Source organism: Mesoplodon bidens, assembly GCF_964165515.1.
Source record: "Mesoplodon bidens genome assembly, chromosome: 3".
Taxonomy (NCBI): Eukaryota; Metazoa; Chordata; class Mammalia; order Artiodactyla; family Ziphiidae; genus Mesoplodon; species Mesoplodon bidens.
Genome location: NC_138178.1, coordinates 151,095,808 through 151,167,526, shown reverse-complemented (window position 1 = coordinate 151,167,526; position 71,719 = coordinate 151,095,808). Strand labels below are relative to the sequence as shown.

The 71,719-nt window shown below is 42.6% G+C and overlaps 1 protein-coding gene and 2 pseudogenes across 3 annotated transcripts; 1 reads left to right on the top strand and 2 right to left on the bottom strand.

The window, feature by feature from the left end:
* Positions 1 to 5,216: 5,216 nt before the first annotated feature.
* On the bottom strand, positions 5,217 to 6,320 carry LOC308614939 (protein AMN1 homolog; annotated as a pseudogene). Its single transcript has 2 exons — positions 5,938 to 6,320; positions 5,217 to 5,616 (listed from the first exon to the last, which is right to left on the bottom strand). The product of its transcript is annotated as a protein AMN1 homolog (transcript).
* Positions 6,321 to 27,056: 20,736 nt separating this feature from the next.
* On the top strand, positions 27,057 to 71,329 carry TMED10 (transmembrane p24 trafficking protein 10). Its single transcript, XM_081230297.1, has 5 exons — positions 27,057 to 27,557; positions 46,055 to 46,166; positions 51,294 to 51,367; positions 67,576 to 67,702; positions 68,141 to 71,329. The coding sequence occupies exons 1-5, from the start codon at positions 27,333 to 27,335 to the stop codon at positions 68,260 to 68,262; spliced, it is 660 nt and encodes a 219-aa protein (XP_081086423.1). The 5' UTR covers positions 27,057 to 27,332; the 3' UTR covers positions 68,263 to 71,329.
* Positions 34,940 to 36,782, bottom strand: LOC308613832 (aurora kinase B-like; annotated as a pseudogene). The gene has a single exon. The product of its transcript is annotated as an aurora kinase B-like (transcript).
* Positions 71,330 to 71,719: the final 390 nt, after the last annotated feature.

Here is a 71,719-nt window from a genome sequence, read left to right as displayed (position 1 = left end):
GCGGAGCACAGGCTCCAGATGAGCAGGCTCAGCAGCCACGGCTCACGGGCCCAGCCGCTCCGCGGCATGTGGGATCTTCCCAGACCAGGGCACGAACCCGTGTCCCCTGCATCAGCAGGCGGACGCTCAACCACTGCGCCACCAGGGAAGCCCAACACCTTTTGACTGTCCCTTAAAAAAACAATAAAAAACAAAAAACCAACTACAACAGTGCTGCACTCTCCTGTTGCTTCTTCTTCTTCTTCTTCTTCTTTTTTTTTTTTTTTGATTGTTAAAAACAATTTATTGTGGGGCTTCCCTGGTGGTGCAGTGGTTGAGAGTCTGCCTGCTGATGCAGGGGACACGGGTTCGTGCCCCAGTCCGGGAAGATCCCACATGCCGCGGAGCGGCTGGGCCCGTGAGCCATGGCCACTGAGCCTGCGCATCCGGAGCCTGTGCTCCGCAACGGGAGAGGCCACAACAGTGAGAGGCCCACGTACCGCCAAAAAAAAAAAAAAAAAAAAACAATTTATCGTGGACAGTTTCAGACATATACAGCACATGAAAATAACAATGTACCCATCACCCAGCAAAGGACAAGGATGCTGTTGCTTCTAATAGAAGAGGATACTAGGCGAGTGAGTGTAAGCTGGATGGGGCTGGAAGATTATCAAGGACGTCCCAATGGAAACTGTTTGTGAAATTGTTGGAGCTGGAGGGTTGGATCTCAAGTAGGACTATGAGCTCAAGATCTAAATGTGGAAATCTTCCACGTAAAGATGAGTCCACTGAGACTCGTGGGCAGAAAATAGAACAGAAGCCTAAGGGCTGGACCTTGAGGTGCAATTCATAGTTGAGGGGGAAGGGGAGGAAGAGAATGCAACGAAGAAGATGAGTAAGAGCAATCAGAGAAACAGGAAGAAAACCAGGAGAGTGCAGCACTGTTGTAGTTGGTTTTTTGTTTTTTATTATATTTTTAAGGGACAATCAAAAGTTGTCAAAACTTCACAGCATGAACCCTGAGAAAAGGACCTTGGGGTGTAAGGTGACCAGCTGTCCTAGCTTGCCCAAAGCTGTCCCAGTTTTAGTACTGAAAGTTCTACATCCCAGGAAACATCTCAGTCCTGGGCAAAAATGACAGTTGGGATGTGCAAAGCCTTAAGCTAAATACTAAGTTGGGGCACCAAAAATGAAGAGTTCAGCAGCCAGTCATGTAGACACATACCCCCTAAGAGACCACATCTTAAAAAAATTAGATTCTGTATTTGCCACATCCTCTGAGCATCCTCTAAAAACCCTGGCTTGGGCACAGGCCAAGGTTAATAAACTGAACTAGTTGGATCCAGTCTTTGAAAACCTTTGATCACTTTTTGAGGTTTTTGGCCTGGAAGCATTTCCTATCATAAAATTTAGTTAGCCAGACTCACGTACTGGCTCACGTACTGTTTCTTTAAATTGCCTTCACTCAGGTAATTGCTCTTACTGGAAACACAGCTGTCAAGAGTAGATGGCCTTTCAGAAAAGAAAGTAAACCTAAAAACTGATATACCAAAACAAACAAACAACAAAAGAAAACCTGGTGTGCCTGAGAGAAAGATGAAAGAAAATTAGCTCACTCCATCAAAGCTATAGGTCGAATTTTGAGAAAACTGCACCAGATTTGGGGAACTACAAGGTACTTCTCTGGCAGAAGCCCATAGCTTTCCAGAAGCCCATAGCTTTTCTGAAGACCAAACATATTGTGGTTTTGTGAGTGGCTGTCGCAAAGCTCTTCTTCTAGTAGTATCTTGTGGTGTTTGGAAATCAGGGGAAACTATGAATGATTTTCATGTTTTCTGGTTTTGTTTTTTACATGTTTTTGTTTCTGCCCATTTCCTTTAAGCCGGAGGCCCAAAGCTGGCAGCCTGTGAGCCAGTTCAGACTGTGAATGTGTTTTCTTTGGCCTTCAGGCTGTTTTTCAAATTTTTGAATTAGTTGCCAGCGTTTAAAAATCAGGAGATTTTACTCCCCCCGGCCCCACCAAAAAGAAAAAAAAATCCGGATTTCCTGCTTTTCTTGAAAAATTGGAGGATCTGAAGACACTGGGTTGCACGTCCACATTGCAATGGTGTGCAGGAGCTGAGCAACAGCTGCCCCCTTTGGACAGGGTGTGTGCTCGTCCTTTGGCCCCATCCCCACCTGGCGTGCTACCTCCCTTTCCTTTACCTACCAGACCCATCCCAAGACTCCACAGAGAACGAGGCTTCCAAAATAGCTCTGTCATTAGTTCTAAACCATTTGCCTTGACCTGCTTCCTGTTCTACATCCCAACATGTTCCCAGGACTTGAAGGTTCTGAAGTCATGACTGACTTCCTGTTTGTGGATTCTACTCATCCCCCTGGTTTGACACCTGGCACCATTCCCTCAGGCTACCTGTGCTTCCTGCCCACCCTGCCCCTGGCCCTCTACACCAGGAAGACCCACCCATGTTCCACGCTGCTGGCAGCCACAAAAACCAAGCCAGAGGCATCCCGTTTGGTTGGCTCTCACCTCGTATCTGTCCCTGCTCTAATTCCCCACTCACTACTTCTTTCAGGACCAACCTGGTGGCTGACCCTCCGACTTTGTCTTCTGTTTCCATCCTTGAAATCATCCCTTGGACTTGACCATAGAATTCAGCTCTTGTTTCAGCTCTGGGTCTCTCTCTCTCTTAAGCTTTGCTTGTGACTCTTCGTACTTACAAAATCTTCAACTAGACCCAGCGCCAGCTCTTGGAAATGTATTAGAGTGGCGCTAGCTGCTGTATCAAACAAATCCCCAACATTTCAGTGGTTTACACCATAAAAGTTTATTTCTCACTCACATAACAGTCAAAGGGAAGTTTTCTTGGCCTTAAGGCAGGACCAAGCCTCCTTCCAACTGTGGCTCTGCTATCCTTGAAGGTCTCAGAACCCTCTTTTTTTTTTTTTTTTTTGCGGTACGCGGGCCTCTCACCGTTGTGGCCTCTCCCGTTGCAGAGCACAGGCTCCGGACGCGCAAGCTCAGCAGCCATGGCTCACGGGCCCAGCCACTCCGCGGCACGTGGGATCCTCCCGGACCGGGGCACGAACCCGTGTCCCCTGCATCGGCAGGCAGACTCCCAACCACTGCGCCACCAGGGAAGCCCTCAGAACCCTCTTTATCCAGCTAATGTGCAACAAAAAGGAGAGAATGGTGAGGAACCCCTGCTTCTTCACTGCCTTCCAGCCTGGAATTGACACATGTCACTTCCACTCACATTCCCTTGGTGAGAGCTTACCACGCGTTCCCACCTAAACGTAGGAGGAGATGGGAAGTATAGTCTGGGTGTGAGTGCCAATCCCCCAGTGACAGTGTCTGCAAGGGAAGGGAGAGCCTGAGTTTGGGGAGGGCAACTGGCCTTCTCTGCCACAGCACTCTGTCCAAGCAGAAGCCCACCGAGCTGTTTCCCTGGCTGAGCTGGTACTAGTCCCCATTAAGTGTGGGAAGGAAATTGCACATTTTTCTCCAGGATTATAGGACTCTCTATGGCAGAACTCTCCATGGCAACTGACAAAAACCCAAATCAGCCTAAGGAAAAAGGGCATTTGTTGGCTCTCATAACCGGGAAGTTCAGGGAATGAGGTGGCCTAAAGTGCAATTGGACCCAGACCCTTAACCATGGATATTAGGTTTCTTTTTCTCTTTGCATTTCTGTATCTTGACTGAGGCCCCTCTATCCTTCTGTAGATTTTCTCCATGTGACAGGGAAGGAGGCTGACACCTGCCCTTGCATCACCTCCTCCCAATTCCATGCTCTAAAAGGCAAAGGCCACTTCTCCTCCAGCTTCAAGCTTTAAAAACCACAGAGAAGTCTCTGATTGGCCTGGCAGGGGCCACAGGCCTACCAGGGAGACAGATGAGTTGTGAGTTCCTTTCCTAGCACATTGGAGTGGGAGCAGAGAAGCTTACTTAGGGAAGCAGGTACTGCAGGACAGACAAAGCAATGCATACATAAACCTTTGACAGTACAGCCTCTGACCATACCTCTGTGGCCAGCTCAGGCCCTGGGCCTCAGTGCAGGTCCCAGGGAGCAGCCCCTTGAGACCAGAGCACACTCATTCTACACTGTTCTAGTTAAAGCCATAGTTTCCATAAGAGTTAATAGGATCTTCATGACTTTCCATGAATTCACCAGAGTTGGACAAAGGCCTGATGATGTTTCTTTACAAGCCCTGAAGGCCTTGCAAGTTTCATCAAGTTCCATCAAAGGGATATATTTACATAATGAAATATCATTGGAAAATTTGTGTTTTTCAGGCAAGAATTCGCGTCAAATGCTGAAGCATCTCCTTTATTCATCCATCCAACAAATAATTATTTGCCCAGTTAAGAGTCAGGTGCTGGACATGCAATGATGGATCAGTTCAAGTCCATGGCCTCACCAGGCTTAGAATCTCTGGTATATAAGCAAACACAGTTGAGGCAAAATGTGATACCATGACCAAGTCGTTAAGATAATATTGTTACACAAACAAACAAAGATACCCTGAATCCTGAGTGTAGAATCAAGAGATTCTCAAGAATGGAAGAAACTCCTGATATGCTGAATAAATGAAGGTGGGAATCAGGAGCAAATAGCAGTCAGAATATCTTGGAGTCATGATGTATGGCAAAGCAATTTGGAGGGTAGGTATCACTGGTATGCTACCTTGCAGGTGTGCTGTTGGGACCAGCCATCCTCTAACTCTTTCCTTGATTGCTACTGAGTTTTAGTCGGAGATTTTTTCCCATGAACACACATTTCCAATTTTTTATTGTTAAGTCAATGGCAATTGTTTTACATTTTCAGAAACTTATAATACCATTATGCAAAGTAAAGAAAACCAATACAGTCTAGCTCTTGATTCTTTTAGTAAACTTTTTATTTCTGACTAATTTTTTTTTTTTTTTTTGCTTTTAGAAATACCTTTACTTAGAATTCTCCTAATGTTTATCCATATTGGTAAATTTCTCTTATAGCAGTTCAAATATCTAGGTAGGAGAAGGAAATTTCCAGGGAAAACAGGTAATTTAAAACTTTGTTATTTAAGAAACAAACACATTACCCTCCCCAAATACATCAGAGGGCATGCTAGGATTGCCATTTCAAGAACAATCGCTCCTCAAACAAACTTAGAAATAATAGCACTATTAAAATGTTTAAGAGCCTGGTTAACTTCAAAGCATAAATCATATTATTGGAAAGCCAATCTCTACATCATTGTTTCCTGGGAAAGTAGTATGAAGATCATAGCTTTAATAAGCTTCAATAAGCATCAATATACAGTCCACATCACTGCTTTAGTTTGTTTGGACCTACTAATTGCTCCAAGACTTCTCCTGAATGGTCTGTTATCAGGGGGCATCCATGGAAGAGTAATATACATATCTGAGGACAGCAAGTAAGGACAGTTTCTACAGCCTCATCAGTCACATTCACACAATACCCCATATGAGTTTCCTCTAATTTCTTGGCACAAGGTCCACTAACAAGCACAACCACACCACTGTGAGATACCTGAGTAGCTGAAAAATCAACTCTGCAAAAATGGGCAGCTTTCTCCTAATGTCTGCAAGTACACATCAGTAATATCTAAGCAGCCACCTAAATCAATGATCTTTTTTTTTTTAATTTCGTTTATTTATTTTTGGCTGCATTGGGTCTTGGTTGCTCTGTGCAGGCTTTCTCTAGATGCTGAGAGTGGGGGCTACTCTTCATTGTGGTGCGTGGGCTTCTCATTGCAGTGGCTTCTCTTGTTGCGGAGCATGGGCTCAGGCATTCAGGCTTCAGTAGTTGCAGCACGTGGGCTCAGTAGTTGCTGCGCACGGGCTTAGTTGCTCCACGTCATGTGGGATCTCCCCGGACCAGGGCTCAAACCCGCGTCCCCTGCATTGGCAGGCAGATTCTTAACCGCTGTGCCATGAAGGGAAGTCCCTAACTTTAGCAGCCGGCAATTGAGTGCAAGAGCATGGACTCCTTCATCAGTGAGATTGAAGCATCTTTTCAAAGAAGCTTCGTGAGGGTAAGAACAAGGTGAAGCCACAGCTTTTATTCCTTTTGAAGTTATGGAAATTCTGTTTTCTTTTGAGGAACTTAAATTTAATTTCTTCAGTTTTCTGCAGTTACATAGGTGTAGGAGAGCAGAATCTGAAATATCACAGCTTCGTAGATCTAGAGTTTGGACTCAGGGTGTAAAATCTCACTGATGTTTGAATCTGTTATCTGCCCCTGCATGCTCATTATTTCGAACAGTCTGTCTTTTATGTTGGGTGGCAAAGGCTTAATGTCTGTGATATATCTAGAAATATTCTTCATGAAGCACCAGAGTCATCCACTGTGGGCTGGGCATTGTGGCCGCCTTCAGGAGCCTCTTCCGCGGTCCCGGCCGCTGAAATCCAGCCAGAGACCATCTGTCAACTCCTGCCCCACGCGAGACACGATTTTTGACTAGTTTTTGATTTACAGAAAAGTTGCATAGATAATACAGAGAGTTTCTATATATCCCTTGCCCAGTTTCTCCTAACAGTGCATTTGTCAGAACTAAGAAACTAACATTGGTACATTACTATTAACTAAACTCCCTACTTTATTCTGATTTCACCAGTTTTTCTGCTAATATCTCTTTTCTGTTCCAGGATCCAATCCAGAATACCACACTGAATTTTGTAGCTCTTGTTTTTTAAGGGTCATTCTTTGTTAGGCATGGGTCAACTCTGCCTCTTTCCTTCCTTGCTGCCAATGCTTCAGACATTTCATGGTTCATTAGCACCTGCTGTAGAGTGTGAATAAGGGAAGGAAACAATTTTGAAATGCAAATCAGCCAAATGTTGTTATTTATTGGTCTGTGGCAGTTAGCTCAGTTGTTAATAAGGCCAAGGTTATTGGCTCCATCTTTGTCAATGAGTCAGCTGGCTTAGCAATGACAGGGGAAATTTTGTCCTGTGGCCATTATTTGCACCCTAAACCTTGTTCAGCTTCTCTCAAATGCAAACTTTTTGCCACAGTGGGGTAATGGTGGGAGTCTCTACCCTGTCTATTACCTTGCTACTCAAAGTATGGTTCATGGACCAGCAGCATCAGCATCACTTGGAGTTTGTTAGAAATACAGAATCTCAGGCCCCACCTAGATATAAGAATCAGAATCTGCACTGTAACAGGATTCCCAGGTGATGAAGAAGCATGGCCATTCCGCAAATGTTTATTGAGAACCTACCCTGTAAATGTGCTGGAGTCACAAAAGAAAAAGGGAAGCATATCTCACCGTCATAGAACATACAACCACCTAGTAGGGATTTAAGACAAGCTAAATGACAATTACAATGTCATATTTAAGCTGAGAGCTGAAAAATAAGAAGATTTAGCCAGTTGAAAGAGGGAGGAAAGTACAGGGGGTGAGGGCAGAGGAAAATCAGGTTGGGGTGGAGGAACTCAGAGGCAAGGGAGACCACGGTGTCTCCTGGGAACTGCACATAGTGCAACATGGCTGGAGCACCAAATGCCAACACTGGGAATGTATGATGGGGATGATCCAGAGATTTCCTTCTCTCTGTATTCACCAGCATCATCAACAATATTATTGAGCGGCAACTATGTCCTAGGCACTGTGCTAGGTGTTGGACATATAGGTAATAAATATCATGGTCCCATTAGATATGGGACTCTAGTCCAGCTCAGTTAAATGTTGCAATTACCTAAACAACTGGAGGGAAAAGGTGCACAGTACACCAGAGGCCTTGCAGGTACAGCTCAAGGATCCCCCAGATGGAACAGTCCAAGAGAGGCTAGACCTGCGTTCACATAGGGTCAGTAGAGTGTGACAAATATTGAGTGGGTAAGAAAAGGGGTCCCAACTAAATCATCCTGTAATAAAAGGATGCATGAGTCCCATAGGGCCAGAAGGTGATGCTGAGGTCAACACTAGGCAAGGGACAGGAGGTGTATTCATTTTTTACTGGTGCATAACAAATCACCACAAACTTAGTGGCTCAGAATGAAACCTGTGTATTAGCTGACAGTTCTGTAGGTCAGAAGCCCAGCAGGCTTGGTTGGGCTCTCTGCTTAGGTTCTCGCAAGGCTGAGGTTAAGGTATCAACCAAGCTGGGCTCTTATCTGGAGGCCCTGGGGAGGAACCCACGTCCAAATTCATCCAGGTATTGGCAAAATCCAATTCCTTGTGGCTGTAGAACTGAGGTTCCAGTTTCCTTGTTGGATGCCAGCCAGGGTCGACCACTCTCTGCTCCTAGACACCACCCACATTCTTTCTCAAGTGGCCCCTTATATCTTCAACTCCATCAACAGTGTATCAAATCTTCCTCATGCCGTGAATTTCCAACATCCTCTTCTGCTGCCAGCCGAGAAGACTCTCTGCTCCTAAGAGACCATGTGATTAGATCAGGCCCACCTGGATAATCTCCCTGTCTTAAGGTCAACTGTGCCATATAACATGCCATAATCACAGGAGTCATGTCTCATCATAGGCAGAGATTAGGCTCTCTGTGGGGGGTGGAGGTGGGGTCAGGGACCATTTTAGAAATTCTGTCTACTGCAGGAGCTAGGAATCAGATGGAGTTTTGGAATCCTAACTGGCAGGTCTTGGTTCCACATGAGGCTTATGGTGAGGGTGGAAGTGGAGTCTGCCTTCTGATGAGCTCCCGGGAGGTGTGCCCTTGCACCATTCTGATTGCACACAGTCAGCGGTTGCACACACATAAACCCCATGGTTTATCTGATCTCTTGAAGGATTCTGGTGGTCATGGTTACTTCTGGGGCCAAGCTCCCCCTTCCCCTGAACTAAGTCAGTCTGTGAATCTTCTTGCCACCCCTGTGAAGGGTCTCTGTTCTGTTCCATGACAGCCCAGATCTGGAGCTCAGTCCCATTTCAGTCTTGGCCCAAAAAGCCCCTCACTGTGGCCTTGGTGGGAGCAGCAGACCTTACCAAGGTTTGAGAAATGCACCCTATCATCCCCCCAAGAGCACTAAGCATTTCTTTCCTTAGAGGTTCTTCATGATGATTGGCTCTCTCTCCTCTCTCCAGCTTCCCATGCTGTACTACTTTACCTCTTCCTGCCTCTCAGAAGCCAACCCCATGTCTCCCATTATCCTATGCAGAGCAATTCCATTTTCAACAGCTCCAGGTTTTCTTCTGCACGGCTGATGATTTGGCTAAAGCTTTGGTGTCACCACTTGTAAGGATCTACCAGATTCAGTCCTTAAGTCAAGACCACCCTCCTCCCAAGTCTTTTTCTTCCCAGGGCAGTGAAGGGGGAGGTGATTTCACATGCTGGGGGTGGATTTGCCAAGTATAGGGAGAGCACAGGGTTGCAGCATTTCCCCTAGTGGGTTACAAGGAGGGGAAGACTGGAAAGGGAGCCTAGGAGGGTGGAAATCAGGTCCCAACTGAGGGGAATAGTTTTTACTAAAGAGGGAGCAGAGAGTGAGAGAGGAAAGCCTGTTTTAGAAAGCGAAGAAGCACAGAACTGGACCTTGAAGGAAGATTAAGATTCAGGTAAGTAGAGAAGAAGAAGAAACTGCTTTCCAAGCAGAGCCCTGTTGACAGGAAAGGCAGGGAGGAGGACGGTTTGGGGCTTGTTGTCAATTACCAGAACTTTTCGACTAGAGTCCTGTCACAGAACATGCTGGGTGTCAAGGCCAACTGATAAAAGGCATAGAACAGGAGGCAATTACCGGACTTCCCTTCCACAGGTGGTGAGTAGCCATTGAGGTTTTCGGCATGGCATGTCAATTTGTGCTACCAAGGTCACTTTTTATTGACTTAGCCAGTACGTTTGCAAATGTATACTTTCAGATTACACAAAACCCGCCTTTACACACACACACACACACACCCCTCCAATTCACAAAAGAGCAACTGTTAACAACCTGCAATTGATCTTGGTTTTTTTCCTTTGGCTCAATGATTCCTTAGTTCACTGGGAATCAGCAGCAGAGCTGCCACTGACAAGTAACGTATTAGGTGAGATTAATTGGCTTTCAGCATCCAGTTCCACCTTTTACTGGGTCTTCTTAAAAGTGAGAGAGCTATAAACTTTGTTTCTCCGAATCCCTCGTGGCTAGGGCTCTGGATGATGCACATTAGGCTCCATCCATTTAATGCACTCATGAGAGATTTAAATGGCAGAAGAGAGTAAGGGGGCACCTTTCTGATGCTTTGGCTATGTCTGCTGAAGAGCAATGTCAAAGCCATGTGGACATCTACAGCAGCATCAGTCCAGTGTTCAATTTCCAGATCCATGAGTGTCAAGTGGAACTTGGGACAGAGGTGGCAGAGACGGTACCTGATCCCTGGATTACAGCCATGGTGGTGAATTCTTAAATCGAGCAGTCTCATTAGTAGCCTTCTGGTTATGGAGGAGTCATGGTTCCCCTGGCAGTTCAGTTCTGCAGTGCTCAGGTTTTCATTCCAAGAGGGAGCTCAGTCCTCCAAACCTTCAGAAAATTATAAAATTATTAATTTTCTTCTGGTTTAAAATACCTTGAGTGGCTTCTGTTTCTTGCTCTGAACCTTAACTTCCGCAGCAAGAGGATATAAAAGCATAGTTTTTCACTAAATAAACTCTCAAAAAATATTCTTAGGGTTGACGTCCAAACTGTGTTGAATTGAGGGGTCTGGAACTACATGCCTCTTAGCACATGGGCTTTTATAGGATAATGTTCCCAAGGTGTGATGCATATACCTCTAATGATACGTATACCTCCCTCTATGGGAGGATTTTAGATAGTACATGAGTGAACATTTACACAGTTTTAATGGATGCATATTTATTTTAAAATGTTCTAGAAGAAAATGGACAGGTAGCATATCAAACCTGATTTCATGAATCAGTGACTTCATGAATATATTGCTTATGGGAAGGCTAGAGTGGATTGTGAGCACTCCAGCAAAATATGTTAATTAATTTAATGAAAAATAGATAGATGGCACACAGATTTGGCAAAAACCACGGAGACGGTATTCAAGTGACTGAGGTTTGGAAAACCCTCTCCTAGTAGCTCATTCTTGAGTCCTCTCACCGTATGAATGAGGGGAAGCAACTTGAGACCATAAATCCTGTGCTCCAACCTGTACCAGGCCCCATCCCAAAGATCACCATTCTCTTTTTTTTTTTTTTTTCGGTATGCGGGCCTCTCACTGTTGTGGCCTCTCCCGTTGCAGAGCACAGGCTCCGGACGCGCAGTCTCAGCGGCCATGGCTCATGGGCCCAGCTGCTCTGCGGTATGTGGGATCTTCCCAGACCAGGGCACGAACCCATGTCCCCTGCATCGGCAGGCGGACTCTCAACCACTGCACCACCAGGGGAGCCCTCACCATTCTTTTTCACTCCAGATATGATGAAAAGTCTATATTTCTCTGGAACGTCACAGAGAGAACACCCAGAACCTTCGGGTTATCACACGTCAAGGCTGGATCAGCCCATCAGTGGAACCAAAGGGTGGGGTGGGGAGGAGAGATTGCAGAATGAGCCTGGCTCCAGGAACAGCATGTATTCAGCACAGAGCCATAAGTTCAGGAATACCAGACTTGGGTGTGTTTGTTATGGAGACTTACTACAGTGACAGGGAGGGTAAGAACCCAGGATTATTCTCAGAGGGAAAGCTGGCAAAGTCATCTCCCAAGAGTCCCTATCAAAAGCCACAAACCCCAGACACACTAACAAAATAAGGGGACAGCCAGGAGCCACCCTACTTCTCTGTCCTTGTTTTCATCGCTCAGATACTGCAGATATGTATGACGCTAAATGTAATGGGTACAAATTGCAACTACTCAAAAGCTATACCTTGATAAAGCTTAACTACACCAGCAGAGAGATAAGACAAGAAACTGGATTAGAGGACATTTAGAAAAAAGGGTCTAATAGGTCAGTGATTTCTAAATGCTGGTCTATAGACCAGTGTCCAGCTGGCTACAGAATAATCACCTAAATGGGGGATGGATGTGTGTTTCAAATTTTTTTCCAGCTTTATTGAGATATAATTGACATATAACATTGTGTACGTTGAAGGTGTGCAACATGTTCATTTATATACTTATACGTGGCAAAATGATAACCACCATAGGATAGGTGGGTGCTTTAAGATTGTAGATTCCCAGTCACCACCCAGAGAGCATTCTGGTTCAGGTCAGAGATGGACTCTAGGGATTGGTGTTTTTAACAAGCTGCCCTGACAGTTCTGATGTTCAGTCAACTTTTCAAACTACTTTTTGAAACCTTGTGACTCGTGTCTTGTTGCTTCCTTCCATTCCCCATGGGCCCAGCCTGGTTCATTTCTTCCATGTTGGTTGACACTGAAAGCTCGCTAACACATTTCCTGCCTCTCTCTTATTTTAAAACACTTTAGAGCCAAACCAATGACTCAAAAGGACAGGAATATCATACAGTAAAGAGAAATAGGATTTAGTGTCCAAAAAGAGCTTTCCTTCTTAGGAAAAGTCATCATGTAACCTCTCAAAACTGCACTTTTCCTCATCTTTAAAAATAGGGGTTAATAAATGGGCCCACATTACTGGGTTGTTATAAGGCTCAAACAAAACTATTGATTCAAACACCTAGTGACATGCAATCTAAGCTAATCACGTTATTTCTGTGCTCAGAAGCACTCAATGGCTACTGGAGCCTACAAGTCTTGTCTGGTCTGTCAGGCTGGCATCTCTTCCTTTGGCATCTCTTCCATCTCTCCCTTTCCCTGTTCTGCAGGATTCTGTAGGACAGTCAGTCCCAAAGCCTCTGTGGCGAGCACATGACCCAAGCTAAGCCAATCAGACTCTGTCCTGGGAATTTAAACTTTGAGTGGGGATTCAGGGATGAGAGGTTTGAAGTTGAGTCATAGATTCATCCTCTGGAGATCCCCTCTCGCTTGGTCAGCTCTTCCTTCAATTCTGTAAACTCACCAATGTCCTTCCAACAGATTGTCCTCTTTTTCATTTCAGCTAACGTAGAGTCTTCTGAAGCTAAAGAGCCCTAAATGATACAGCTCCCCATCATCTACAGAATGAAGCAGGTTAAGTTCTCATCCTGTGTTACAGATTCTCCACATTGTGTTTATATCTCACTTAATGGTCCTTCCCTAACTAAGCTTAAGCCCCTGTGTAACAATCCCCTGGGAGCTAGCTATGTGACTGTTGGCATTTTATGGGCAAGAACGAGGTCTAACTCATTTGTGTCCTATGCCAGATGGCTTGACGTATTTCGATCAGATTCAATTGAGAACTAGCTCTGACATTTAAAAGTAAGAAAAGGCATCCTGTGGCTCAGAGCAGAAATACTTCCCAGAGACTAAGAGTACAGAGAATCTGGGTATCAACCAAGTTCTGGGGATATTTTTAAAAATATATACTAAAGGACATATCCTATTCCTTTGGCTAGAAATTAGCTTTGGAAATTTAAGATAGAGGGCCCAACTAATGCTCAGTGAGGCCAAATGCTCCTGGATTTATATATTATAACCCTCTGAGTTACGCCTTTGGGTGTTCAGAAAGGTTATTTGTACCATCAAGACATCCTGATGACCCACGAAATCTTACTCATAAGTGCTCAGTTCTGGGAACTTAAATCAAGATGTCTATAATTTTTTTTAAACAAAAAATTCTTAACTGATCTTAACAAAAAATAACTTAATGGGTGGCAAGACTACCAATAAATTCTCTTTCCCTTCCTTATCTGTCCTGCTCCCTCTGCTAACATTATTAGCTCCAGCCACCAACTAGCCATTGCTATCTGGGGCCACATTCACCAGAGATTTTATGTTGCCTGATAGTGGAGAGAGGTAATGATTAAGGTAATTTTTTCTTCAAGAATGATGCAATGAACAAGACAACCTTGGAGTCCAATAAACTGGAGTTTATATCCTACTCTGGCACTTGTTAGTAGTTTAACTTCAAGCAAGTTATTTTCCCTCCCTAAATCTCAGTTTCTTTATCTGTGGAATGGGGACAATAACACTGGCCCCCATCTCCAAGATTCTGATTCCGTTGGTCCGTGGTGGCTGTGGATCATTGGAATTTTGCTATGAGGATCAAATGTATGAAAAGCCAAGCCTAGTGCCTGGTTCTGAGTCTGTGCTCCATAAATGTTCCTTTCCCTTCTCCTCCAACGCCCTCTTCCCTAGTAACATCTGTTAATTTCCACTCCAGACCTCTAATCACATTATATACTGGTATATGTACATAAAAACAAGTGATTTTAATATATAAACATATTCTATCTACATATTCATTCATTTGTTCATCAAATAGTTATTGAGAATCCATTTGCGCCAGGCACTGTGTTTAAACCAGTTAGACAAGTTCCCTTTTCTCATGGGTCCTACTTTCTAGTAGGGGAGTAATGTGACAGGGAGGCGTAGGTGTGGCAGAGGAGTGCCACATGGACTGGGCAGGTGAGGGAAGACTTCCCTGAAGAGGGGGCCTGTGAGATCCAGAGGGCAAGGAGGAGCCAACCTGGAACCAGACCAGGGAAGAGCACCCCAGGCAGAGGGCAGAGATGTTGAAGTGGGAAAGGAATAGGATCCGATTTTATGTTTAAAAAGCATCACTCTGGCTGCTGTGTCTCAGTGGATTACAGGAGGCCAGGATGGAAGCAAGTCCACGCGACTACAACACATCACCCCGGACACGTGAACTCCCAGAGTTAGAAAGGGGGCCAGAGGAGCTCTGGCCCAGAGATGCATATGCAGGAATGCCTGGGGGGATCACCAGCCTGGGGAACACAGGTCTTCATCCCCACCTGCACCATCAGCTGGGGGCATTACTCACAAAATTTCAAGGATCCACAGCCACCACTACAGGCCAAGAGAATCAGAGTCTCAAAGATGGGGCCAGGTTAATGGAATTTTTTTTTTTTTTTAACAAAACTCCCTGCGATATATTCAGAGTTGAGAATCATTGTGGCTGGGTGAACTCTCCAGGGCCCAAGCTCTCTCTGCTCCCTGAGGCACCTTTCCAGTGTTGGACGTCCCATTACTACGATGTTCTTTTTCAGAGCGGGCTAAAAATCAGCCCCTGGGTAGCTGCCCTGTACACCCACTCTTGGGGGGCCAGTCAGCAACTCTCTTTCTTCTACCCAACCCCCACCTTCACCCACATTGTTGCACGCCACACCCGCCATCACGCAAGGCAAATTTTGGCATAGGGGAGTGAAGGAAATACGGAAACCTTGGATAGGAAAGAAGGAGTTGACAGGCTTCTGGGCACCCTCCCTTCCCACCCTTGCAGGGCCCCATCTAACAGGCTCTTGCACCCAGGGACACTGTGTAGGCTGCTCAGAGCCCAGCTTTGTGGCAGCAGTGGCCAACACGTGACCAGGAGGTGAACTGATGACTATCCTCTCCCACCCAGTCCACACGTGCTACCAGAGAATTTGAGAACTGGAAGGGGCTTTAGCGTAAGTAGCTTAATTCTAACTTAACTTCGGGTGGGTGGGGGAGGGAGCCAGACACTAAATATAGTCAGTTTTGTATTTCTGTGGCATTCCTAGAAGCTTGAGAAGGGGGAAGGGAACTTGATCAACTACATTCTGACAGACTTTGTGTTCTATAATTTACAGTCCTCACAAAAGCTGCATGGAACAGATGCTGTTCTTCTCATTGAGAGATTAGGCGACTGAGGTTCAATGAGGTAAAGTAACTTGGCCAAGGTCACGCGGCAGATCAGTGCCCAGGGCTCAGCCTTCATCTACCACTGTGCCATGCTCCCTCTTGGTATCCTCTCTAGAATCTTCCTTCAGTAGAGGGATAATCAGCATCACCTTTTCCCCAAGTCACCCCATTTGAGGCCAGGAGCCAGCTCTCCAATTCCTGCTACCTATTGCCCATCACTCTGTGGCCTCTGCCCCCTGGGTGCCCTCTACCAGTGCCCAGCCTCTTCTGGCCCCTCTTTCCTCTTCCTCAACCATATTTCCAGAGCACGAAGAAACCCCAAAGTATTCAGAAAAAAAACAGACATGGAGGTTGAAAATTTGTCCATTTTGCTTGCATGTTTTGATGCAAGGGCTTAGGGAGGGAAATGCTTTCACTCCTGTTTTGACATGTAGCCCATCGCTTTACCAGCATTGCTATGATTTTGCATGCTGACTCCTCAGCCGTGGGAAATTTCCCAGCTGCTCCAGGCCTCCGATAATCTCTCCTTTAAAGGCTCTGCCCACAGTATTAGCATTTACCTAGGAAATCAGCTTATCCTGTAATGTTCTTTCTTTTTTTTTTAAATTTATTTATTTAATTAATTTATTTTTGGCTGTGTTGGGTCTTCGTTGCTGCGCGCTGGCTTTCTCTAGTTGCAGCGAGCAGAGGCTACTCTTTGTTGTGGCGCGTGGTCTTCTCATTGCGGTGGCTTATCTTGTTGTGGAGCACGGGCTTTAGGCGCGTGGGCCTCAGTAGTTGTGGCATGCGGTCTCAGCAGTTGTGGCTCTCGGGCTCTAGAGCACAGGCTCAGTAGTTGTGGCTTGCAGGCTCTATAGCGCAGGCTCAGTAGTTGCGGCGCACAGGTTTAGTTGCTCCACAGCATGTGGGATCTTCTAGGACCAGGGCTCGAACCCGTGTCCCCTGAATTGGCAGGCAGATTCTTAACCACTGCACCACCAGGAAAGCCCCTGTAATGTTCTCTTGTTGTTGCATGTGGACATGTTATGACCAACCACTGCCACCAACTCATGTTAAACTGAGGGAGGATGTTCTATACTCCATCTGTGTTCCCCAACATCTGAGTTACTGTTGAGTTCTTGTTGACTAACTGATCGGCTGATCTGTATGCCAGGACCACTCAACTGAAACCTGAAAGGTCGCACCACACCTATTCCTAAACCTCAAAAGAGCAGGGACTAGAGAAGGAAGCCATTCTTTATGCTGTTTTGCTTTCACTGCAGAACTCAGTCCATGGAGGAAGCCACTCCTATAACCACAATCCTCTCCCACCTGAAGGAAGCCTCCTCCAGCTCCTGGCAGAGCCTCGTCACCTCCCCCAGGAACTCAGGAGCTAACGTCATTATCTCAGGGGCTCTGCTAGGCCTTTTACAAATCTTATCTTAGTTAATTCCCACAGCCAACCTAGGCAGCATTATTCCCATTTCACAGCTAAGAAAACTCAGGATCACAGAGGGTAAGTAACTCGCTCCAAGGTACATAAGGACAGCTAGTAAAGAGCAGAAAAGGGATCAGAATCCAGGTGTGCTGGGCCACAAAGCATCAGGGCACCTGATGCTCCTGTGTGTGCTTCATCTTGACCAGATTCACGGCTCTTCAAGGTGGAGACCAGGTTGGGGTTCCCCACAAGCCTTAGCGTAGAGCAGGGGCATAGTGAGTGTTTGCTCAGTAAATTGTCAGAGGAAGTTTACCCTGATTACCTATTGTGTGAGAAACAGTATTGGGGGAAAGAGGAAGTGTTTGTGTAGTGATAAGGCCTGTGTGCCTGATGGTAGCCCCAGGCCCTGGGCCAGGGACAAGAAGTGGGCGGGTGGGCAGCAGAGTGGAGCCTGGTGAGAGGCGCCTCCCTGACAGAGGCTGAAGGGAGTACTGGGTCGGGTGGGGGGGAGGCCAGAGACCTAGGATTTAGTGGAGGATGGGAGCAGCAACCCAAAGGTTGACTGGCTTTGCTTCCCTGGCATCCAGGCCTACAGGCTTCCACCACCTAAAGGGGCTACAGAGACAGGGAGGGATGAGGGAGGCATGCTCTCAGTGGGCACCAGGGCCACCTGGGGGTTGAGGGAGTGGCTGTGTGTGAGGCAAGGGGTTTGGGTTTGGGAGCCCCTGGGGGCAGATACATGCTTTGAAGTTACTCCCCAGGAAGATGTAGGAGAGATATGGTTTGATCCAACACCTCTGAGGAGAAGACATTTTCTTAGAGGACCCCAGACCAAGGAGGCAAAGCATGGAAAACCATGGTTTGGAAGGATCAGAAAAGGCGGAGCTTGATATGGGGAGCTGGTTCCGAGAGACGGCTGGGCCTGATGAGGGCACAGGGCGTGCCTTCGGGGGGACCACGGAAGTAGAGGTACAGGGGAGCAGAGGGTGGGGACCCGAGCGGATGCTGCACATCCTGGCCTCACTGTTCACTGACTGTGGGACTTCGGGCAAGTTACATAACCCGCCTGACCCTCAGTTTCCTTATCCATAAAATGGGAGATAATAGTACCATCTGCCTTATACCATTGTTGAGAGGGTAAAAATGAGATAAAATATGTACTGAGCTTAGCACTGTGCCCAGAAAAGAAAAAGATTCAATAAATGTTAGCAGTAGTTGGTGATGGTGAGGTATGTTCCTGGGAGGGAGGGATCTAGGAATACAGTGAAAAAATAAGCCACTGCCAGCCTGTTCTGTTTCATGGCAACTTAAATTTACTGAGTGCCTACTAGGTGCCAGAAACTATTCTCAATGCTGTAAATATTTTATTTCATTTAATCCTCATCACAGGCTTAGGAGATAGACACTATAATTTTCCTCATTTACATGAGGAAGCAGAAGCACAGAGAGTTTGGGTAACTAGACTGAAGTCGCACAGTTAGTGGGTAACAGAACTCGGGAATTCTGATTCCAGGATCACACACTTACATCCTGCCTCTCATCTGCTTAAATAAATGTAAGACATCTAGAGATACAGCAGACAACTGGTCATGGAGTACACAGCATGGCATAGGGCTTCTCAAACCTCTGCTGCGCCAGAATCTCCCAGGGAGGTGATCTAAAATGTGCACGCCGGGGCGCCATGCCCAGAAAACCTGACTCTGGCAGCAGTGAGAGTGGTAGGGCTGGGGCAAGGGAGGACAGAAATTTGTATTTTTAATCAGCTCCGTAGGTGATTCTGATGCAGGTGGTCTAGAGGTGGGAGAAGAACACGTAGACAGTGCAGTGAGTGAAGTGGTGGCTTCACCTTTGCGAGCCTGCGATTTCCCCACTATGTTTTGGATGCATGTTTATAAGAAGTCAAAGAAAGGCTCTGTTCTCAGTCTCTGGCTTCACATTTTACAAAGGATGAAGCCAACACCTAGATGGCGTAATTTCTAGCCCCAGGTCACCCAGTGAGTGGGTGGCAGGGCAGAGCCAGGACCCCTATCTAGAGCACACACACACCTCCTGTGGGAAGCCCAGTTCATGGCTCTCGGTGTGGGCTTGCCAGGAAGCCCTGGTTATTGTAACGCTGGAATGTTGTTACTTTAATTTCACTCCAAAAGGGTCGATTCTCTCCAATGATTTTGCTTGGTGGTCAGTCTCTTTGCCCCTGACCAACATGTGGGTAGTGGCTTTTGACCTCTGGCTTAGAGACTCTGATGGTTCCCTTCCACACAGCTGGGTCTTCTGCTTTAGGGATGCAAGTTGGGCTATCTTCGGAAGCCGCTATCTGAAATGCAGAAGTTGGCCATCTGTAGACTGACAGCACTGTCTGTGGTCTGTGAAACACCAAACCTTGGAGAAGTACCTCTTTAGAAAGGTTATTAATACTTCCTTTGCCCACGTGCCACAATGATTTTCTGCAAGAAAGAAAAAAAAAGGAGCCTCCCTCATGTGCCTGCGGAGAGAGCTTCCTCCTCATCTGAAGCCCTGGCTTCCCATTCCTCCCTCTTTGCTAACACTTGAGCTGGCAGAACGTGGCTGGCCCAGGAATGAACCTTGTCCCCAAGCTGGTGCTCCAGATACTCTCCTTACCAGAGGTCTAATTTCGTGTCGTGTTCCAGGAGAAAGGGCAGCAGTGCTTGAGCAGGAGAAACAGGGATGTAAATCAGACTGAGAAATATTTATTGAGTGCATGCTGCTTGGAAGGCGTGGAAAGGGTAGGTATTGAAATAGGAATGGCCACGGGTTAGGTGGAGCATTAGTTTTCAACTCTGGATGCATGTGGGATCACAGAGAAGTTGTAAAAAATCCAAACGCCCAGGTTGCACCCATACCATTTACATCAGAATGTCTGGGGAGTGTAGTGGAAGTAGTCAGGCATCAGTATTTATTAAAGATCCCCAGATGGTTCCAGTGTGCGGCAGTTAGGGAACCACTGAAATATGCTACTGCCCTGGACAAGACCCAGATATTCTGTTTTCAGTGGTCTGCATTGGGTCCTAGGTGGGTCCTAGGCACTGGCAGTCTTTAAAAAGCTGCCAGGTGGGGCTTCCCTGGTGGCGCAGTGCTTGAAAGTCCGCCTGCCGATGCAGGGGATACGGGTTCGTGCCCCAGTCCAGAAAGATCCCACGTGCCGTGGAGCGGCTGGGCCCGTGAGCCATGGCCGCTGAGCCTGCGCGTCTGGAAACTGTGCTCCACAACGGGTGAGGCCACAACAGTGAGAGGTCCGTGTACTGCAAAAAAAAAAAAAGCTGCCAGGTGATTTCAGTGTGCAAAGGTGATTCAAGTAAATAATAAAGGGAAAGGCATGTGGGCATTATCAAGATGCCCACAGCTGGTGGTCTTTTCCCATCTATATGGTCTGTATCGCTCACAAGATGGAGCTTTTGTGGAGGGAGAATGAGTTTTGGTGGATTTCAGAGACAGCTGGTGATGGTAGACACCAGATGCTGAGCACTTAGTAGCCTATCAAGGAAAATGCGTTGGAGAGAAAAAAAAATTTCCTTAGAACCAGGAGTGAAGGCCCAAAACGGTGTAATCCTCTGCTCTAGGTCACCAGGCTTTAAGGTCTCAAAACAGTTTTGAAGTAATCCCAAGTGCTCTTAGGATCTGCATGTGTACAGGCTTCAGGCATGGCTGTTTCCAGGGGTTTGGGGGCAGATGCCATTTGGCTCTCTATTAATCCTCCTTTGGAGTACCTCAACTCTGGGGCTACTTCCACAAAGCACTGAGCAATTTCCCCATTTCTTTCTTTCCTTCTCAGTACTTTTATTTCTTCTTAGAAGCATAAGTGACTACAGACATAAGGTAAACATGGGGTCCCTGCAGTTCCCATCTTACCTCCCTGACCCTACCTCCTTCCCCCACTAGAGTCTCATCTTCACAGCTCTTCTTTTTTTGTCCCTAGGTTCTTCCACTCCAACTGGTCCAGTGGATTTCTTTTCATCTCATTCCTGTCTTGGGATTCTGCCTTCCTGGCCTCCAGGACTTCAGCTCTCTGCCCTGGGCTCTGGGGCTGGTGTTCTCCATAAGCAAACAGTGCTGATGGTGCAGCGGCGACACCTCCCTTCTATTCCTGTTCTTTTCAGCTTTGGTTTGCTCTCAAGACATGTGGGTAGTGGTGATAGTTCATGTCATGGTTCTTATGTTTTCTGAAACTTCTTCTTTGGGGACATATTTTTTATCTTTTGCTTACATCATTTCTAAAATCCTTCCTAGGAATTTTTTGTTAAATCCAGACCTAGTGTTCTCAGCTCATATATATCACTAGAAGAACTTTGATCCTGGCAATAAGGATTTACAGGCTGTAACTTAAAGGCTGGGTCCTGATAGCTTAACTCGACAATGTTCTAGAGACAACACTGATGAAGGGCATTAATTGTGATGGAGGGTTGGTGAGGAGGTCCTGCTTCCTACTAGGAAGATAAAAATTCAGCATCATGGGAATCTGGAGAGGAAGATAAATCTTGTTTTTTCAAGCAAAGTGAATTGAGGGGAGACGCTAATTGATGCTACAAGTTTTGCATTAACTATTAACATCTTTATGGATTTTCTGAAAGACTTAAATTTACTTAAACCCCACAAAAGTTGTATTTTGAATATAAGTGAGGGTAGAAAAAGAGAACCCAGAAATATCTAAAACTTCTTAGTAGAGTGGGAACTAAATAATAAAGATCATGTTTTATCAAATGTAATTATGTCTGAAAACCGGTCTGCAGTTAGGAGCTCTCATTTCTATTCTCAGCTCTAACACTGACTCATCGTATGGCCTGAAGCAAGTCACTAAACAACTTTGGACCTCAGCTTCTCCAGATGAAAAAAGGACAATTAAAATACTAGATAGAGGAACTAGCGTTTATGGAGCAACTGCTCTATGTCAATGTGCTAAGTGCTTTATATTATGTTGCAGTATTTCATTCAGCAAATATTTGTTGACCACCCAGTGTGTACAGGACATTGTGCCTGGCCTCAGGGAACAAAGCAAAGACCTTGCTCTCTTAGAGCTTAAGTTCCATTTGGGTTGGGTGATAATAAACGAAAAAGGAAAGAAAGAAAGAAAAAAAGAAAGAAAGAAAGAAAGAAAGAAAGAAAGAAAGAAAGAAAGAAAGAAAGAAAGAGAAAGAAAGAAAGAAGGAAAGAAAGAAGGAAGGAAAGAAAGAAAGGAAGGAAGAAAGGAAGAAAGAGAGAAAAAGAAAGGAAGGACAAGATACTCTCAAATAGTTGCAAGTGCTATATAGATAATAACACCAGATCATGTGATAGAAAGTAACCTGGGGACAGGGTTACTTATGTAAGGTGGGAGGTGACATTGGAATTGGGACCTGAACAGCAGAAGCAGCTTGCAGAGCCCAGAATCCATGGGACAAGGTGTGGAGAAGAGAGTTCCAGGTAGGCATTAAGTGCAAAGGCCCGATGCAGGTAGGAGCTTACATTGTTTGGAAGGCCAGGTGACTGTAGGAGAGTGAATGGGTGGGTGGTAGGAAGAAGTGATCACTGGGTAAGATGAGATTAGAGAGGTAGGCAGGAGCCCGACTGCGGTGGCTTTGGGGCTGTGGAAAGGTATTTGAGCTTTATTCTGATTGGCCTGATTTATATTTTTTTAAGAAAATCACTTGAGGTGTATTAAGGAACATGATTATAGTGGTGCAAGAATGGAAGCAGAGACAACAGTAGGGAGGCTGTTGTCTTATGTAGGTGAGAGAAGAAACATTTCTGCAAAGGGTCAGACAATAAATATGTTAAGCTCTCTTGCACACATTCTGTTTCTCTTCCTCACTCTCCTGATCCTCCTCCTCCTTTTTTTTTTTGCAGTACACGGGCCTCTCACTGTTGTGGCCTCTCCCGTTGCGGAGCACAGGCTCCGGATGCACAGTCTCAGTGGCCATGGCTCACAGGCCCAGCCGCTCCGCGGCATGTGGGATCTTCCCAGACCGGGGCCCGAACCCGCGTCCCCTGCATCAGCAGGCGGACTCTCAACCACTGCGCCACCAGGGAAGCCCCTCCTCCTTCTTTTTTTAACAACCCTCTACAAATGTAGAAACCATTTTTGGCTCTTGGGTGATACAAAAACAGGAGGTTGCCTGCTGGATTAGGCCTGACCAGCTGGGCAGTAGTATGCCGAGCCCTAGCTTAGAGAGGAGTAGAAACTGATCAGCATATATTTAGGACACAGAACTGGTAGGACTTCCTGATGAACTGGCTCTGTGTGGGGTCGGGTTAAGAGAAAGAGGAAACAAGGATGGCTTCAGTGAAGAAGTAGAAAGTGGTGTCATTTACTAAGATGGGGAAGCAGCAGCTTTGGGAATAGGGGGAGAGGGGATATCAAGAGTTAAGTATGAGTTGCCTATTAGTCATTCAAGTGGAGATGTCAAGTAGTGAGCCTGATATAGACTCTGGAGTTTAGGGGAGAGGTCAGGGCTGGATATTCACATTTGGGAGTTATCGGTCTATGGATGCATCTAAAGTCATGGACTGGATGAGATCACACAGAGTGCAGTGCAGAGGTTCCAGGACCAGCTCCTGGGGGACTCTAGAACTTAGAGGACCCATAGAAAAAGTCCTTGGAATCACTCTCTGGGTCAAAGAGTATGACACATGACAAATTGTTTTCCAAAAGGGTCTTTTGCCTCTTCACAGAACGCATCTTGTTTTAGCTATTTAAATACACCCTGTGAGTGGGACTGTACAAACGAATAGGCAGGGGCACTGGAGTTAGGAATCCTTGACAGCTTTTGCGTTGGAGCTGGGGATCCTCAAGCCACACCAGAGGATTAGGCTGGTTAAAGGAGGCATCAAAGGGCCACAGCTCTTCCAGGGACTTCCAACCACAGAATTACCCAGCAAGGTTATTACAAATGCAGATTTTTAATAAGAGCTTCTGATTCACTGTCTGGAGTGAGGTGTGTTTTAAACAAACTCCCTCTCATACAAACAAAAGTTTGTGAAACTTGTGGCTTAAGGATAGACTGGGTGGAGGGTGTTTCCTAGTGACATCTCTTCACCTCCACAGTCTGGGGGGTGTGGGGGTGGTGGTTCAGGAATCTTAGGTGAGACTGGCTGGGAAAGTTTCAGGATGATGGATGGCAGAGGACTGTTAGGCCAGGAAAAAACAGTTTCTCTAGTTGTGGGACACTTTCCATTTGCTCTCCAATTCAGAATGAGGCCTTTTCCCCAAACAGATGTAAAATGGTACCTTGTTTAACGCTGATGCGGAGTTCAAAAATTCTAGTTCCCTAGGAATATCTACTCTGCCCTCTAGTTACACAGCACAGAGGGTAGATTTTTTTTCCTCTGTCCTTATATGGAAACAAGATCACATTTTTTAATTTAAAAAAAAAAGATATGAGGACTTCCCTCGTGGCGCAGTGGTTAAGAATCTGCCTGGCAATGCAGGGGACACGGGTTCGAGCCCTAGTCCGGGAAGATCCTACATGCTGTGGAGCAACTAAGCCCGTGTGCCACAACTACTGAGTCTGCACTCTAGAGCCCACAAGCCACAACTACTGAGCCCACGTGCTGCAACTACTGAAGCGCGTGTGCCTAGAGCCCTTGCTCCATAACAAAGAGAAGCCACCACAACGAGAAGACCGTGCACGGCAACAAAGAGTAGCCTCCACTCACCACAACTCGAGAAAGCCCACACGCAGCAATGGAGACCCTACACAGCCAAAAATAAATAAAAATTAAAAAATTTATTTAAAAAATATGCTCATTGTTGGTGAAACTGAATTAGTACCTACATTTTGGATACATTAGGGATTAAATAAATTTGTTTGAAAACAGCTAAGGAATAATGGAAGAAATTTGCTGTTAGACCTCCTGCTAGGAGCTAAGGAATTAATCTTGCATTCATCGAACCATTATTTATTGTGCCTTCTAAGTGCCAGGCACTATTTTAGATTCAGGAAATAAAGCAATGAATAAAATAGGCAAAAATTCCTGCCCCTGACAAAACAGATATCCTAGTTAGGGAGACAGATCAATAAGTGTGATAAATAAGTAAAATGTATGCAGAAACTAGATAGTGATGAGTACTAAGGAGGAAAATATAAAGGAGGGAATGGGGGACAGGAAAGAGCTGGGGGCCAGGATAAGCGAGAATATAGAACAGGAAAGGACTTAAGAGCTGTGACTGAGGAAAGTAACTCAATTTCCCTAAGTCTCCGTTTCTTCACCTGTAAAATAATATGTAATAGCACCTTTCTGAAGATGGTTCAGGCCCTCAGACTGACTTTGTCACTTTTAAACTATGGGGCTTTGGGTACAAAAGTTTTCTGGACTCTCAGAACCTCAGTTTCCTCATCTGTAAAATCAACAGATTTCTCCAGCCTATGTCCCATGGGTTTTGAAAATGCCAAATGAGACCAGTAATATTTGTGAAAATATTTTAAAACATATAAGCTATTATTTAAATGTAAGAAATTTAAAGAAAACACACACACAGGTATTTTATGGGTGGCAGATCTCTTGCTGATGGTCAGCAGAGCCTCAGGACTAAGAGTAAATGATGAATTAGATAACGGCTTGGTTCTGATTCCCTGCACTGGCAGGGAAAAGGCCAGTGCAGATTATCAGGATGTAGTGAGTAATGAGCAATCATATTTTAGATCAGGGATAAAATAATCAAACTAAGTGATCCTAAGTAGACACCTCATAAGGTAATTATTGTATGACATTTGTCAAATTTTAAAATGCTTTACAGCTCCTTTATGTTTGTTCTTGTTTTGTTTGTGGGACTTCAGTTCCAGGAAAAGATTGAAAGAAGTTATAAATACAGAACAATTATTTAATTTACTAAGAGCAGACAGTCCATCTTCTGGGTATTTCTGTAGATGCTCAATAAACATGAATCGAAGTAGACAATTCTAAACATAGGCTGTGGAGTACTCCTTTTTTATCTTCCTATTTTCTTCAGCCCTGAATATTTGATAGCATCCCCATAATGGTTCGTTAAATCAATAAACATGTCGGTATGCATGCGTGCTATAGTGTCTGGCACACAGTAGGTAGTCAGTAAATATGTGTTAAATGAAAGCATGAATGATTACCATGTAAATTTTCTTACTATAGACTAGCCAATTTGATCCCTAAAGTAATTTAAACATTTAAAACACACCAGTACTTGCTTTCCCCGTATAACGCTTATCTGGTAAACTGCATTAGGTTCATCTCCCACAGTGGGCTAAAACAAGGTTTTAATCAATTTAAACACAGAATCCAAATTTAGCTTGAATAGTACCTAGCAGAGTAGGTGCTCAATGTTTGCTAATTAAGATGCTAATTAAGATGCTAATTAAGATTCAGAAATCAGTTATTCCAGGGGCTTCCCTGGTGGCGCAGTGGTTGAGAACCTGCCTGCCAATGCAGGGGACACAGGTTCGAGCCCTGGTCTGGGAAGATCCTACATGCCGCGGAGCAACTGGGCCCGTGAGCCACAACTACTGAGCCTGCGCGTCTGGAGCCTGTGCTCCGCAACAAGAGAGGCCGAGATAGTGAGAGGCCCGCGCACCGCGATAAAGAGTGGCCCCCGCTTGCCGCAACTAGAGAAAGCCCTCGCACAGAAACGACGACCCAACACAGCAAAAATAAATAAATAAATAAGTTTATTTAAAAAAAATTTAAAGAAAAGAAATCAGTTATTCCAGCCCAAATACCCGGCTCAGGAGCATGAACTGGGCACCTCCAGCTCACATTCACCAGGTGACCTCTACCCCTTCTCTGAGGTTCTGGCCCCCGCTCGCCTAACAGCCAAATTAGAATATTTTCTCAGCCTCTCGAAGTCTTCCTCTCAAGTGCTCCATGTCCCAACTGTCACCAAGGCGCTGGGAGAACGCACCCTCTGCCTCTGCCCCACGTCCGGTGCGCCTGGGAGGTTGGTGGGCGGGCCCAGCGATGGGCTTTGTGGCTGTTTCCTATTGGGGCTTGGTTGCTATGGTATCACCGACCTTAAAACTAGCGGGCGCTACTTCCGGATGTTCAAGGAGAATTGCTTCCTGGGCTGCCCGTACTTGCTATGGTCGACTGAGCGGTCACAGAGCTTAACAAAAATGAAACTTTTCCCGGAAGCTTCTAGAAAACCTCATTTAACCACTTTAATTTGAAGGCATTACGTGGTATCATATGCCTTCTTCCCTTTAAAAAGATTCACTATACATTTTTCATCTATTTGCCAGCCTCCAAAATGGCGCCGGCGGCATTGGAAGGTCAGAGGTGAGTTACGTGATCCCTCCCGGTTCCGGCGCGATAGAGGCCCAGGGTGGTGAACAGTCTCCGGCACGATGTCTGGTTTCTCTGGCCTACAGGCCCAGCGTGGCCCTTGCCCGTTAGCGTTGCTGCTTTTACTCCTGCTTGGCCCCACCTCGGTCCTCGCCATCTCCTTTCATCTGCCCGTTAACTCCCGCAAGTGCCTCCGCGAAGAGATCCACAAGGACCTGCTGGTGACGGGCGCGTATGAGATCACCGACCAGTCTGGGGGCGCCGGCGGCCTACGCACCCATCTTAAGGTGAGGTACTGGGTGGGGCGGGGAGAGAAGACTGAAGGTGTCGGCGAGGTAGCTGAGGACCCGAGAGTCCGGCGGGCGGAGGCCTGGAGGGCGGTCTGGCCTCCCGGAGCGCTAAGGACGAGCCGTCGAGACCGCCCCCTCACCCCGCTCGTTGGCTGTCGCGGGGCGGGGCTGGGCGCCAAAGCTGGGAACCCATTGAAGGGCCGCCCGGCCTTGGCGGATGTGGTGACAGCTGAGCGGGGACGGCCTTGACTTTGGGTCCTTGTCACGGTCCCATACCTGTTTTGGTCTTAGGTACCTTGAACTGTAACTAGGGTCTCCAAAGAAGTCTTTGGATGCTGATTATGTGTAGGGACCGGCATCTTAAGACACATGGATACCTGCAGGAAAACGACGGAAGCACTGAAGCTTACTGTGAATAACAAAAAGCTGTTATTTCTTGAGCATCAGCTGTGTGTCAGGTCCTGTGCTACTGTACACGTATTACCATTTAGTTCGTACACTACCCTACCAAGTAGGTACTGTTAGCCTCATTTTACACATGAGGAAACTGAGGCTCAGAGAGGTCGTAGAACATACTGGTGTCTGAGCTGGAATTGATTCTTAGTTTGGGAGTTAAGCAAGGTGACAGAAAAGTGCTGCAATCTTACTCTCTTCTTGTTTTTTATTTGTAATTCCTGTGATTGATTAAAGTCGATTATTGGTCACAAAACGGTTTCAGTCTCTAGTCCTTTCCTTTCTGGTACCCCAGAGTCTGGACTTGGCCAAGTTTTCAGTAAATTTCAGTGATACTCTTGGATGGTGACAACTACTACTATAGTGCCGTTTGGTCCCATATTACATTTAGGATGACCGGGCCTGATCTTTGAAACGTTAATATAATTTGATATGTCAAGATTCGATTGTATTTTAGGTAATTTTATTCATTCACTATAAGCACGTGGTTTTTGTTTTTAACAGAATGGGTCTTGAACTAAACAGGAAGAAACATTTTTACTTTTTAATAGAGCTTCAGGTATAATAAGACCATAATTTATTTTTAAGGTATTGGAACCCAGTAGTAGTAACAGATGCAGTTTATATAAACTTTATTTGAGAGATATAAACTATTTTCAGTGCTGTTGCACAATGAGCCAGCCTTTTGTTATTCTCTTCAGGTACCAAACACCTTTCGCCAAGAAAGAGGTGATGGCATAATTTTATATGCTTAGATACAACATTTTGGGGGTCGTGCTTCTGGCTCTTCAAAGGATGTGTAGTGCATAGAATCAGAGAATTTGAGCAATGAGAGTTTACTCTCATCTTTAGTGTTGCCCCCTCTGATTTGTACTTATGTTTTTTTTTTTTTTTTTTTTTTTTTTCTTTTTGCGGTATGTGGGCCTCTCACTGCTGTGGCCTCTCCCGTTGCGGAGCACAGGCTCTAGACGCGCAGGCCCAGCGGCCACGGCTCACGGGCCCAGCCGCTCCGCGGCATGTGGGATCCTCCCAGACCGGGGCACGAACCCGTATCCCCTGCATCGGCAGGCGGACTCTCAACCACTGCGCCACCAGGGAGGCCCTGTACTTATGTTTTAAAACCCTCCCGTGGCTGACTATTCTTCATCTGGTAAAATGTAAATTTCCCAGCATACTCTGTAGCGTTCTTCATGACCTGTTCCTGAAGCTTTATATGCTTTGTCACTCCCCACTTTGCATTTTACACATGAACCACCCTGAACAGTACCCTAAACTCACTTATTTTCATCTTATATTGTAATTACTTATATTTATATCTTGTCTTCCTCATTAGACTGTTAGTATCCTGAGGGCAGGAATTATTTTCATGCTTGTATTTTTCACAATGTCAAGCATACTGCCTTGCTCCTAGTAAGCACTGAATACAGGAAGCATATAGTGTAGCATAGTCTTATGGGAATTACATCTGTATCCAAGGCTGCTGAAGGGACCTCGACAGCAGGAGTCTGTGCATCTACGCACTAGCATTTTACTATCACACAGTTGCTCTCCCCATGTCTGCTCTGTTCTCTTGCCACTAGCCAGCTTTATCGGACTACTCCTGGGGTCCTTAACCTAAACGCCAAGTAGGTAATGTAAATGAATGAATTGGGCCAGCTATAAGAAAAACAGCAGTGATGTTAAATGGGAGGTAATTGGGAGTAGTGGAAACTGTCAGTTTGGAGTAGCCAGTACTCATCTCTCGATGTGGGCCTGTTGCCACATCTGATTTTTCAAATGAAGTCAGAAATCCAGATTTTCATGTGAAAGCTCCTGATTTTAAAATGTCACCAACTAATTGAAATCAGTTTTGGCATTTGTTTATTTTCAGTTTTATAGAGAAGAGTGCAGTCAGTCCACTGTGTACACATTACCCAGATTGAACAGTTATCAGGTTCTTGTCACACTTGTTTCATCTTAACTGTTTCTCCCTTCTCATTTTATGCTGAACTGTTTTAAAGTAAATCCTAGATATCATGGTATTTCAGTCCTTCATACTTAAGGATGAATCGCTTAAAAATTATGAACTTAATCACAATATTATGTGGCTATAATCGTACCTCACAAAGTTAACAATAATTCCATAATGCTATCTAATAATACCCAATTCATATTCAAATTTCTCCACTTGTCTCAAAAATATCTATTTAAAATTAATTTGTTGTATCACTCAAGTCTCTTTAATCTATAGCAGTCCACTCTCCCTCCCTGCCCCCGCCTTTTTTATATGCTTGAAATTGTATTGTTGGAGTCAGAGGTCCTTAAATCATGTCCTACATTTTGGATTTGTCTCTGCTTCCTTGAGGTGTCATTTAACGAGTTCTTTCCCCCATATTTCTTGTAAAAGGAATCAGCTGTAAAGATGTAACTAGATTCAGATTTATCTTTTGGTGAGGTTACTTTAAGGGTGGTATTGTGTACCTCATGTGGCATCATGGCAGAGCGCACAGTACTTTTTGTGCCCCTTAGTGCTGGGAAGATAGATCAGTGGGTTCAGCTGGGTGTATTAGTGTCCAACTGCTGCTATAACAAATTACCATGAACTTAGTGGCTCACAACACACATTTATCTTACAGTTCTAGAGGTCAGAAGTCCTAAAATCAGGGTGTCAGCAGGACTGTGTTCCTTCTGAAGGTTCTAGGGGAGAATCCATTTACTTGCCTTTTCCAACTTCTAGAGACCACCTGCATTCTTTGGCTGGTGACCCCTTCCTCCGTCTTGAAAGCCAGCAGCATAGTATCTCCAAAACTTTCTCTCTCTTCCTTTCTCCCACCCAAACCTGTCTCCCTCCTCAGCTTCCATCATCTCATCTCCTCTGACTCTACTGCTTCCCTCTTTCCCTTATAATGACCCTTAATTTAATCCACATCTGCAGAACCCCTTTTGCCACGTAGGATAACATATTCACAGGTTCTGGAAATTAGGCTATGGACATCTCTTGGGGGGTGGGGACATTATCCTGCCTACCAAGGTGATAACAGCCTGAAGCCTACAATGTAAAACTTCCAATTAATCTTTCACTTAGGAAGCCATTGATGACTTATGTAAATTAATTGTTTCATGAAGGTTGTGAAATGATGATTTTCTAATTGTTGTTCCTTTCATATTTATTAGCTGGAATTATTAAACAATTCATCACTTGAGGCCATTTGGTTACCCTAAAATTTATAATTCAGGAAGGAAAGTCGGGGTAAGTGCAGAGTTTATTCCTTCTTATTGACAGTTTTCAGAGTAAGGAAGTTGCCCTTGTCATTTCCAGTGTAGTCTGAAGAAGGTTGTTTTTGTTGTTTTAAGTATTATACTGAGATCATTTTTTATTGTTGGTTATTTCAATTTTTGGAGTCATTGTTCTAGTCATTTGCATTCGTTCTCTATGCTCACTTGTCTCTTTGGCTCCTGTATCCTTTTGACACAATCCTATTAGACTTTGATAGCTGCCCTGTTGTGTGGAACAACTAGGTGCCCTAGGCTCATCTTTTGTATGTCAAACCCCTGACCTGGATGCAGCTATTCCTCCAAGAAGTTGTGGTTCCTTTTTGTGAGAAATGGTATTTTAGGGACCGTTAAGTTGGGTGTCATTTTTAACAGTTTAATATATTGTGCAGGCCACAGACCTATCTGTGGTTTGACCCCACTCCTTAGCACAGTTTGCAACCTTTTTCAAAGCCTCTGTCCACTTAGTTCTGCTTTGTCTTAAATTTTGGCCACTCGTAGCCCAGACTCTGCCTCAAGGATTCTCTCTATGCATCATTTCAGTCTCTGAGGTGTGACTCCAGAGTGCAAGGATCTCATTGGTTCAGCTCCTTTTTTATATCTAAGTCTCTGAACAGCCTGTTGCTTATCTTCTCTTTGGTCATATATCCACCCCTGGTTTAAGCAGCCGTGGTTTGGGTTGAGGTTTGGAGAACTGGACGCTTTCTGAAGTGCAAAACTTGGCCAACTGGGCTTGGCATTGAGTTACTGCTCTAATTGAGGCAGTCTCTCTTAGAAGGATCTTTGTGAGCGTAGTGCCTTGATAGACCTGTCTCGTTCATCATCTTCCTGTCAGGGAGCACCTTAATGTCCAATGAATACATCAGTGTTATCATGTATCACCCTGTGTTGCAGTTTTGTGTTTACCCATCTCCTCAGGTAGACTTTAAGCTCCTTGAGCAGAGGCTATGTCTCAATCATCATTGAAATGCCTGTGTCTAATACAGTGCCTGGTACATAGTAGGACTTCAACTTAGGAATGAATGAACAAATGAATTGGCACTGTCCTAGCCTCATCTCTGATCTTTACCTCTTCCTTCCTCTTCACCTCTCTCCTCCTGATCCTGACTCTAGCTGTTCTGAATACCTTGCAGTTCTTTGAACAGTGTTCTCTTAACCTGGACCAGTCTTTGCCTGTACACCCCTCTTGTGTGCTTCCATTACATCCTGTTTGACACGGCTTACTTTGTGAACTCCTCGCTGTCTTATTCATCTTTGTGTCTTCGGTTTAATATACGACGTAGGCATTGTTGTACAACTGAGTTAAATATCTTAATCTTACTGAGCCTGGATCTGGAGTCAGACAGATTTGGGTTCAGATCCCATCAGCTCCACCATTTAAAGGGTGTATGGTCTTAGGGGAATTACGTAACCTTTCTCTTTGGGTCTCTTATATTATGTAAGATGGGGATGATAGACTTCATAGAATTGTTAGAAGGGCTAATGGAGATGGTTTCTTTAATTGTTCAGGGCCCATTGTGGTGGGCCATAGATGTTGGTACTCTTCTTTCCTGTCTAGTGAATGAAAATTGAATTGCTTATCTGATTCCCCTGCCCTGTGTCATTGCAGTGACCAGATAAAGAATATTTTAATGAGAGGAATTCTGAGTTTTTGTGATTCTTGCATTCATTCAATAAATATTTATTTAATACTTAGTATATGCCAGACATAGCTGGGGTTATAGGAATGAATTGCAGACAAGGTCCTTGAGCTCTAGTGGAGAACAAAGACAAAATACAAGTTAAAAAAAGTACACACAATGTCAGGTAGTGATAAGTACTATAATGAAAAATCAAGCAGTAGGTGGTAAGGCGTGATTAATGGGGTAAAGTATTTGAGTGGCCAGCGAAGGCCTTTCTGAATAGAGAGAGAAATGGATTGAAATGATGGGTGGGACTCTTTCGCAAAGATTTCTCCTTCAGACCCATGTTGAGATGTGTTTTGTGTTAAGATTTCCAATTGAGGTTATCCCTTCCCTACTCATTTCATAAAATGAGGCTAAACCAGGCTAAATAGTTTCAGATTTAAAGACTGCTGCACAGAATTGAAGCAGGAAGTACCAACTCATCATTCATAGTGAATGTAGAAGTTTCCTCATTACTTCAGGTCCATAATAAAAGCCCGTTGTAGGGACTCAGAATCTGTGAATTGAAAAACCACGTTTTCATAAAGACTAGATGATACCATAATAATTTAATAGGTTCCAGTACCATTTATTATTTAGAATGCTTGTTAATGGTGAAAATTGGAGGATGAATTCATTTTAGGAGATGAGATGAGTTAGTTATTGCCTAAGGGTGATTTATGTTTTGGAAATACAGAAAGAGAGAAAGCAATTGTGAGGAGATGTCATAATCATCACTGGAAAGGAAAGAAAAGCCTACTGGTAATTTAGATTACTTGTACTTTTTTTAACCTCTTCCAAATAATCTAATTGGCCTAAGGTTTTTTTTCATTGTCATTCTTCAAGAGTGCTGTTGCTATTAATAATTCATTTTTCTAAATGAGATTATCTTTTATTTGGATATTACACTCAGTTATGGTCCCAGTGTTTCCCAACTAGCTTACAGATGAGAAAGCCAAACAAGATCATTTGGAGAATTCAGCCTTGAGTTGTACGCTTATCACAATTTAAGCATAAAAATTATCAAGAAGGATCTTGGCAGTTGGGAAACCATTGGCTTATAACATTTTTTCACACTAAAAGCTGTATGAAGAGAGAGAGAGAGAGAGAGTGTGTGTGTGTGTGTGTGTGTGCGCGCGCTATAGCTTTTTTTTAATATAAATTTATTTAGTTATTTTTGGCTGCATTGGGTCTTTGTTGCTGCACGCGGGCTTTCTTTAGTTGCAGCGAGTGGGCTTCTCATTGTGGTAGCTTTTCTTGTTGCGGAGCACGGCCTCTAGGCGCGTGGACTTCAGTAGTTGTGGCACACGGGCTCAGTAGTTGTGGCTCATGGGCTCTAGAGCGCAGGCTCAGTAGTTGTGGTGCACAGGCTTTATTGTTCTGTGGCATGTGGGATCTTCCCGGACCAGGGATTGAACCCATGTCCCCTGCATTGGCAGGCGGATTCTTAACCACTGCGCCACCAGGGAAGTCCCTATGCTATAGCTTTTTTTTTTTTTTTTTTTTTTGGCGGTACGCGGGCCTCTCACTGTTGTGGCCTCTCCCGTTGCGGAGCACAGACTCTGGATGTGCAGGCTCAGCGGCCATGGCTCACGGGCCCAGCCGCTCCACGGCATGTGGGTTCTTCCCAGACCGGGGCACGAACCCACGTCCCCTGCATCGGCAGGCAGACTCTTCAACCACTGCGCCACCAGGGAAGCCCCCTTATGCTATAGCTTTAATTGATTTTATTTGGAACAGTTGCACTTCAGCTCATGATTACTGTTGTCTGTACTGAGGGCTGATCTTTTTCTGTTAGGAAAAATATGTCTTTTTCAAATTTACGTTTGATGTGACTGTTGTCCAGTGGGTTAGAAACAGGTCAATAAATAGATGGTATAGTACAGAAGGCTAATTGGTACATTAAAATTTAATGATATTAAAATCTAGTTTATTTTTGTATTATATACAGATTCCTAGCTTTAAATTAAAACCTGACTCTGTGTTTCCTTCTCCATAAAAGTTAAACAGTATGTTACTTTATTTATTTATTTAGTGCAAAAAGCTTCAGCATTTATTAAATAAAGAGGAGGTAGAAGATAGATGTGGGAACAGGCCAGGATCCCCTCCTCCTAACTACACATATGCAGACGTACAGACACAACTGAGAAAATGACAGGGACGATTCAGGGGACAGACTGAAGGGCAGAGGGAAACAGCACCCTCCGAGAGTGGGCCCGGACCCAAGGGTGGGCTGAGACCTGGGCCAGCGGTAGGCGTTCTGAGGGGTTATGCTTGAGCAGCTTGGAGATGAGCTCCTGGGCTCCTGCGGGCATGGAAGGGGGGAACCTCAGGTCCACCTTGACGATGCACCGATGCGTCTCGTTGTGGGAAGCCCCCTCCAAGGGGGGGTTTCCCACCAGCAGCCCGTAGCAGAGCACTGTGATGCACCACAGATGCACCTTCTCGTTGTGCACGTGCCCCTCAGTCATCTCGGGGGCATGTAGTCCAGAGTGCCACACATCGTCTTCCTCCTCAGGGAGGGGGCGTGCACAGACCAGCCGAAGTCGGCAACCTTCGGCTCTCCCTGGAGCCCCAAGAGCAGATTCTCTGGCTTTATGTCTCTGTGAATCACCTTCTTCCCGTGGCAATATATCAGAGCATCTGCCAGCTCCTCCATGATCGTGGCTGTACGCTGCTCGTCAGAAGTGCGGCTCTTCTGCCTGTTCTTGTAGAGCTCCCACCGGGAGGGCATACTCCAGAATCAAGTAGATCCTTGCCGGTCATAGAAGTAGCTGTAGAGACGCAAGATGTTGGGATGCTGCAGATGGGCCTGGATTTCAGTCTCCCTGCGCAGCTGGTGCCTCACACCCTCCTTCTCTACCTGAGACTTGAAGAAGACTTGGAGCACCACGATGAAATGGCTTTTCTTCTCCCAAGCCCAGTACACATTTCCAAACTTGCCTTTGCCCAGAGGACGCCCAGTCTCAAAGTCGTCAATTGGGAAGGAATGCATTGAGAAGCGGGGGGGTTCCCACTGCTGTTCTCCACCACCTTCTGGACAGGGGCACCTGTGGGCTCGGCATTGGAGCGGCTCATGAGGACAAGTGCAGATGGGGTGACAGGCTCCTTCCGGAGGACTCTCTGAGGCCAGACTGAGCCATCTGCTGGTCATAGGGCCATGCATAGACAGTCTCCTTATGGATCCTTAGAGGGAAAGGGGGAGGGAAGAGGAGCCCATACCACAGCCCACCCCCCTGGCCAGTGGCAAACGACTGAACCTGCCTCCGTTACTTCATTTAAATTTCTCTTGTTCAACAGTTGTCCCCAGCCTTCTCTCTTTTCAACTGGTCTAGAGAAGGGGGCTGCTTAGAATTTGAAATTGCTATACCATATCTTTATGATGACTTCTGAAGACTGAGCCTAGTTTCTAGGAAAAGGGAACAGATTTATAAAGGTAATCTAGTGAGGTGCAGTGACTTCTGTGTTGTTTCTTGTGTGAGTTGCTAACTGGTGGTTGATCCTGAGCCATGGCCCCCAAATGCATACGCAGCCTGGCATCCTGGACAGTAGAGCCCTCTGTGAAATCAGCCAGCTGGCCACAGACCAGAATTTGGGCTCTGAAACAAGCCTCCGACTTGAGGGAGATTGATGTCATCTGCTTTATTCTGTGCCCCCAACCTCATTGTTCAACACAACGTGTGGGAAATCAAGGGACTAGTTGTTAAGAGAGAACAAGGCTTTGTTTGTGCCTGAAAGGGTCACGCTGGAGGTTTTTACCGTAAATAACTTTGGAACAGTATGAAAAAAAACATTTGATCTGGCTTCACCCCCGCAGCAGTATTGTTAGGGCAGCAACTGGTCTTTCCTTCTCATTCCCCTCCCTTCCTCCCTCTCTTTCTCCAGCTTTCTCCCCCCACCCACCCCCGCAGCCCCCCAATTCCCACCCCCCCAGTCAAGTATGACGTATTGCCTCTGTTGAGTTAATGTTGTAAATGCTGATAGAAGCAGGAGGAGAGCATCTATCCTTTATCATACCAGTACCTGGAAATTTTCCATGTCTAGTTTTCAGTACTTCTATAAGCCTTCTTAAACTACTTCTGTGCTGTGCTCTGCCATTGCTGAATTGTGTTGGAAATTTGAAAGAATTTAGTGTTGCTAAATGCTGCTTATGGCCTTTCTAAGTTTGACTTTGTTCTGGGTAAAATCTAGATGTGATCCTTTGATTTCAGGGATGCTGTTGGTAGACTTGCTACTTGCTCTTGTTTGAAAGATCAGAGTAAATTTGTTTTCTGCCCATTAAATATAGCTTCTGGGCTGACAGAGTCGTCCATGTTCTTAGTGTGTAGTACTTGTGGTAGTCTCTTGAAAGTATTTCTGATGCTATTTTTCTAGTGTAAAACTGCAGCATCTTCAGTGATTTGGTGTTCTTTCTGATTGGACCCCACAGTTTAAGATTCACCGTGAACTATTACCAGATGAAGCGTGTAGACCCACAACCCCTGATCATTATATATGCACCCAGAGTCCTCTCTTCTCCTCTCCCCACACTTAATGTTATTGGGTCCTTCATGCAGTTTATTACTTATTGGGTAAAACACTTGCAGGAATTGCTGAAGTCATCTGGTATTTCTTTCTGTCCCCTGTTAGCAGCTAAAATGATTCGTTGAATACCTGCTTTGTTAGGCATTTTGTATCTCTTCCGTTTCTAAATCTTACTGCTACTTCCTTGAGGTTTACCTGTCTGTCTTTTCCTGTCTCCATCAACAGCCATTTAGGCCCTAGTCATCCCTGGGTTTAGTCGATGCAGACTACTTTATCTAGTTTGCCATCCATTAGCACTTTTAGATTGAAAGTATGGTTAGTGACCTAATTGTTTGTGGAGTTCTGAGTTATCGCTAACAAGCAGTTACCATAATAGCAAAAATGCTAACAATAACAATGACAATGCTAATAATTACACTTACTGAGTGCTTGCCAGCTGCCAAACACTGTTCTAGGCACTTTACCTGTATTAAATTTAATTTTCACAATAACCTTGTAAAGTACATACTCTCGTTCTTTTTTTTTTTTTTTTTTGCCGTACGCGGGCCTCTCACTGTTGTGGCCTTTCCCGTTGCGGAGCACAGGCTCTGGATGCACAGGCTCAGCAGCCATGGCTCACGGGCCCAGCCGCTCCGCGGCATATGGGATCCTCCCGGACCGGGGCACGAACCCGTATCCCCTGCATTGGCAGGCGGACTCTCAACCACTGCGCCACCAGGGAGGCCCGCATACTCTCGTTCTTATTTTACATATGAGGCACAGAGAGGTTAAGGAACATATCCAAGGCCTTACAGCTAGTAAGTGGCACAACTGTGATTTGAACACCAACCTGAGGCCTGACTCTAGAACCTTCAGTCTAACTACTATGCTGTACTGTCTCTCAAAAGGAGAAAAGGGTAGGTGTTTCTGTTTTGGTTCATTTTTGTTCAATGTATAGAGCTTCTCCAAGGGACTTGGCTGTTTCTGAATTCCTGAGTTAGTCATTCAGGAGCTACAAGGTTTATGGTTAGCCTTAAAATAATATGTACACATTGTATACTCAGTATTATACCCCAGACTGGTCATAAACCTGAGGAAGACAGAGTGCAGGTAGGAGCCTGTGTGAAGGAAATTACATCTTCAGAGTTTCACTAAAGCTGCAAGCTGATTGACCTCTGCTGCTATGGTTGCACGCCCAGAAAGACGTGGATTGGGCTTTTGGTTTTTAACCTGTTCTTGGACTGGTGGGGTATGGAGCTGATTCAGCAAATGAAAGCAATATGTGACCTGTGCCATTAGAAAGACACAGACTTGCCACCTCCCCCGTAGATCATATGTCATTTTACAAGGGTAGGTATAGACTTGTCCAAATTAACTATTTGTATTTACAACATAAAAAGTATATGAAAATGTTTATTTACTTGCTTGGCTTTGATTTTAAATTTCTTGAGAATCTGGAGGTGTATGTGTGTGTGCATGTGTGTGTGTGTGCGTGTGTGTGTGTGCGTGTGTGTGTATGTGTATGTATGTGTTTGACTTCATCTTTCTGAATAGTATTTTTTTTACATAAGCTTTTTATCTTAGAACAGTTTTAGATTTACAGAAGAACAGTGAAGATAATACAGTTCCCATATACCCCACAGCCAGTTTCCCCTATTGTTAATATCTTATGTTAGTATGATACATTTTGTCTGTCACAATGAACAAATATTTATACATTATTATTAACTAAAGTCTATACTTTATTCAGATTTCCTTAGTTTTTACCTAATGTCCTTTGTTCCTGTCCCAGGATCCCATCCTGGATATATTACATCTAGTCGTATTTCTTTGGGCTCCTCTAGATTATGACAGTTTCTCAGATTTTCCTTGTTTTTGACAGCCGTTTGAGTTTTGAGGAGTACTGGTCAAGTATTTTGTAGGATACCCCTCTATTGGGATTCGTCTGATGTTTTCCTCATGATGAAACTGGAATTAAGAGTTTTGGGGAGGAAGACCACACAGGTAAAGGGTCATTTTCATCATATCATATGTTAAGGGAGCATATTGTCAGCATGAATTATCACTGTTATATTGACCTTGATCATCTGGCAGAGGTAGTGTTTGTCAGGTTTCTCCACTGTAAAGTTACTACCGCCCCCCCCCCCCGCCTTTCTATGCTGTGCTCTTTGGAAGGAAGTCACTATGTGCAGCCCACACTTGAGTGGGGAGTATGCTTGACCTCCTTGAGGGTGCTGTTTCTAAAATTTCATAAATTATCTGAGAGTGTTCTGCATGGGAGATTTTCTTCTTCTCCCCATCTTGTTTGTTTGTTTGCTTGCTTGTTTAATCATTTATATCATTATGGATTCCTGGGTATTTATATTTTGAATTACAATCCAATACTGCTTTATTTTGTTGCTCAAATTGTTACAGCTTTGGCTGTTGGGAGCTCTTTCATTTGGCTCCTGTGTCCCTTTGACAAACCCCTGTTGTTTTTTGTCTTGTTTTGTTTTCGAGCGCTTCTTTACTTTCTGGCACTACAAGATGCCCCAGGCTCATCTTGTGTATTTCTTGTCCCAGTCCTGGGGTCAGCCATTTCTCCAAGGAGCCCTGGTTCCCTTTTATTGGAGAATGGTATTAGAAGCCAAGATCTGGATGGGTAGTATTATTTTTAAGGTATCTTTTCCTGACACTTTTTTTTTTTTTTCAAACACACTTGTGGTAGCAGCAAGTGGCCAAAAGTAGTCCCAGACTTCTTGCAACTTTAGAGTAAGGCTGAGAATTCCCTGAGCAGCAAGAGGAGCTAGGATGGGGAGAGAAGTGGTGCTAAAGAGCAGAGGCCCGGGGTTCGCGATCGTTCATCCAATTCCTTCACGTCCCACCTCTGCATTATTAGGTCAGGCAGATTGTTATGGAGGGTCACTAAAAGCATCCATCTGAATTGTATTTCTATCTTTAGCAAGGCCATGGTTGAAAGTGGAGAGTCTAATATTGGTCACGGTCCTTTCACAAGAACCTTCCTGATAAATTGTTCTTGTTTAGTTCCAGGAAAATTCTCTCTGAAGGTAAACTTGTGAGCTTTCATCAGAAAACAAATGATGTGTAACCCAACTTGTTTCTCTCTTAATCTTGGCTTCCAGAAAACTGAGAACCAAATTTATTATGCAGATACCATTTGCTTAGTTCATTTGATAGTGCCTATTAGTTTCTTCCTCCACGTGAACTCTATTCCTTAATTCCTAATTGCTTTATTTGCCTAGTGTTTGGGCCTACGCTACTTAAAGATCCTTTTGAAGTAGGCAGGGTATTATCTTGAATGTGTGGTCAAGGAAAGGGGGCAGGCTTCAGGAGTAGAAGAACTGCTCAAGAACCTGTTTTCTCTGGCCACTGCCTAGAATCGTCCAAGAAAATCCAATTCTAAATGAGTCTTGTTTTCCCAGTGGACCTGTATTCTCACTTATTTGATGGTTTTGGTGTGAGTATTCACATATTCTTGACATCAGCTACTGTGCATATACATACAATTAACACTTTCTTCCCTACTTTGTAAGTTGTGAACTTTGATTTGCTTTTCTTCAGAAGGTGTTATCTAGAAAGATATCTTTATTACTTCCCATTCCTTGATGTCATATGGGCAAATTTTATGGCTTGATACTACCTTTGGTTAAGAACTTTACAGTAAATTTTATGTGTTTTTATTGTTAGGGGGAATCCTTTAAGGGTTTGCTCTTATAGTAGGTGAAAGTGGCAGTTATCATATTACCAAGGTGGTTCTCTAGTAGAATTTAAGAAGAAAAAATTAAATCTCTCAATTTTTGAGAAACCAGATGATCTTTTAAAGTGATCTGTAATCAGAACATTTTAATTAAAGAAATTTAAAACCATCATTTCGGCCTATTAGACTTTGTCGGCTCTGGCTAGTTACTGAGATTTGCCCAGTTTTCTATTCCCTGAGTTTAGCTACCTGCTGATTTATGTAATTATGCTGGGGTTAGGGCATGTGGTTTTTTTCTTTCTTTTTTAAGGTCAGTGGCTTGGCTCCTTAATAGCTGCAAAGTTATGAACTACGTGGGAAACCTACTGATTTTCAGAAAAATTCTGGGATCTGTTAGAATCCCCAACAGTCTATAAGAGCCTAACATGAAGGTTAAATTGTCAAGTTGCCTGTCTGGATTTCCAAATATCTGGATAGATACCCTTATATAGTTGTGTCACCTGAAGGTCATAGGGAGTATAGAAATGTGGAGACACTGATGGAAATGTGATGATTATCACACACTATTTCCAGGAGGTAAATTTCATGCTGATAAATGGTATAGGCAGTGATGGGTGTTTTGCCTTCAGCCTCTTGTAAAATATTTGCATCTTTAATACATTTTCAGATGTCATAGAAAGAGCCAACAATGCAAGTGGTTCTACCATGACTATAGTTCCTCAGTACAGTGTAGCAGAACACAATTTAAACAATTTTTACTCCTTCCAAGAACCAGTTGGAAGTGTGGATTGTATCTGAGTCTTTCAGAAGAACATGGCAGACTTCTTAATTCATTTTGCAAAGTACTCAATGAAGGATTTTTGCCACTGCTTAATAAGAGTTTTCTGACCTGTACCTAGGATCCTTTGTCATCTAAAGAGGCTCCTGTCCTTAAATAATTTTTTTTGAAGAACACTTTTAAAATCTTAAGAGAGGGGCTTCCCTGGTGGCGCAGTGGTTGAGAATCTGCCTGCCAATGCAGGGGACACGGGTTCGAGCCCTGGTGTGGGAAGATCCCACATTCCGCGGAGCAGCTAGGCCCATGAGCCACAACTACTGAGCCTGCGCGTCTGGAGCCTGTGCTCCGCAACAAGAGAGGCCGCCATAGTGAGAGGCCCGCGCACCGCGATGAAGAGTGGCCCCCGCTTGCCACAACTAGAGAAAGCCCTCGCACAGAAACGAAGACCCAACACAGCCAAAAGATAAAAAATATATAAAAATAAATTTAAAATAAAAAATAAATAAAGATATTCTAGGGCACATGGATTTAAAAAAAAATCTTAGGAGAATGCAAAGAGATCATAAGCTATTCTTCTAGGAAATAACCTGGTTGGGCAAATTTATGCCAAGTCTTGTAAGTCTGATTAAGTTGAATTGTCCTTTGTTTGGCTTTTTCTTTCAGTTGATAATTCAGGAAAAGTATCACATGAACAAGAGGCCTTAGGAATTTCCAGGGCTAAATATTCCCATGCAGATTGTTTATTTATTGCTGACTTCAAGGCCTCTACCTTGTGGCTGCCTGCTAATCCCTCTAAGGTGGAGAATGCAGACTGAACAGTGCCATGTCCCACTCAAGAGGACTCTCAGACTCTCTGACTTGCACCAACCCAAAGAATCCATCAGATTCTGTTAGTCTTTCTTGGCTTCTGTGCATTCCACTTCCTTCAGCCATTCCTGCTGTGGGGCTGCAACATGGAATGTGGAAAGAGCATAGGTTTTAGACCCTGTCTTCAAATCTACATACACAATTTATTAGCTCTGTGATAATGAACAAGTTACTAAGTTTCTGCCTCAGTAAAATGGGGATAATAAGACTGGCTTCTCTGGGATTGTTGTGAGGATTAAAGACTATGTAGGTAAAGTTTATAACATAATTCCTTAATCCCCGTATCCTTCCAAACCATGCAGTTGTAGACCCCAGACCTAAATCATATAATACTTTTCTTTGCTCCTGCATCCTGGCTGCTAGGTGCGGCCACTAGAAATCCATGGTCCCTGATCTCAGCTCTCACCTCAGTGCTGCCCAACAGTTATTTCGTGTGATTTTAGCCAGCTTTCTTCCTATCCTGGGCAGAGGTCAGATATCGGTGGCCCAGAAGTTGGTTCTATAGACATTTTTGTTTGGCCTTGAGATCGTTTTTCAAATGTTGGGATTGGTTGTGAGGAGTTAAAAACTAGGAGATTTCAAATAACAGTTAAAATGTTTAGGTTCTTTTGGAGAATTAGATTGTCTGAAAAGCTGGCATGCCATGGTAGTAATTGGTTTCTCCCTTGAGACAGGCCTGTCTCCTGTTTGCCACATTGTTCGCCACACCCTGTGGACTTGTGCTGGCCCATTAGACTCAGTTTATGCTGCTTGCTTGGTCTTTGTGGGCATTCACTTTTTGGTCTTGTCCTGTGGACTCTCTGGGTTTTTTTTGTTTGTTTGTTTGTTTTTAAATAGTTATTTATTTATTTAGCTTGCACCGGGTCTTAGTTGAGGCGTGCTCTCCATTTTTATTTTATTTATTTATTTATTTTTATTTTTTTCTCCGTTTTTAAAATTCCTCAGATGTGACCCCTTCTCTCCATACACAAAGCCTTCATCATCTCTAACCTGGAGTACTGGGTTAGTGTCCTAACACATTTTCTTATCTCCAGTATTGTCCCTCTTGAGTCTGTCTTCACAGTGTTATCAGATTTATCTTTCTAAACTGCAAGTTGAATCACATCACTCTGGTTTCAAATTCTTCATTTCCTTTCCACTTTGTGCACAATAAACTCCTTAGCATGATGTTGTAGTTCTACATGATCTGGCTAGTATCTCTCCAGCCACTTAACCTCTCTGTGCCTCAGTTTCCTCCTGTGGACATGGGAGAAAAAATACTTCTTACCTGTAGGGTTATAGTGAAGATCAAGTAAAAAATGCATATAAAGCCCTTGGCACAGTACTCAGCACTTAGTAAGTGCTTAATAAATACTAGCTATTAGTGTTATGGTGATACCATGTTTATGTTCTGTTTTGTTTTTCTGGACCTAAGCCTTCATATTTGCTGTCTCTTCTACCCTGAATGTCTTTCCTCCTATTCTTCCCTTGATTGCAACCCATCCTTCATGACTCAGCTCCTGTGTCACCTCCTCCACGATACGCTCTGTGACCCTCCATAATCCCATGGCACAGACGCACTCTCCACACTGCAGCAAAGTTGTCTCATTTCTTATTCTTCTCCTATTTATACTCTTAAGCCCTTCAAAGATGGGAACCATCTTCCACATCCTATTTCTCCAGTGACCAGTGCAGATCCAGGCATCTTAAATGTTTGACAAATTAATGAATGATCAACATCATTCATAGCAGAAGATACTTGGTTAATATTACTGCTGTTACTCTTAGGGACTTTAGCTGTGCCATAAAACCTATTTTATTAACCCATCATTTCAAATTTGTCTAGCAGTGGTAACTATTCTTTCGTTATGTTTTTCTTTCCAAAACTGAAATAACTTTATTTCTGACCATAAGTGATACATGCTTTTGTAGAAAAAAAAATTATAAAGAACTCTCACTACTCAGAAATAACTAGTGTTATTAAAGTGCTTTAAATATATAGGTGTATATGTATACTATTCAATTTTTATATTTAAAATCTCATCTATAATTGAATCTTGTTTTACACATTAGAACGTCCAGTTTAATATAATGAATCCACTATTTTTGTGTTCTACATTTCAAGTAGCTTCCTGTCTTAGGTCATGAAATGTGCCTTCTGCCAAGACAACCATGTGCTCTAGAAAAGAAGCCTGAGACCTGGTCTATCATATTACTGTGTCAAGTCCTTGCTTTATATGCGACCGTTCACTTACCAATATATGCCGCTTCGTCTGTGCTTACAGGCCATTCTGTAGTAATGGAGCGGTATAAGTTTGGAAAACTAGAGCCAACAACCTGGAAGACAGGAATTATCATTTGTGGAAGCCAAAGATGTCTTTCTTAGGAGTAACTTCCTGCTTATCCCCCTGCCTTCCCCCACCCCTTGTAGCCATTGACATAATCCACATAAAATCTGAAGGAATAGCTCTGCCAGATTTTTCCTCCAGGCATGCCTTCTTTTCCTTCACTCCTTGTGTCAGGTGCTCCATTTCCACTCTCCACCCCTCCCCCCAACCATGTGTCAAGATTTGTTTTATACAGCAAATGCGTTCTTACATATCTTTCTCCTTTTTGTAGTATATTCTTTCAGTAATTGTCCACTTCCATTTTCCCTTTCTAGGAAATGATACTGGTCTACATTCTATAAAGTGAACCTTTGCTAATAAACCCACTTTATATCAACTATATCAACTGTGTGAAATTTGCTGTGTTTGGGTTTCACCTTCTAATCCAGTTCCTATCTTTGGGAATGGTTGGACCATAGTGATCATAACAGACTGTCTTTTTTTTTGGTTTTTTTTGATAAATTTATTTATGTTATTTATTTATTTTTGGCTGCGTTGGGTCTTCTTTGCTGCGCGCGGGCTTTCTCTAGTTGCAGCGAGCGGGGGCTACTCTTCTTTGTGGTGCATGGGCTTCTCATTGTCGTGGTTTCTCTTGTTGCAGAGCACGAGCTCTAGGCGCGCGGACTTCAGTAGTTGTGGCACGTGGGCTTCAGTAGTGTGGCTCGCGGGCTCTAGAGCGCAGGCTCAGTAGTTGTGGCGCACGATCTTATTTGCTCCGCAGCATGTGGGATCTTCCCGGACCAGGGCTCGAACCTGTGTCCCCTGCATTGGCAGGCGGATTCTTAACCACTGCGCCACCAGGGAAGCCCTAGACTATCTTTTATAGACAGTGTTTCTTTCCATTTCTCCAATTTCTATAAGTTCTCTTCCCGAGTATTATTTGCTGCCTGTTCTTGCTTACTTTTTACTTTTAGATTACAGATTCTGCTGGCCATATTCTGTACTCCAAGGAGGATGCAACCAAGGGGAAGTTTGCCTTTACCACTGAAGACTATGACATGTTCGAAGTGTGTTTTGAGAGCAAGGGTAAGTAAATCAGAGTATTTTCCCTGAATTAAGTATCATCTTCTAAGCAAGTTAGAGCGTGAACTATCTCTCTTGGTCTGGGCAGGAAGAGGAAATGGAAACTACATTTGCTGGAGTGCACACACATATAAGTGAAAGTTGGCAAATTGGTAGAGTTCTTATGTGCAGGAGTAGGCATTTCTTGAATCCTGTGATATACTTGGCTTGAATGATAGAGTTGAATTTGGTATAGATGCTAGAAAATAGTGCATTTATATGCTAGTGACATGTTTTCTTTGGGATTAGAAGTAAGGTCTATCTGACAAATAATGTATCATCAGAAGCAGTTTCGATCTCCAGGGCACTTGCTGTTTCCTAGTCCTGATAGCTTGCCGTGCCTTCTTCTGTGCATCTCAAGGCCAAGAGTCCTTAGTAACTTTTAGGCTGATTGATTACCTGATGGCTTCTGTGCTCAGTGGTTGGGGAAAAAGCAGATGCCTTTTCACTCCCTATTCTTCAGCTTCAAGGACACCGGGCTCTAAAAGCTGTATGCATTTATACCTGTTTTATTACTTGGGACCCTTTGGGGCTGCAGGACACAAAAGCATAACTCAAACTGGCTTAAAGAGGAAGAAGAGAAAGACCATGTGACTCTCTGAACCGGGGAGTCTACAGTGTGGTACTGACTTCAGGCAGGGCTGTATCTTGGGGTTTTAACGGTATCATTGGAACCTTACATTGTTTTTAGTGCTTCCTCTTTTTGCCTCCATTTGACTTTATTCTCAGGCTTTCTCCGTATGGTAGCAAAAGGACTCCTGGCAATTTTACATTTATAGAATGTTCAGAACATACGATCCTAGAAGAAAAGCAAGCACCTTTGTCAACACCTCCAACATATTCCCAGGAATAGCAAAAGAACCAGCTGCTTTTAATAGTTAACCAGAAATTGACCCCTGATCTAAAGTGGGTCAATTTAACCTAAAAGCTAAGGGAGTTTGCCTGAAGTAAATGGAATAATAGATTAAGAATAGAAAATTAAAAGACTGTAATAGTGATTTCATGACTGATACCCTTCTCCCTGCCCCCACCCCTGCCAGTTCCAGGATGTCTCAACAGTATTCTAGACATTTCCACATGGTTGTGCTATTCTTACCTCAAAACTCAAACATCTATGACTGTATTCATGACCTACTCTTTCAAATTAGTTCCCCTCAGTCATCAGTATTAACACCATCCTTCCAGTTACTTGGGCTCACATATTTGAAATTACATACTTTTGTCTTTTCCAGTCTGTCATCAAGTTATGCTGATACTTCTTTCAAAATACCTCCTGTATCTGCCACCACACAGATCTGAACTCTAATCTTTCAAATCATGGATCATGTCGTTAGCCTTCTAACTGATATCCCTGCTTTTAATATATCCAAATACTGCCACCAGATTTATCTCCTAAAACACATCTTTCATTATGTCAGTCCTTTTTCAAAAGCTTTCCCTTCTTTGTAGTGGCAGTAATATTCCTGTTCTATAGAATGAAACACAGAATCATGAAGTTTTCAAGCTAGAAGGGACTTTAGGCATCATGGCTTTTAATAGTCTTTATACTCTTGCTCCATCCAACCTTATCTTCCTCTGCCCATCAGGCCCCAGTCATTCTGGTTTGCTCTTCCTTCTGAACATGTCAGATTTATTCATTTGTTGGAATGCTCTCTTCCCATATGAACATAGGATTACCTTTAGTTTTGGGGGTTTTTCGTTTTCCTTTTTTAATTTTTTTCTTTTTCGGCTGTGCCAAGTCTTAGTTGCCCCACGTGGGATCTTTGTTGCGGCGTGTTTAGTTGTGGCATGCAGACTTCTTAGTTGCAGCATGTGGACTCTTAGGTGTGGCATGCATGTGGGACCTAGTTCCCCTACCAGGGATCGAACCAGGGCCCCCTGCATTGGGAGTGTGGAGTCTTACCCACTGGACCAAAGGGAAGTCCCTACCTTTAGTTCTTTTAGAATGCATCCCTCAGCCGTTCTAGTCTGCTTGATATCTCAATCAATTGATTGATTCACCCATCACTGTTCTAGGTGTTGGGGATATAGCAGTGAATAAAACAGAAGTCTCTGTTCTCAGTGGAACTTACATTTTCATTGGAGCAAGCAGACAGTAGACAAATATAAGTCAAATGGGGGCTTCCCTGGTGGCTCAGTGGTTAAGAATCCACCTGCCAATGTGGGAGACACAGGTTCAAGCCCTGGTCCAGGAAGCTCCCACATGCCGCGGAGCAACTAAGCCCGTGCGCCACAACTACTGAGCCTGCACTCTAGAGCCCGTGAGCCACAACTACTGAAGCTTGTGTGCCTAGAGCACATGCTCGGTAATAAGAGAAGCCTTGTGCACCACAACAAAGAGTAGCCCCCGCTTGCCGCAACTAGAGAAAAGCCCGCGTGCAGCAACGAAGACCCAATGCAGCCATAAATAAATTTATTTATTTATTTATTAAAAAAAAAAAAAGAAGTCAGATGGTAATGAGGGCTTTGGAGAAAAAGCAAACACCTAAGATGCTGAGCATGTCTCAGAAACAGCAAGGAGGTCAGTGTGGCTTCCTCTGAATAGCGCATCACTTACTGATTGGATTGTTTATTTAAGTATTTGAATATATATATCTCTCACACACACAGCCTTGTGTTGTTTAAGTGTCTCGTGTGTATATCTTACATTCCCAACTTCGAACTCTTTAAAGGCAGAGATTATCTTTTGTTCTGAATTTCTTATATGCTGGTGCTGTGCATGTAAATGCCTAGGAACTAGTTCAAAAATGTGTGTGTGTATATATGTATAAATGTATGTGTACACACACGTTATAGCCAGCACTCAATTTCTAATTTCATTTGTGTTTATTCAGCTGTTTATTCTGATGTGAAGACCTGATACCTTGTAGTCTTTGGAACACCTTTTAAAAGACTGTCTATTTGTCAGGCAAATGCAGAGAGAAATTTCAAAGGGTCTTTTTGCAAAGGAGACCCTTTATGGCCATGATGTCAGCTAAGGGGATACGCTGGCTGTTCTATGCAAGAAATTGTATGGTCTGGACTCAGGTGGTCTGTGGTTTTGTGGTTTCGTTCGTGTTTGAATAATGCTAAAGCTGCGCTGTGGCAAACAGAGATAGGAGAAGAGTCTGTTAGGAAGAGAATATCTTGATCATTTGGACCAGGCGGAGCTGTGAGCTGCTTGGATTTCACAACTTTTTAAGTGAGGAAGGAGAAGCAAATATTTGCATTGAATCTCTTATGGGCAGTGCTGTGATCAGGATTGCACATTAGATTTGGGAGAAGATACCTCTCTGGGTGTCACTTTTTGTTTTGCTTTCTTTTGTTTTGGAAGCCTAATTGGTTTAATGCTCAGAAGGTATTTGTGACTTGGCTTAGTTTCTTTCTTTTTCTTTTTTTTTTTTTTTAAATAAATGTATTTATTTGTTTATTTATTTTTGGCTGTGTTGGGTTTCCATTGTTGCATGCGGGCTTTCTCTAGTTGCAGCAGGCGGGGGCTACCCTTTATTACATGTGCAGGCTTCTCATTGCAGTGGCTTCTCTTTGTTGCAGAACACGGGCTCTAGGCACGTGGGCTTCAGTAGTCGGGGCGCATGGGCTTAGTTGCTCCGCGGCATGTGGGATCTTCCCGGACCAGGACTCGAAGCCTTTTCCCCTGCATTGGCAGGCGGATTCTTAACCACTGCACCACCAGGGAAGTCCTTGGCTTAGTTTCTTGATCCTACCTATTCAGTCTTATTTTATTGCTTTCAAATTGATCTTTCTAGTCTATCTAAAAGAACTTCTTTACTGTCTTTTAAACATGCCACAATCCTTTCAATAGCTGAGTCTTTGTTCATGTGTTCCCTTCTGTCCAGATACTTTGTCTGCCGTCAGGTGCTACCTCTCAAGTGAAGTCTGTCCACAACTAATCTCTTCCCTCTTCTAACCTTTGCTCCATAGCTGGGATTGTCTGAACCATTTTTGTTTTTTCCTTAAAGTTTTATATGCTTTGCATTTTCACTGTAGCTGGTATGCATATTTATGTCTTAGATGCCCATAGAATTATTTGAAGGCAGAGATTGCAGTCTCCAGCACGGTTCTAGCACCTTGTGAGTTCTCAATGAGTAGTTTCTGAATTGATGTTTCAGAAAATCTCCAGTGTTTCTCAGGGTACAGTACCATTCTCTATGGCTTATGGTCTCAGGAACCACGATGCTTAACTGGCAGTATTTCCCAAAACTCCTAATTTCATGCAAGCAGTTTTTAATTATACAAGTAATCAGGTGAATTCCAGGAGATTGAGACTGAGCAGTTTTCTGGACCTCTTTTGAATCTTTCCCTTTCTCCTACTTGATGATGTAAGAATAGAATTCCTTTTGATCAAGCTGAATCAGATTATCTTTTCTAATATGAACATTGCTCTGTTGGTCCTACTATCCCAAATAGACTTTTCTGTTTGTAAGAAGTATCCCTGAGAATTTTACTCTTACTGTTAACTTTCTTCTTGGGCTCTTCTAAAGGCTGTGTGGGAATAGTCCCATAACACTTTATTTACCTGTTGAAATGGCCTTACATTGACCAAAATGTTTGAAATAAGTGGAATAGTAGACAAATCCTCTGTACTTTTCAGTACTCGTATTTGTATTAAGTAAATTCAGGCTTAGCGTATACCCAGTAATCCTTCTCTGAGAATTTCACAGGTCAACCTTTTCAGATGTGGAAATGTGCCTTTTCAGCCTAAGTTGGTGCCCACTACCTATTGGTCTATATGCCACTCAGTTGTATGCTGTTGTGACTTTTATTTCCTAATCCAGTGAGCCTGTGTGTTTTCTCTTCCCCTGTTCTGTTCCTCTGTAGTACCAGCTGCAGTATCTTGTGTCCTGCTCCCTCAGAGATGTTTGCCAGCAGCATGTTCTTGTCACTTTCTGGCACCCCACACAGATAGAGGCTTTGTCTGGAATGCTTGTGATTTTTAGCCAGAGCCAGGAATTTTCTGCAGCTGAGTAGGGGGAGGAGTTGCCGCTGTTTCCCTCTATTGAGAGGGTAGGGCTTAGGGAGAGGGAGGGTGGGTGGGTGATTTCCCGGAATTTTAAATATTCCGCACAATGAATCCTTTGATTTCTTTCTCAGGAACAGGGCGGATACCTGACCAACTCGTGATCCTAGACATGAAGCATGGAGTGGAGGCGAAAAATTACGAAGAGGTATGTCCTGCTGTAACAGCCAGTAGAGGCAGTAGCTTGCTGTTCTGTGAGGTTTCTGTGACCTAGTCAGGCCAACAGGCTGTGCTTTGCCCAGGAGGCTGTGGTTTTCTCAGCAGTCATGTGATAACCAGCTTGATATAAAAAGTTGTGTTAACAGCCTTGAACAATAATTCTGGCTGTGCTGTCAGCCAAATGACTGGACCAACTGTCCCATAGAAATGTTGGTGTGATAAAACTCAAGCATATGCCGTTAGTGCTCTTGAGACGTCTGAAACCAGATATATATTTATAATTTTTAAAAGCTGGAATTCATTTATGTTAATGTTCAAGGTTAAGTGATTTTTAAAAAAATTCCTATGGCTTTTATTCCTGGACTGACAGCTATGTATATAACTAGGGCATAGATTCAGTGCTGTTTTAGACTTGAACAGTTGTGCTGTCTTTGAGAAACACAATAATCAAAAGTAGCTTTTAGTTAAAATAATTCCAAATTTTTCAAAGAGAGAGCAAGACGGAAGAAAAAACTGCAAGAGCCGAGGAGTTTTGCTGACAGGAAGTATTGTAGAGAATAAAAATAGGCATTTATTTGGGTGGTAGGGAGGTGGAAGTGTGCATAGAATTAGGGGAATAGAGACCAAGCCCTTTTAATCTCAAGTATCGTGAGAGACTCTGGGGGCAGCACAAAATGGTTCTTCAAGTGAAGAGCACCTTTGAAAAACCACAAGAACTATTTAAGACTGGAGGATTGATCTTTACAGAAAGATAAGAGTGTTTGTACCGAGATCAGTCTTTTTACAGCAGTACCTGAAGGCATGAAGAAGAGGTGGGGTACAGGAAAGGTGAGTGGCTTTTGAAGAATGTAAACAGAATAAGCAAAGGAAAGTTGTTTTAAGTGATTTAAGAGAATTTTCTAGGAATGTTGGAACAGGAGAAGTTATTCTATCTTTGGTCAGAACTTGGAAGGGAAACATCCTAAAATGGAAGATTGGAAGCGACTGGCTGGTTCTGCGACAGGAAGTAGTACTACAATGATTGCAGCTCTCCAGGTCTTTCCTCTTTTTTCCTAGTTCATGTGTGTGTTCAACTGAACAAAACTACACTGAGTTATTTGTAGGGAATAAACAGGAGCAAGTGATGCAGTTGTGAATGGAAGACAGTTCCTAGTGGAGACTTTGATTTGCTTGTTTCTGTCTCCAGGCTAGTTTAAGTAAAAGAAATAAAGCAAGAGCTTCTTTGTTTGATGAACTTAAGAGTAAACTGAAAAATCCAAGAATCCTAATTATATCTAAATAAGATCATGTAAGTTAAAGCACTGTTGTATGGTATAACACTAAGAAAAATGCTGTATTATCATGAGGTAGGAGAATAGGTAAGATGATTTTCAGTTTTTGAGTACTGCTGCTATATTCTCAACCTCAGATTGGATATTAGACATAACTTGTTTTTCTCTAAAACAGATGGTATTATTGTGAGTTTACATATAGAATGATGTGGACGTCACTATCGTAGGGCATTTTATTTTTTTATTATTTTTTTAATATATCTTTATTGGAGTATAGCTGCTTCACAATACTGCCCTAGCCTCTGTCGCACAACAAAGTGAATCAGCCACATGCACGCATACATCCCCATGTCCCCACCCTCTTGAGCCTCCCTCCCACCCTCCCTATCCCACCCCTCTAGGTCATCGCAAAGCACGGCACCGAGCTGATCTCCTGTGCTCTGCAACTGCTTCCCCACTAGCTATTTTACATTCGGTCGTGAATATATGTCGATGCCACTCTCACTTCGCCCCAGCTTCCCCCTCCACCCTGTGTCTTCAAGTCCATTCTCTATGTCTATGTCTTTATTCCTGCCCTGCCACTAGGTTCATTAGTACCATTTTATTTAGATTCCCTATATATGCGTTAGCATATGGTATTTGTTCTTCTCTTTTTGACTTACTTCACTCTGTATGACAGACTCTAGGTCCATCCACCTCACTACAAATAACTCAATTTCGTTTCTTTTTATGGCTGAGTAATAATTCCATTGTATATATGTGCCACATCTTCTTTATCCATTCATCTGTCGATGCACATTTAGATTGCTTCCATGTCCTGACTATTGTAAATAGTGCTGCAATGAACATTGTGGTACATGTCTTTTTTTGAATTACGTTTTTCTTAGGGTATATGCCCAGTAGTGGGATTGCTGGGTCATATGGTAGTTCTATTTTTAGTTTTTTAAAAAACCTCCATACTGTTCGCCATAGTGTTTGTATCAATTTACATTCCCACCAACAGTGCAGGACGGTTCCCTTTTTACCACACTCTTTCCAGCATTTATTGTTTGTAGATTTTTTGATGATGGCCATTCTGACCGTTGTGAGATGATACCTCATTGTAGTTTTGATTTGCATTTCTCTAATAATTAGTGATGTTGAGCATCTTTTCATGTGCCTCTTGGCCATCTGTATGTCTTCTTTGGTGAAATGTCTATTTAGGTCTTCCACCCTTTTTTTTTTTTTTTTTAAGCAGAGGTCTTCTTAGAAGCCCATATGATTTAAATTTATTTATTTATTTATTTTTGGCTGTGTTGGGTCTTCGTTTCTGTGCGAGGACTTTCTCTAGTTGTGGCGAGCGGGGGCCACTCTTCATCGCGGTGTGCGGGCCTCTCACTGTGGCGGCCTCTCTTGTTGCGGAGCACTGGCTCCAGACGCGCAGGCTCAGTAGTTGTGGCTCATGGGCCCAGTTGCTCCGCGGCATGCGGGTTCTTCCCAGACCAGGGCTCGAACCCATGTCCCCTGCACTGGCAGGCAGATTCTCAACCACTGCACCACCAGGGAAGCCCCTTCCACCCATTTTTTAATTGGATTGTTTGTTTTTTTGATATTGAGCTCCATGAGCTGTTTGTATATTTTGGAGATTAATCCTTTGTCCGTTGTTTCATTTGCACATATTTTCTGCCATTCTGAGGGTTGTCTTTTCGTCTTATTTATGGTCTCCTTTGCTGTGCAAAAGCTTTTAAGTTTCATTACGTCCCATTTGTTTATTTTTGTTTTTATTTGCATTACTCTAGGAGGTGGGTCAAAAAAAGACCTTGCTGTGGTTTATGTCAAAGAGTGTTCTTCCTATGTTTTCCTCTAAGAGTTTTATAGTGTCTGGTCTTACTTTTAGGTCTTTAATCCATTTTGAGTTTATTTTTGTGTATGGTGTTAGGTACTGTTCTAAATTCATTCTTTTACATGTAGCTGTCCAGTTTTCCCAGCACCAGTTATCGAAGAGGCTGTCTTTTCTCCATTTTATGTTCTTGCCTCCTTTGTCGTAAATTAGGTGGCCATACGTGTGTGGGTTTATCTCTGGGCTTTCTATCTTGTACCATTGATCTATATTTCTGTTTTCGTGCCAGTACCATACTGTCTTTTATTATTTTTTTAATTTATATTTTTATACAGCAAGTTCTTATTAGTTATCCACTTTATACATATTAGTGTATATATGTCAATCCCAATCTCCCAATTCATCACTCCACCACCACCACCACCACCCCCGCCACTTTCCCCACTTGGTGTCCATACGTTTGTTCTCTATATCTGTGTCTCTGTTTCTGCCCTGCAAACCAGTTCATACTGTCTTGAATACTGTAGCTTTGTAGTATAGTTTGAAGTTGGGGAGCCTGATTCCTCCAGCTCTGTTTTTCTTTCTCAAGATTGCGTTAGCTTTTTGGGGTCTTGTGTGTTTCCATGTGAATTGTAAATTTTTTTTTCTAATTCTGTGAAGAATGCCATTGGTAATTTGATAGGGATTGCATTGAATCTGTAGGTTGCTTTGAGTAGTATAGCCATTTCCACAATACTGAGTCTTCCAATCCAGGAACATTTTATATCTCTCCATCTGTTTATGCCATCTTTGATTTCTTTCATCAGTGTTTTATAGTTTTCTGAGTACACATCTTTCACCTCCTTAGATAGGTTTATTCCTAGGTATTTTATTCTTTTTGTTGTGATGGTAAATGGGATTGTTTCCTTAATTTCTCATATGATTTTTTGTTGTTAGTGTATAGGAATGCAAGAGATTTCTGTGCATTAATTTTGTATCCTGCAACCTTACCAAATTCATTGATTAGTTCTAGTAGTTTTCTGGTGGCATCGTTAGGATTTTCTATGTATAGTATCATGTCATCTGCAAATAGTGACAGTTTTACTTCTTCTTTTCCAATCTGTATTCCTTTTATTTCTTTTTCTTCTATGATTGCCGTGGCTAGGATTTCCAAAACTATGTTAATTAAGAGTGGCGAGAGTGGACACCCTTGTCTTGTTCCTGATCTTAGTGGAAATGCTTTCAGTTTTTCACCAATGAGTATGATGTTTGCTGTGGGTTTGTCATATAAGGCCTTTATTATGTTGAGGTAGGTTCCCTCTATGCCCATTTTCTGGAGAGTTTTTATCATAAATAGGTGTTGAATTTTGTCAAAAGCTTTTTCTGCATCTATTGAGATGATCATATGGTTTTTATTCCTCAGTTTGTTAATGTGGTGTATCACATTGATTTGTGTATATTGAAGAATCCTTGCATCCCTGGGATAAATCCCACTTGATCATGGTGTATGATCCTTTTGATATGTTGTTGGATTCTGTTTGCTAGTATTTTGTTCAGGAATTTTGCATCTCTGTTCATCAGTGATATCGGTCTCCAATTTTCTTTTTTTGTGGTATCTTTTTCTGGTTTTGGTATCAGTGATGGTGGCTTCATAGAATGGATTTGGGAGTGTTCCTCCCTCTGCTATATTTTGGAAGAGTTTGAGAAGGATCGGTGTTAGCTCTTCTCTAAATGTTTGGTAGAATTTGTCTGTGAAGCCATCTGGTCCTGGACTTTTGTTTGTTGGAAGATTTTAAATTACAGTTTCAATTGGGAGATTGGGATTGACATGTATACACTGATGTGTATAAAATGGATGACTAATAAGAAAAAATAAATAAACAACAACAACAAAAAATTACAGTTCCAATTTCATTGCTTGTGATAGGTCTGTTTATATTTTCTAATTCTTCCTGGTTCAGTCTTGGAAAATTGCACCTTTCCAAGAATTTGTCCATTTATTCGTGGTTGTCCATTTTATTGGCATATAGTTATTTGTAGTAGTCTCTTATAATCCTTTGTATTTCTGTGGTGTCGGTTGTGATTTCTCCTTTTTCATTCTCATTTTATTGATTTGCGTCCTCTCCCTTTTTTTCTTGATGAGTCTGGCTAATGGTTTATCAATTTTGCTTATCTTCTCAAAGAACCAGCTTTTAGTTTTATTTGTCTTTGCTATTGTTTTCTTCGTTTCTATTTCATTTATTTCTGCTCTGATCTTTATGATTTCTTTCCTTCTACTGACTTTGGGTTTTCTTTGTTCTTCTTTCTCTAGTTGCTTTAGATGTAGGGTTAGATTGTTTATTTGCAATTTCTCTTGTTTCTTGAGGTGAGATTGAATTGCTATAAACTTCCCTCTTAGAACTGCTTTTGCTGCATCCTATAGGTTTTGGGTTGTCATGTTTTCATTGTCATTTGTTTCTATGTATCTTTTAATTTCTTTTATTTCTTCTGTGATCTCTTGGTTATTTAGTAGTGCACTGTTTAGCCTCCATGTATTTGTGGGTTGTTGTTTTTTTTTTTTTTTTTTGGCTGCATTGGGTCTTTGTTGCTGCATGCAGGCTTTCTCTAGTTGCAGCAAGCAGGGGCTACTCTTCGTTGCGGTATGCAGGCTTCTCATTGTGGTGGCTTCTCTTGTTGAGGAGCATGGGCAGTCTTAAGTAGTTGTGGCATGAGGGCTCAGTAGTTGTGGCTCGTGGGCTCTAGAGCACAGGCTCAGTAGTTGTGGCACACGGGCTTAATTGCTCCACGGCATGTGGGATCTTCCTGGACCAGGGCTCGAACCCGTGTCCCCTGCATTGGCGGGTGGATTGTTAACCACTGTGCCACCAGGAAGTCCCTGTATCTGTGTTTTTTACAGGTTTTTTTCCTGTAATTGATTTCCAATCTCATGGCATTGTGGTCAGAAAAGATGCTTGATACGATTTCAGTTTTCTTAAATTTTCCGAGGCTTGATTTGTGACCCAAGATGTGATCTATCCTGGAGAATATTCTGTGTGCACTTGAGAAGAAAGTGTTTTCTGCCACTTTCAGGTGGAATGTTCTATAAATATCAGTTAAATCTATCTGGTCTGTTGTGTCATTTAAAGCTTGTGTTTCCTTATTTATTTTCTGTTTGGATGATCTGTCCATTGGTATAAGTGGGGTGTTAAAGTCCCCTGCTATTATTGTGTTACTGTCAGTTTCCCTTTTCATGGTTGTTAGCATTTGCCTTATATATTGAGGTGCTCCTATGTTGGGTGCATAAACATTTATAATTGTTATATCTTCTTCTTGGATTGATCCCTTGATCATTATGTAGTGTCCTTCCTTATCTCTTGTAATAGTCTTTATTTTAAAGTCTATTTTATCTGATACGAGTATTGCTACTCCAGCTTTCTTTTGATTTCCATTTGCATGAAATATCTTTTTCCACCCCTTCATTTTCAGTCTGTATGTGTCCCTGGGTCTGAAGTGAGTCTCTTGTTGACAGCATATATATGGGTCTTGTTTTGTATCCATTTGGCCAGTCTGTGTCTTTGAGGCATTTAATCCATGAAATTCAAAGTTATTATTGATATGTATATTCCTATTACCATTTTCCTAATTGTTTTGCGTTTGTTTTTGTGGGTCTTTTTCTTCTCTGTGTTTCCCACCTAGAGAAGTTTCTTTAGCATTTGTTGTAAAGCTGGTTTGGTGATGCTGAATTCTCTTAGCTTTTGCTTGTCTGAAAAGCTTTTGATTTCTCTGTAGAATCTGAATGAGATCCTTGCTGGGTAGAGTAATCTTGGTTGTAGGTTTTTCTCTTTCATCACTTTAAGTATATCCTGCCACTCCCTTCTGGCCTGCAGAGCTTCTGCTGAAAAGTCTGCTGATAACCTTATGGGGTGTCTTTTGTATGTTATTTTTTGTTTTTCCCTTGCTGCTTTTAATATTTTTTCTTTGAATTTAATTTTTGTTAGTTTGATTAATATGTGTCTTGGTCTGTTTCTCCTGGGGTTTATCCTGGATGGGACTCTCCGTGCTTCCTGGACTTGGTGACTATTTCCTTTCCCATGTTATGGAAGTTTTCCACTATAATCTCTTCAGATATTTTCTCAGACCCTTTCTTTTTCTCTTCTTCTTCTGGGACCCCTATAATTTGAATGTTGGTGCGTGTAGTGTTGTCCCAGAGGTCTGTGAGATTGTCTTCAGTTCTTTTCATTCTTTTTTCTTTATTCTGCCCCTCGGCAGTTATTTCCACGATTATGTCTTCCAGCTCACTTATTCGTTCTTCTGCCTCAGTTATTCTGTTATTGATTCCTTCTACTGTATTTTTCATTTCAGTTATTGTGTTGTTCTTCTCTGTTTGTTCTTTAGTTCTTCCTGGTCTTTGTTAAACATTTCTTGTATTTTCTCAATCCGTGCTTCCATCCTATTTCCAAGATTCTGGATCATCTTTACTATAATTACTCTGAATTCTTTTTCAGGTAGATTGCCTATTTCCTCTTCATTTATTTGATCTTTTAGGCTTCTACCTTGATCATTCATCTGTGACATACTTTTTTGCTGTTTCCTTCTTTTTTTTTTTGAGATGAGTGGATTGTGTTCCTGTCTTACTGGTTGTTTGGCTTGAGGCTCTCAGCACTGGAGTTTGTACGCTGTTGGGTAGAGTTGGGTCTTGGTGCTGAGATGGGGACCTCTGGGAGACCTCAGTCTGATGAATATTCCCTGGGGTCTGAGGTTCTCTGTTAGTCTAGTGGTTCAGACTCAGAGTTCCCACCACAGGAGCTTTGGCCTGACCCTGGCTCATGAACCAAGATCCTGCAAGCCACGCGGAGTGGCAAAAAAAAAGCGGGGCAGGGAGAATGATGACAAAGAAAAAAAATAAAATTAGACTAGGAAACTAGCAGATATGTTAGAAAGAATATAAAAATAAAAATATAGATGAAACAACAACCAGAAGGTAAAACGGAACCACAGTAGTAAGAAAGAAGAGGAGAGGAAAAAAAAAAAGAGAGGTGGAGAAGGCCTTGGCTGTGGAGGGTGGGGCCTAAGCAGGGGTGGGGTTTGGGTGGTGGGCGGGACCTATGCTTAGGACTTATGCTTAGGGCTGGAAAAGGCCCTGGGGTGGGGCTTAGGCTCAAGGAACAGAAGGGGCTCAAAGGGTGGGGGACCCCACCTGGGAGCTCAGCAGGTCTCTGGGCTCAAGTGGGCAGGGCCATCCCAGAGGGCCCCCTCTCACCCACCTCTCCTGATCTCCCTGGCCTCCCTCCTATGCCCCCAGGACCCACGCGGCCCCGAGGGGGCCTCTGAGGGCATAGGACCCAGCCCGAGAGCCAGGCAGACTTCTCCTGCCGATTAGGCAGGGGATAGCATGCTCCCCCCTGATCCAAGCCCCCAAGGGTCCATCCAGGCGTGGGAAACCCTCCCCCGCCAGCCACCCCTCAGGAGCGCCGGTCCTATCTGGCCTCCACTTCTCCTCCCCTCTCAGTCCCCCCCAGTCCTACCAGTTCGCTTGGGGTTTCCTCCCGTCACCTTGAGCGTGGAGGTCCCCCACCAGCATCCTGCAGGCACCCTAGTTTTGGGGAGACGCAGACTCCACATCTTCCCACACTGCCATCTTGACTCCGCCCCCCCCCCCCATGTGGCATTTTAGAATCCCCATACCTCCTGGAATTTCCATCATCCTTGGACTTTGTTGACACTGGGAAAGGGCCTTTATCTTTCCTGACCTTTTACTTAACCCAAGAGGGGAATCCCTACCAGAAAGGAAACCACAGTGCTTCCTTTGCCTGCTTCCTGCTTCGGAAGTCTGGCACGTCCTAAGCTTTTCTTTACGCACATGGTTACAACACAACTCTAAATTCTCTTTCTTAACCAAGAAACTCCTCCCACTGCTTTCTTTGGTGGTCTACCTCCCCACTCCCCCACCCCACAATAAGCAGATCAGACTGAAACAGAGGAGGACAAGTGGTTATTACACAGGCCAAAGACTAGCCCTTTTCTCAGCCTATGGCTAGGCTGCCTTAAACCTTGCTCAGAAATAGCTATTAGTTGTCTCTGAGCTAATGCCTGTGACAAGAACATGGATAATAGAAGCGCTTGTTGAGTGGTTAATTACCAGAGAGCACTGAGCCTATGTAGAGGTTTTGAGGCATTTAATTTCAGGCCCTTGAGGCAAGGGAGAGACTTTATCTCCAGAGGATTGTGGCCCTTCAGCATCAGTATTTAGATTCAGGAAGGTGGCACATTTCTTTTAATTTTTTTTCACATCACAGCTCTCCCTCACATTTGCAGACTTCATAATTCTGAAATCCCGTGTGGTCCTGTAAGAGTCAGTAGTAATCACTGTCTAAATAGCTGGACAGAGTACCACACTACCTACTAAATTGTTATGGAGGATTAGTTAATGCATGTGAATTGCTATGTAAACACGATACAAATGTAAGGTGACATTATTTGAAGGCAGAATGGTTGCCATTTTGTAAAGAAACATAGTCTTGTAGTTTGAATTCTTTAAAGAGAAAGTATGTGTGTTTCCTCAGCAGTAAAGCACTTTTGATTCCCTCCATTGTATTTTAAGGACCTCTCACCCCTATCAGAGGGTGGCATTTGCCCCTCAGAGGGTGGCATTTTTGTAGAATCAGTATGTGAATTGAGCCATTTCTTTTTAGTTTGTGGTCTGTGAACTAGAACAGCAGTTTGGAGGGACTTACTGTCTAATCTTCAGTTGTGGGAATGAAGGCAATTATCCCACCAAGAAGGAGCTGTCTGACATATCCTGTAACTCTTGGGCTGTGTATGTCCCCTCTTGCTTGGATGTCTGCATTTTCAACTCAACTAAAGTCATGTTTTGCCTAGGGGTTCTATTAGTATGCCATTTGCTACCAACAAATACACCAAAAACACAGTTGCACTTGGAGCAACAGCTGAAGGCCTTCCAAAGGTTCTGTTTCTCTGAATGCCCTCATGAAGGAGGAACTCTGGTTTTATATACTTGATCCAAAATCCCTTTCTTGACATAAGTTAAATGAAATAACATGGGTAAGGCACCTGACACATAGGTGATCAGTTCAGTAGATTTTAGTCCCCTTCTCCTACCCTTTCTAGAAACTGCCAAATGGCTATGACAGAGTAAATAGGATCTTTCTAAATTTCATTCATTTAGCCCTAAGGTTGGCAGTATTAGCTGGACTTATTTTGGCACATTGTTGACCTTTTGACCTTCGTTGAAGAAGCCTGTGATTCACATGCCCCCATGCATAAGTAGACTTGCCTTTGGGTGTACAACTGTCTTCATTATCTTGATTGTGTTAGACTGGATGGTCTCCACTTTTATTGCTATGCTTCTAAAATTTGCAGGGGCTGTGGAGTGGGGTGTGGAGATAACAGAGTCATTTGTCTGAATCTGGCTCTCCTCAAGAAGCTTCTCTCTTGAGTTTCTCAGTGTTCCACCAAGGGAAAGAATCTAGTGATTCTCTAGAGGCTGGTTTCACATGTGTGTTTTACGAAGCAGTCTTTCAGATTTAATACCTTTCCTTGGTACAGTTACATAGAACTCTGAACTCTTTAGATTCAGATCATCATTAGAGGAATGGAAGATTTGGATATGGTTTAAGAAGAGTAACTTTACAGTTATTTTGGAGGTGTCGTAGATACACAGGGAAAGCTTTTCCAAGCAGTACCTAACATTACAGATGAAGAGTGATAGATATTGTGGTAGAAAGAACTTTTTCCTAGGCAGTGTGCCTGGTGAAGATGAATGCTGAGTGAAAGTAAATGCAGAGTGCTCTTAACATACAGGGAGTGTGTGCTTCAGGGGACCAGCAGCACATACCTGCTATGAGAAAGTTGGCTCCTTAAAGAAGGCATAGGATGGACCTAATGGGTTAGCTACAAGTGTGTACCATGTATCAGGCATGTGGGACTACACAAGGTATATATCATTCTAATTCTGTTGAGTTCAAGATCCAAACTAGTTGGGGGAAGAGGATAAAAAGCAAAAACAATGTGAATATGACAATATATGATTGAGTGTTAATTGTGTGACACAGTCTAAGTGTTGTAGGGCATTAGGGAAGAGGGTATCAGTGTTAACAGTAGTGGTTAAAGGAGGCTTCATGGTTAAGGCTGCAAAGATAGGTACGATTTGGATACACTGAGTGTGTATGCTTTTGGAAGTCAGGGATTCATTTTTGCTTACATTTTACAGCAGAGCTTTGCAGTTTTGATGCTAAATAAATGCTTTGGTAACCCTGGGTAGGGAGTCAGGAGACCATGGTAGTGCTAGTCTTGGTCTTCCCCTCAAAGGACTGAATAACTTTATGGAATCATGAGTTTCCTCATTTGTAAAATGAAGTCTCTGGTAGCTCTGATATTTTTGATTATTTAATGCTTAAATGCAGCCTACAAGGGGAATGCTACCTCCTAGTGGAGAACCTATGGTACACATTGTCAAATAGGGTTTGCTTTTATCAGACTGTTGGCAAAACACACATCATCCTTCCAACTGTGGAAGAGAAAAGTAGACCAGAATAATGGCCTGCCTTCGTGAGATGTGTAATTTCACATTCTTACAGACACTTTGAACATTGAATCAGATGTTTTGAATAGCAGAACAACAGTCAGTGGGGATATTGATAGAGGTTTTCTTATTAGCTTTTTGTACTGACTGATATAAAGTCTTGATACTTTTATTATTACTATTATTATTTATTTGGTTGCATTGGGTCTTAGTCGCAGCACGTGGGATCTTCGTTGTGACGCTCAGGCTTCTCTCTAGTTGTGTGCAGGCTCCAGAGTGGGTGGGCTCGGTAGTTGCAGCACGTGGGCTCTCTAGCTGTGGCGTGCAGGCTCAGTAGTTGTGGTGCACGGGCTTAGTTGCCCCGCAGCATATGGGATCTTAGTTCCCCGACCAGGGATCGAACCCGCGTCCCCTGCATTGAAAGGCGCATTCTTAACCACTGGACCACCAGGGAAGTCCCTTGATGATACTCTTTGAATGCTTAGTCCTGGGCAAGCAAAGAGGGTCTACTTTAAAATACTTAGGATAATTTGTTTAAAAATTTTATTCTGTTAGTTATAAAAATTAGAGTAATGCAGTATGAAACCTACGAAGTTTGACTGATAAACTGGACAACTTACCCAGATCCTTGTGGCCTACTATAGCTCATTCACTTCACTTTTGATCCAGATAAAACTTAGTCTAGTCGTCTGGTTTTCTTCACCAAATTTTTTGTTCCTACAGAATAAAATATAAACTCAGACTTGGATTGCAATTCTAGCTCAACCAAGCTCTGAGACCTTGGGCAAGTTATTTAACACTCTGAGCCTTAATTTCCTCATCTGAGAATTTTAGGAATAATAATATTCACCATATATAGGATTATGTTATGAGGATTAAGTAAGAGTATAAGATATAAAATACGGATCACATTCTGGGTATATAGTAATAGGTCTAATTCATTATATTACCTCTTCATCCTCATCCTCAGTTTAGCTCCAGCCTAACTTTTGAGCCTTATATTTGCTATTACCCACCACTCACCCACAAGCACGCATGCGCGCGCACACACGCACCTCTACCTACTTATAACTAGGCTACTCATGGCCTCCTAAGCAGGGCCTGCACTTTCTTCCCTACATGTTTTGGTTTGTAGCTTCCCCTCAGCCTTAAATATCTGTCTCTCCCATCTCTTAAAATCCTGTACACCTTGTATGACCCAACTCCCCCACTTCCTGTTAAGCTTTCCTTTATTCTTCCAACTGTAATTAAGTTCGTGCTACTTTCTTTCCATTCCACTTTCAATATGTACCTTTGTTGTAGAAGTTAATACATAGTGCTTTATATTATGGTTGTAGCTTTTTAGGTGAGCCTCTCCACGAGACTGTGAGCTTCTTAGGAGCAGAGATCATAATTTATCTTGGTGCCTAGCACATAATAAGCACTCAAAAAACATTGTTAGGGTATTAAAATGTTAAAAAACAAAACAGAAAACACTTTTTACATTTGTTTTGATTTCTAGGTTTAGATTAAATGTAGAAATATATTCATTATTTTTGTTATTTCCACTGAGTATCCATGATGTGTTAGATGGTTGAAATAGCAAGTTGTTTTTCAATATTGTTTTAGTCTTTTGGCAATTCTTTAAGTTCGCTAGATTTTAAACTAATATCAAGAATAAAGGTAGTTATCAGGCAGAGATGTTTTTTAGGGAAAGAGACCTTCATCCCACTCAAGAAGTCTGCAAATAATTTACTGAATTAAGGACAGGATTGAGTAGGGATTTCACTGAGAAATTGAAATCGACTTGGATGATATGTTATGAATAGAAGTATAGAGTCTAGAATAGGTCCTGTACTAGAAAAGGGGTTAGGAAATTGAATGATTAAGTAAACAGTGGCCCATATGCCATATGGAATACTATGTAGCAGTTAAGAAGTATGAGGTGAATCTACAAGCACTGAAGTTTTTGGAAAGATTTTATTAAATGAAAAGAAAGAAGCCTTAGAACAACATATACATTATGATCGCATTTATAAGTATGTTTTAAATTATATTTTCCTATGTACATTTATATACATACAAAGGCATAAATAGTGTGTTACCTTCTGACAGGGTCTAGAAAGATATCCACCAAGTTCATAACCACCTCTGGGAAGGAATGTGTGGATGTGGGAATCGAGGAGCTGTGAAGATGGGCCTTTTGTTTTTGTTTCCTTTGCTTCTGAATAATTTAAATTCTTTAGTAAGGGGCCATATTTATATGTTTCTTGTACAGCTAAAAAATAAATGAAACACCAGAAAGGAAAAGGATTGGGAACAGGCTTGGGGGACTATATTCTACAAAGGCTATTCTCAGTACCAAATTTATTTTCATTCCATCCTCCTTTTTGGGGTTTTAGGCCTTTGGGCTATTGTCATTTAACCAAAAAAAGGGTGGGGAGTTAGAAGTAGTCTTCAGAGTAATTTTTAAGAATATTATTTTCAGCTGGCAGAGAGAGGTACAGCCATAGTTTCACTTCCAGTTCCTTTTATAAGTTTCTATTTAAGGAACCTTAAAGCACTTATCTCTAAAGATGTATCATGCTGTTGCCTTCATACTGTCTCATTCAAGAAACTTTGGAGGGGAAAGTATATACCAGGAGGGAAAATGTTAAACAGCCCAAGGTTCAGCTTATTATATATGTCTTGTATCTTTTTCCTGGGGGAACCTCTTTGCTCTGCACCTCTGTATGAAATCAATTAACAGCTATGTATTGCAGGTTAATGACAAAACCTGGTGTTTGGGTATTCAGCTAAGAGTGTTAGCTCAGTGTATTAACTAGCCGTTGTAAATCTTATACGCAGTTAGCTTTATTCTGTTCTGTAGCTAGCTGTCAGTCAAGCTATTACCTGTATCCGGCATTTTACAATTGTAAGAAAATGTACATCCAGTGAAAGAAAACTTAGGTGCATCGTTACAAATCCATCACTATATTTTAGGTACCTTAGGACTTCCCTGGTGGTGCAGTGATTAAGAATCCTCCTGCCCATGCAGGGGACACAGGTTCGTGCCCTGGCCTGGGAAGATCCCACATGCCACAGAGCAACTAAGCCCATGCGCCACAACTACTGAGCCTGAGCTCTAGAGCCCATGAGCCACAACTACTGAGCCTGCGTGCCACAACTACTGAAGCCCACGTGCCTAGAGCCCATGCTCTGCAACAAGAGAAGCGACCATAATGAGAAGCACGCACACCGCCATGAAGGGTAGCCCCTGCTCGCCGCAACTATAGAAAGCCTGCGCACAGCAATGAAGACCCAATGCAGCCAAAAATAAATAAATTAAAATAAATAAATAAATTAGGTACCTTAAATATAAACTCAATTTTTATATCCCTATCTTAACAGCAGTTTTTAGTTTTATTTTAAATAACTGTGTCTTGTTCTTCACAGGTTCAATGAAGAATATAGTTCAGTGAAGAGAACACAAGAACACCCTCAAACTATTCCCATTCATCCCACATTAACTGCTATTAACATTTAACAGAGAAAAATAACAAGGAAGGTGAATTGGACAGAAGAGAAGAAAAAGTAGGGAGTTGTATAGAGAATGTATAGGGAGTAAAGAAGCAGATGTAGAAATATTTTTTGAAGAGTTCTCTGTGGAAAAAGTTTAAGAGCAACTGGTATATGAGTTTTAAGATCTTGAAAGCTCTGGTGTTATACCCGCATTTTAATACAAATCATAATCTAAGATTGACAAAAAAAAACAACTAGAATAATGAAATCCTCTCTCTGATCATATATGCCTTTAGTTACTAGATACTCTTGGAGGTTTCACAGTGGTCTGGGGTGAAAAAGGAAGACAGTTTATTTCTCATACCCTTCATTCGTTAGCACACAGCAATGTCCTTGGAGATTTATTTTGATAACTGGCTATGTAATTAAAAACAAAACACATGGGGATATATGTATTCATATAGCTGATTCACTTTGTTATACAGCAGAAACTAACACAACACTGTAAAGCAGTTATACTCCAATAAAGATGTTAAAAAAAAAAAAAACACTCTGGGATTTTTTTTTTTTTTTTTTTAAGCAGAGCTAGGATTCATCTGGGTTCTAGAGCTCTGTTACAAACCTTAAAGCTGTTGTGGGATTTAAATGAGCAAACCAGAATTCTCTAATTTTGCAGTTTGAGTTATTATCTTAATGTTATAGTTATATGTACTCTCTCATTCCTGTGCATTCCCTATTGGGAATTTGGTGTGTTTTCTTCTCAAAACCACATTTGACTAATACTATGACGCTCACACTTATGCTAATAATATTGCTCATTTCTTAGACAAAAGTGGAAAGGCAAAGTAAAATGCTTTATTAAAGTCAGAAATCTTGGAAAAATAATATATCTTATAGGTTACCATACTAAGGAGGTTTTAATCAAAATTAAAGTATAAAAAAAGTCTGAGATGGAAACATATAGACAGTAGGGAAGGGAAGAAACCCAAATTTTAAAATGTGTTAGAACGATGACAGAAGAAATTTTACGTTTAGCAAAACTTTTAAAAAGACTCCTCTGTTATGTCGTGTTCTTGACTCTAGCAGTTTTTTTCAGGGAGTGTGTTCATAATTCCTTTCTTTTCCAGATTGCAAAAGTTGAGAAGCTCAAACCTTTGGAGGTAGAGCTACGACGCCTAGAAGACCTTTCAGAATCTATTGTTAATGATTTTGCCTATATGAAGAAGCGAGAGGAAGAGATGCGTGATACCAATGGTGAGGGGAGGGAAGCTCTTGTTTCTCAGTACGTGCACCGTAAAGGAGATAGATCCCCAAACTTTAAATTCTGGTGTACCTTTTTCTCAGTTTTGCCAAAGGGGGTTGTGTGGAAGGATAATTGCTTACTTCGATGTTGTTGCTCTACAGGTAAATGAGCCTTGTTAGATTTTCAAGGGAATAGCAGTTTTTTCTGTGATAAACAGTTGACCATATTCTCAGTCTGCTTACAGTGTATCAAACTAATAGTACTAATCTTTGTAATTTTTAACACTTATGTATAAGATAATGAAAATTTAAGAAAAAAACTTATCTGACATCCTACTGTAAGGCCTAGGGGCAGAGTGAAGCTAATTAATTGCCTTTTCCCCCTGGCCGTTTAGCCTACTGAGCCTTGCTTCATTACATTTACACTGCTTTTGCTTTTTTTTTTTTTAGAGTCCACAAACACTCGGGTCCTGTACTTCAGCATCTTTTCAATGTTCTGCCTCATTGGTCTAGCCACCTGGCAGGTCTTCTACCTGCGTCGCTTCTTCAAGGCCAAGAAGTTGATTGAGTAATAAAGCCCAGTCTCCTCCCACCTTGTATCTTAGCCAGCAGAACATCGCTGGGATGTGCGTGGCCTAAGACATCCTACCAGCAGCACCATCAAGGCACGTTGGAGCTTTCTTGCTAGAACTGATGTCTTTTGGTGTGGGAGGACGTGGGTTACCACCTACACCCAATAAGTCAAAGAGGGACTTCTTTTTAACTTGGTAGGATTTGGACTGGTTTTGCAACAATAAGACTATTATTAGAGTCACCTATGACAAAAAATAGGGGTTACCTAGATAATGCCAAAGCCAGCATTTGTACTGGGTTTCCTCGTATGATCTGTTTGAACCATGTTTTCTTTCCTTCTCCCACTTGCTCACCAGCTTGGGCTTCCACTCTAGTTCTTTTACCAACATTTGTATGACCATGTTGAACTTGTTTCATTCTGATTGTCCTCTTTGGATTTCTGTGTGACAACACCATTAACTTTCTCTTGACCCTTAGCTGAAATGTTTAGATAGCTTCTGGTGATACCCTTTCATAATTTTATGTCTCTTAAAAGTGTAGTGGATGTGACACCTCATAGAAATGAGCTTTGAACTGTAGATTACTCTTAAAGAAAATTTCATTTTAGAGAATTAAAATATTTGTGCTCAGCCTCTTGAACTTTTTTCTTTTTGTGTATTTATGTGTGTTTAGTTCTATGCAGTTTTATCACATGTATGGATGTGTGACCACCACCACAAGATGCAGAACCGTTTCATCACATGGATCCCTTGGGGTACCCTTTTGTAGCCACAGTCCCCTCCTTCCTTAACCCCAAGCCCCAACCTCTGGCACCACTAATCTGTTCTCCATCTCTCTAATTTTGTCATTTCAAGAATGTTATATAAATGGAATCACATAGTGTATAACCTTTTGAGATTGACTTTTTTCACTCAGCATAGTGCCCTTGAAATCCATCCAAGTTGTTGCATATATCACTAGTTTGTTCCTCTTTATTGCTCATTAGCATTTCATGGTATGGATGTACCACAGTTTAACCAGTCACCCACTGAAGGACATCACTGTTGTTTTCAGTTTTGGGCCATTACTAATAAATCTGCTGTGAACATTCATGTACATGTTTTTATGTGAACATAAATTTTCATTTCTCTGGGATAAGTGCCCAAAAGAGCAATTGCTGGGTTATATGGTAAACACATGTTTATTTTTGTAAGAAACTGTCCTGCTCGTTTTTCAGAATGACTGTGTCATTTTACGTTCCCATTAGCAATGTATAACCAATCCAGTTTCTCCACATCCTCACCAGTATTTGCTTTTTTTAAAAAAATTTTTTAGTCATTCTGAGAGGCATGTGTAATGATATTCATTGTGGTTTTAATTTTCATTTTCCTATTAGTAAATGGTGTTGAACATCCTTTCATGTGTTTATTTGCCATCTGTATATCTTCCTGGTGAAATATCTGTTCCTTTGCCCATTTTATGATTAGATTGTGTGTTCTTTTTACTACTGAGGTGTTTTTTTTAATTGAAGTATAGTTAATTTATACTATTGAGTTTGAGGAGTCCTTATATATCCTAGATACAAGTCCTTTGTCAGTTATGTGGTTGCTTAAATTTTTAACATAACTTCTACAAAGGAAAAAATAAGTAAAATTTACGAAGTCTTGTTACATGGCAAGTCACTGACTTAATTTCTGTTCTTATGTATTCCATCTAGACAATTAAGACATATGAAGTATTAAAAAGTAACACATCTGGAAGGATCATGAATCAAGTAAATACCTGAAAATGTATGTTATAAAAGCAAATCCAATAATCACTTTGGGAATATGAGGTGCCTAAAGGCCAATACTAAGGTAAATAAGAGAAAGTGTGGACACGAATGACCATGTTCATAAACAACAGTGAAAAATAACATCACTTGATGTTTTCCCCCCTTCTCCCAATAAAGTGGGTGGGAGTTTGTCCTTTCTGTAATCTCTTTTTTTTAACCCTGCTGACTGTTACAGGGCTTGTCCCATCGCAATGACAAGCATTACAGGACTTAGGGCTCTGCAGCTTGCAGTTAAGAAGCAGCGTGTTGGAATTAACAGAGAACGGTGCTGTCGTGACCTGGATAAAGCACAAAGGGGAAAGAGGGAGTGAGTTATGTTGTTAAACTCTCAGGCCGTTCTGTAAATGTTGCAGCTATTGTGAACCCAAAAGCCTTTTTTTCCCCCTCTTTTGACTCCCTGTATGCGGTCCCCTGGTGTGGCATAAAAGTAGTTCTGTCATTAATTTGTGCAACATTGCCATCTGCTGTTAAGAATTGATAGATACTGTTTCTGAGAACCTGGCAGCCAAATCTCACCATAAGGGCAGCAGATGTTGAGAAAGTCTATCGGTGGTATTACATATACTAAACAACAGAGGATACATCCAAGCAGGGAAGAGAATAACCAAATTTGTGAGTTAAGATCCATCCTTGGACGTTTAAAGGTGAAATACTGTTCTGTACCATGAGCCTAACAAGAAACTTTCATATTTCTGACTGGTGCCTTTCCCCTTTTTAGAAACAATGAAAGCTACTCAGTTGGTTGTAGTCTTCTGTTCTGACAAAATGTCAAAGAAGAAGATAGGAGAGGAAAATACTTTATTTTGCTGATGTTTTGTTCCCACATGTGACTTTGTGAAACTGAAATTCTTTCCTGTCCTTTCCTTTTACTCATGCCAAGACTACAAACTTGGAATTTGTGCTTTTGGTTTAAAGTTCATTGATATCACAGTTTGATTTTATCTAAAAAGTAAAATTATTTGCCTTTGATAAAAGACTAGTGCAAGAGCAAATCAGCTTTAAAAACGAAGATATTATCTGCTTTCCTCCATTTTTGAACCTGTTATTCAACAAAGCCTGTAAATTATTGATGAAAGTGATAGTTTTAAGTAAGCTTTGTTATACCATTGTCATAAACCCCTGTCATAAGCTGTTTTTATGTTTGTTTAATGGAAAGAGGCATGTGGGATTTATGGATTTATACAGATTCACTTGTAAGTGTTGGATTGGGGATTTTTGTGTAAATTTTCTCAAATAAAGGCTAGCAGAAACTATCTTAGGTGTATTTTTCTGTTACTCTTGAGTATCTCTTTGTCTGGATTGGCAATAATTCCTCCATATTCCTCAGTGTTAAAGTGTGGGAAATTATATGTGACGAATTAGAGAAAAAATGTTTGTAATTTACTCCAGATGGATAAAGTTTATGTGAGCTAGTAAAAGTTTACTGTACTTTATATATAAATGTATAAACTGTATATAATACATATATTAAAATAATAATAATTATACATGTTCAGAAAGACCAAATAGGGTTCTGTAAGCCAGGAATTCTCTGTAGCTTCTCTGTTTTAGAAACTGCTACTGGAATTATTCCTACAGAGGGTCTTCTCCCTTTCCCTCCGTTCTTAGAATACCCCTCCCAATTTAGAAACCCCCAGGACTTG

Coding starts and splice junctions, on each gene's coding strand:
- TMED10 (XM_081230297.1), top strand. CDS start 27,333: ATGTCTGGTTTCTCTGGCCTACAGGCCCAGCGTGGCCCTTGCCCGTTA. Junction 51,368..67,575: donor AGGCGAAAAATTACGAAGAG/GTATGTCCTGCT, acceptor TTTCTTTTCCAG/ATTGCAAAAGTTGAGAAGCT. Junction 67,703..68,140: donor AGAGATGCGTGATACCAATG/GTGAGGGGAGGG, acceptor TTTTTTTTTTAG/AGTCCACAAACACTCGGGTC.